At 34.9% G+C, this 72,089-nt stretch overlaps 1 long non-coding RNA gene across 2 annotated transcripts; it reads left to right on the plus strand.

Annotated features, from left to right (window-relative positions):
* The first annotated feature begins 3,333 nt into the window (after nt 1-3,333).
* On the plus strand, nt 3,334-35,694 carry LOC107215794. 2 transcript variants are annotated; one of them, XR_001525260.2, is made up of 5 exons: nt 3,334-3,377; nt 10,631-10,671; nt 30,282-30,416; nt 32,943-33,007; nt 34,142-35,694. It is a non-coding gene; the product is annotated as an uncharacterized LOC107215794 (long non-coding RNA). The 2 variants fall into 2 exon arrangements; XR_004495581.1 differs by lacking the exons at nt 3,334-3,377; nt 10,631-10,671 and adding an exon at nt 12,381-12,471 and having other exon boundaries at nt 32,943-35,694.
* The last annotated feature ends 36,395 nt before the right edge of the window (nt 35,695-72,089 follow it).

A 72,089-nucleotide genomic window follows, 5' to 3' on the forward strand; every position in this document is an offset into this window, starting at 1 on the left:
GCAGCCCTAAACCAAAGAGCATTAAATGATTGTTGCAGGCAGGGTTCATTGGTTCAGCAAGAGGAGAGTTTGTTGAAGAAGGTCTATGGCATCAGTGAAATACCCTTTAATTTACAATCTCCCTCTCTACCTCCCTTCTGAACTATTCCCACTTGCCAAAATGAAACTGTTAAAAAAAAATTTTATCCTAGTGTTTTGGGAGGAAAGTGATACCTTTCATGTTACACACATTCTATCACACTACCTCAAGAAATTCCTTGAATTGCTAAAATAACAATCCATTCTGTGTTTAATGCAAATTAATTTTTTTTCAGCTAGTACCTTCTAAAGAATTTCTTGTACAAATTCAAACATGTTCTTTGAAAGAAACAAATGTAATAAATTGCAGTGCAATTTCTTTTCTAAGTAAAAAAGACTGTTAAGAAGGAGACAGATAATTTACAAACACAAAAATATTTCACTCAAATACCATATCTTGAAAGCCATATGGAGATTCATTTGGAAGGAGAACCCGGGGAAGCACTACATATTTTCACAATATGTTCTTCACTCTGTACACAGAACAAAGGAAATCTTTATCAAAGACAAAAGATAAGAGAAGAATTTTTATGACCCCTGCTAAAAGTTTTCCAGTCCTCCCCCCCTACTCATGCTTTGGTGTCATAGAAAAGAATCATAGAATACCCTGGATTGGAAGAGAACTTTAAGGATCATCAAAGTCTGACTCCTGTCCCTGCACAGGACAACCTCTGAGCCTGAGAGTGCTATCCAAATGTTTCTTGAACTCTATGAGGTTTATTGCTGTGAATACTTCCCTGGGGAGCCTGTTCCAGTGCCCAGCTGCACTCTGTGTGGAGAACCTTTCTATAATATCCAGCCTAAACTTCTTTGGAAAAGCTTCAGGTCATTTCCTCAGGTCCTATCACTGGGTGCCAGACAGAAGAGATCAGAGTCTCTCCTTCACTTCCTTTTGTGAGGAAGTTGTAGACCACAGTAGGTCTCATGTAAGTCTCCTCCAGGCTGAACAAGTCAGTAACCTGCTCCTGAAATAATATTATGGTCTCGTTATTAAAAGATATCTCTGCCTAAATTAAGTTGCCAACAAGACCATATGACAAATTCAATAGTAAAGATTATATTTAATAGTAAATGTTATAGTAAATGGGAGGGAGCTTGCTGTTACCACAACTTGGAATGGCATGTATGTAAGCATTTGTTTCCTTTCCCACAGTTTGCCATGAAGGGAATTATTGTCTGTATAGGTTATCCAGGTTTGCCTCCCTAGGCCTGACATCCATCATTTGTTGCAGCAAGGCTTTTCTTACAGTCTGCACAGGGGAATCTTGTCTGGTGTGCTAATTTCAAAGTTTTCACCTCCATGTAGGCCTGAAATTATTACTTTCCTATTAGCTATCTGTGCCTGTAGTGGTGGCTTATCTTGTGGGAACTTCCTTCTTTGACAGGGCTTTGAAACCAATTTATTGCTTTAAGTCCTGATAGGGACCCTCTGTCGCTCCTCATAAAGCTTCCCCTGTAAAACATTCACCATTTTAATAGCCTTCTTTGGGATGATCTCTAACAACTTTATATCTTTCCTATTGTGGTGCCCAAAACTGCCCCCATCACTCGAGGTGAGGCTGCATCATTGCAGAGCAAAGCAGGGCATTCATCTCACTTAAGTGGTGGGCAACACTGCACCTGCTACAACTCAGGCTGTCCTTCCCATCTGCCAGGGCAGAACTGCTGAATCATATTCAATTTTCCTTCCACCAGGACCTCCAGGTATCTTTCTGCAGTGCTGCTCTCCAGTAAGTATGGATCAAATATCAGACTGAGATATTCACAGTCCTAAAATGGAAGCAGTTTCCTAAGTCCATTCTTTAAGTAATAGTTTTCTGTGAGGCACGCCATTATTTTAGCATTTCTTAAAATAGTTATTTCTGCTCATTACTGACACCTGGAGAACAATGAGCACCACAAGCGTTATACCTTCCTGTTATGAAGAAAGTGAGTTATGAAAAAGTGAGACAACATAGCATAATGAAACTCAAATGACTATATTTCATAGTAACACCATTTCTATGACTAGGATGTGTTATAGAAATAGAAAGGAGGATCAATATCACTTAGCTGTGATGGTGAGCAATGTCAAATTTAAGAAATATGCTCTATCATCCTGCCCACTGAAACATGTATTTCACAGGTAATACTGAACTAGACCAAGAATTCTCGTAGTAAAACTTTTCATAACATTACTTGCTAAAAGACTGAGCATCAGTTTTCATGTCATAGCATATGTAGGTCATCAAATCTAGGTTTCAACTAGTTTTAACACTTGACTGTAGATTTATCATTAAAAGTAGAGGCTGACACTGTCTAACAAAACAACAATACTTAACCACTTGTGTACAGGTTTCAGCAAAAGCCAGTCCCCAGCAGCCCTACAGTACTGATGATAACAGCAGCCCTACATTATTGACAATAACAGTTGTGGAGAAGTTGCAAGTACATTCAGTCTCTGAAAGGTTTACTGAGATCTGGAAGGCCAATGCTTCTCAGAGTTCAAAATGAGAAGGTAATCTACCCTGTATCTACTCTGACCTGCAAACTCCCTTTGCACTGTCTCAACATTTCTCGTTTGTTCTCTTAAAATAAAATTTTCCGGCAAAAATAGTTAATGTTTTAGGTATGAAACAGAATAAGTAGTTAAATACCAGATGTCAACCACAGCTCTCTCTGGTCCAGCCCACCCCAGCAGGATAGGGGAAGTGAATTGAAAGGTGTCCAGGGTAACCCAAGATGTTACTCTATTCCATGTTTATCTGTGCCCAAAATTGTTATTGTTCCTCTAAGACCCTGCAGGTGGAAACAGAATTGTGGGACTGCCATGGGGTGCTGGGTATTTTTAAAGTCGAGGTTGTTCAAGCACCACTGTCTTGCCTCTTGGCTTTTGCTCTTTCCCTTCTGTTCTGTTAAAGGAAAAGAGCTGAGGCAGTGAAGGAGGACTTTGGTTCCTCCTCCTTTGGTTCCCTTGGTTTTCTTTCCTTTCTTGTTTTGTTTTTGGTTTGGTTTTTTTCCCTGGAGGGTTGCTTTGGGAGGGCTTTGCAGGAGGCTGCATCTTGCAGTTCTTGACCACTCTAAAGCAAATTCTGTGGGTGCCTGATTACCGGAAAAGCAGAGCAGGCCCACTCCGTGCCATCGCCCGGCCAGATGCTGGCAGTTTCTGACAAGGAAAAGACAGAGTCCTGATGCAAATTTCAGCCACTGAGTGAGTTCCAGCCACTGGACTTTGATACATTCCAACCACTTTTGTTGATACAGATGCGGCCAACAGAGAGATATGAGAGGCCTTTTACTGGCTTTGGGCTGTAGGTTTCGTGAGTGTTTTTCGTCCATGTTCTCTGTTGATTGTTGTTTGGGGGAAGAGGGAGTTTTGCAATTGTGTTTGGGGGGGAGGTTTCTGTGGGGTTTTTTGTCTCTTGTTCTGTCTCTCTATTCATAGCTGGAAGAGGGTTGAGTGGAGGTGGCATCTTTGTCTTTGCATCTCCACCCGCAGGTGTCTGCAGAGGGTACCTTCATGGGGGAGGGGTTCCTCCTCCATTTTTGGTTTCTCTTGGTTCCTGGGGGGGTCTTGAGTTTTCAGCAACTTTGTAACCAGTAAGTTTTATGGTAATTTTTCTTGCCTGTTGTGATTTCTTTTTTTCTCTTTTTTTCTTCTTTTTTCTTTCTTTTTAAGGTAAACTTTTATTTTTCCACTTCTTTTTACTCATATTTGTTTCTCTTTATTGGTGGAATGGGAGTGGATAAACCTAAAGGGGAGGTAAATAATTTTTGAATAACTGTACCCTTAACTTTCCTTGAACCAAAACAGAAGGGTAAAAGTGAGAAAATTATGGTGGAGATAACAACAGTTTAATAATAGAAATAAAATAATTAGAGTAACAATAACTATTGTTCTTATATAATGTAATTAAAAGGAAAATTTATAAACTAGAGAAATAAGAGCTAAGAAAGACAAATTATGCAAGTGAAAACAACTGATCATCACCAGTCAACTGATGAGCAGCCTGTCCTTGAGCAGTGGCCCCCACAAAACAATTCACAGATTTTTGCAGAATATGATCCCTAATGGTGTGGAATACGCCTTTCATCCATTGGCACCATTTGTCCTAGCTGTGTTCCTTCCCAACACCTGGTTGAACTCACAGACAACTCACTGGCAGCAGGGTATGACAAGCTGAAAAGGGCTTGGCTGTGTGTAAGCACTGCGCAGGAATAGCAGAAACACTTCTGTATTATCAACACCATTTCCAGGAGAAATACAAAATGCAATACCACACCACCTATCATGATCTAATCCAGGCATGAGCACAACAGGACAGTAGGCAAGTAAGCACCTACCAAGAAAAGATTTTTTTGTACTGAAACATTTTTGGAATGTTATTCCTTGTACTAAGGGAAATACTTGTTTAATACTTGTTTAAACAAGCCTATGTTAAGCTTCTCCTACCACACCAGAGTTGTCTAAAGCTTTAGAAATTCTACTGAGGTCTTTCTAAGGGGTTCAAAATCAGACTATCAGACTTTCTACCCGTGACAGACAGCATGAGTTACTCTTTTCTTTTGAAAGCAGAAAGACAAAACCAGAGTGTATCTTTTTAATTATCAGTCATAAAGAAAGGTCAGTGGAGCATTTTGATTGGGTTCTGTATATTTGGTATTCTTTTAAATGTGATTTTAAAAGAATATCTAGAGTTAATTTCCTTTTTCTTCCTAACTTGCAAGAACACAAATAATATACTTCATAGAGGAAACTGGGAAAACAGAATTAAATATCATTAAAATGCTATTAACAATTTTTTTTTCAACATGTTACCTTGCCTGTATTTTAGGAAAGTATTACTTCAAGCATTGAATTGTTAATGATCAGCAAACAGCATGCAATATGGTCTTCAGTTTCACTTAAGTGGAAGTTGAATAAATCAGTCAAGATGGAAAATTGTTTAATAAAGATTTTCCACTGCTTTAGTAGTTCTAATAGCAAAAGAAGCATTAGATACAAATACTTGTCTGAAAGTATTTTATCAATATACAGTGTATCTGGAAATCTGAGGGCTAGTTCCCAGTTCAGATAATGAAGCTGACAGAGGTAAAAGCGCTGAATTACACATCATATCACTGTGTGACTTCCTGCTGACTTAAAGAATAAATGTGGGATTGACATATCTATTTTTTTTTAATGGATGTACCTCTAGCAGTTGTTAATGTCTATTTATCTAATATTGACAGAAAGGCAATCTGTAGAGCATTTATTTAAGCCTGTTTCTTTCCTGCCATTTTAGTCTTCACTTTCCACTGTCTGATTAGTAAGTTGCAGAATTCTGAATTCTCCATGCCCCTCTTAAAAAAATAATTTAGAACAAAAATAAAAACCAGCAGCATGAGATCAAAACATTGAATTCCTCAGGTAAAAGTATGATTCTAGTTAATTAAAAGAAAAAAAAATAGCCTGGAAAAGGTTATGAAAGAAGATCAGATGGAGTGACAGTTTTCCACACAATCAGAAATAGTGAACAAGTGCCTTCATGGTCTTTTAGGTAAGATTAAGTACCCAGTGAGTACTCTAAGTCAGATCAGAGGTTCAAATAGCCTGGTATCCCATGGAACAGGTAGCTGCCTTCAGAAAACTAAGTGTATGGTAAGTATAATATTTCTCAGGACTCATCTTGAGCTGCTTTCAGACTTAGGTCAGAAGCACAAGTTTAACATTAAACTTTAACTTTACTATAGTCAGTCTGTCCAGTTTCTTTATTCTAGCTAAGCTCCTTTCATTCTCTTTTTATGACAAAGACTGCCAAAATTTTCTGGTGTTTTCTGTGAAGGGTGGTCTTCTTCTATGGAAGACACAAGGTAAAGTGGGTATGGATCTTCAGGCACTTGATACAAGTAGAAGTAGACTTGTATCTACTGGTTCAAAGAGCATCTTGACAGATTTAAGGAAGAAAAAAATACTAGATGCAAAAGATGTCCTTCAAATCCACTCTTAGACAGCATCAAGCATGGGAGAATGACCTAGATACAGATAACCACTGCTATTTATATTAATTACAGTTTCACATTCATAGAACTAGGTTTAATTACAACACAATAATTTAGAGCTAGATTATGTTGTATCCCACAAAAGAAAATCACAGTGCATAAGTATTCCTCAGACAAGAATTAAAAAACATACTCCCTCACAATATTCACCCAAAGTCTAAGAAATTCTTGGCTTAAAATATACATCTTAAAATGGTTCTGTTAGGATGAAATTTTCCAGAGAATATACTCTGTGTTTCTAAGGGTTGTGATTTCATCTTCATGCTAGAATTACCTGTAGAAAAACATCTGCAGATGAAATGATTGTTGTCAATCTTGTCATTAAAAATCTCTAACTTACACAATCTGTACAAATTTGAGTTTTTAGAGGTAGAGTCTATTTCAGTAATAAACCAAGTGGTACAGTTCATCAAACCTAACTAGATATCTTCACTTTCCTTCTGAATTTTCCTTATACACTACTCAAGGCATTTTCCATGGCAAGTACAGTGCTTTTTTTTCTGTAACTTGATGAGTTGCACAACATACATTTGTTACTAACATGTTGCTAAGCTAAAATAAATTGTACAAGTTAGGTAAATTGTTAGCATTAAAAACAGTTATCTGACAACATATTCATACTTATTTTTTTCAGAAAATATGACACAGCATAAAACAAGAAAACAGTAAGTCTTGAAAACCATGCTATTAATTTCAAGCAATGTTTATTACATTGTTATAAATGGTTTATTAATTGCAAAATGACTGCTGCTATGAAACTGCACACAAAAGAAAAGAAATTTATCCCCAGGTATTCATTCTTTAATTGTGTGGAAGATAATTCTGAACCATGGAAATCTGGAGTGGAAAGTTTTATAAATTTCTGGTTTCTGTAAGACTTCAGTGAGCCCAGAGCAGAGAAAAAAAGTCATCTGTTGTGAGGTGTCTTCCTTGCTCTGCCAACTGTTTCACTTTTGGAGACACATCTGGAGTACTGCATTCCACTCTGGGCCCACCAGCATAAAAAGAATCTGAACCTGTTGGAAGAGCTCCAGGGGAAGGCCACAAAGATGATCTAAGGGCTGGAGCATCTCTCCTATGAAGTCAGAGTGAGAGATTGTGGCTCTTCGGCCTGAAGAAGAAAATCCTGCAGGGAAAGACCTTACAGGGGACTTGCAATACCTAGAGGGGGCTGCAAGAGGGTTGGAGAGGAACTTTTTACAAGGGTGTGGAGTGGCTTTAAGACGAAGGAGGTTTGTTTTAGATAATATACTAGGAAGAAATTATTTTCTGTGAGGATGATGAGATTAGTAGCAACACTAGCATTTTAGAGTTTCCCCTACTCCTCCGGTCTCAGTGTAGCCATTAGAAAAAGTTCCTTCTGCTTGCCAAGGTCTAATACGCATGTCATGGTTTAACACTCAGCTGTTTCGACAAACTTTAGCAAAACAGCTTTATAAAGCTCTTGAAATTCTGCCAGTGGCAGCTGCAGAATTTCAAGAGCTGGGGTAATTCTACATATCTGATCTAATAGCACCACTTCATAAAAACAAGCTGAATGTCCCTATAATCATGAAGTGTATGCTGTGTACAGGTGTAAACTTCTTCAGCTGCAATCTGTTCTGTTCAGCAGTATTTGCATCCCTTCAGTAAAATTTCACATTCAAGGAATGAAGGCAAGTAAGCAGTACAGTAAACAGACAGCTATGCCTGAGATTTAGCTAACTGCTAACTTAGCTAATGACAAACAATTGAACATGATGTGAGAAATTACTGAATGCTAAAAAAGGTGATTGGAATGAGATAGGGCTAGCAGAGAGCAGCATGAGAAGTGAGTGGATTTCTCAGAGGATTAAGTAGAGTTCAAAAAAGAGAATGTGTGGGTTTTTGGAGGACAGAAACAAGACATGTGTCCCAGAATCCTTTGACCCAAATTTGCTACACATTTCCATTTCACTGCGAAATTTTTGGGTTGGATGTCACAGCAGCCAGGTTGAATTCTGTCTTAAAAAAGCAAATTTATTTTATTTCTCTGAATGCACTGGCTTGTTCAGGATTGAAATAAACTTGCTTTATTTTAAAGACTTTTGAGGAGATAACTAGATAGGTAGGTAGGTAGGTAGGTAGGTAGGTAGGTAGGTAGATAGACAGATAGATAGATAGACAGACAGACAGATAGATACTGAAGCTTCTGGTTAATAGGACCCTGGGGTTGATTCACAATATTCAACAGAAACCCAACACTTCCAGTGCATAATTTTGAGGAGAAAATGTAACAATTGAGATCAAATTTATGGGAAAATTATCAAGTTTACTGTCTCTAAGACAAATTCTTACACACAGCTAAGCCACATTCTGAATTGTAGTAAGCCCACGCCACCAGCCTTCACTCTCTTGAGAACCAGCACTCAAATCTACATATATCACTCATCCTACAATCCTTATGTTGTGGTACAGCAGTGCTTCAAGAGTCAGTCTTTGAAATGCTGTTAAGGGGATGACTTCAACTTGTTTACTATAGCAGTGAGGAATCACAAGGCCTAAGAGAAAGCTAAAGATTCCTGACAGAGACTAAAACAAAGAGTCTTTTCAATGAAGGTAATCCTTATATGTTTAATTATGTCAAACTTTATTGTATCAATAAAAACTTTTCAGTTTTTGTGCTTCGAGAGTAGGATCCTTTTCAGTAGTATTATCCAACACTAGAGGAGCAGTTCTGTGAGCAGAATGGGTATCTCAAAGTTCATCCTTTGCTAGGAATGCCTTCCACACAAAGTGAAACACATTTGATATTCTTTTTAATGAAGTAAGCACACGACACTTAACATATGAAAATATGCATGAAGGAGACAATCTTTTGGCAGTCAGCCTGAGCTACCATCTGCTCTTATAACAGCAGTGGAATAAAGTTTATATTATACTCCACTCAAAATAAATTAATTAGGGATATACTGTATTTTACTAATGGTGTTTATTGGAAATATCTGAAGTCTACATATAGCTAAAGGATATTGATGCATGATTCTACTTTTCTACACTTTGGATCTATACATTCTAACAAAGGAACCATTCCTTTGAGCAAGTAAGGATAATCAGTTTTGAAAAATAGATTTTAAACAATATCATATAATTTTAAAATATTATTTCTGAAAGTATCTCTGTTTGGTTTTCCATCAATATTAAGATATTTTCTATGAAGCTCATTCCTAGTATTATAAGACTACCAGTAAATACATCCGAGAAGAACAGTGATACTCAGTGAAGTATTGGACACATGATATTAAATTTATCATTCATGAAATGATGTGAACTCAGAGCTCATGTTTCTTTAGAAATAAAAATAAACGACAGATCACAAATCTTCCTCCTGTTTGGCTCCTTCTGCAGCAGAAAAGCAGTGTTATCTAATTACTGTGTAATCAGATATTTTTTTAACTGATCATTTCCAGTCACTGTACTAAAATGATACATCTCTGATGTACTAAATCAGAGAGCTGCATGATTAGAACAAAACAGAAATATTATAGGTTAGTTGAAGGAATTCTTAAATATGTCCTCCAATTGCAAATAGGATTCCGACTTGTTAAACTATCATATTTCAGCAACAGTGGGATATCCTAAACCAAGAGTTTTTGTTTTAAAGCAGTCACATCTAAGTCTCCTATACCAGAAGAAAATAAACATTAGCTCAAGCTGTAACACTTTGCAAAAGGCTAAAGAATTCACTAAATCTAGAAAAGCAAATATCTATTAATCCTAATATTAATATATATATATTATGCTTGCATATTTTGCATTGATTAAGGGGAGAGACTTTTAGGAGATGTATATCTAGGGTGAGCCCTAGGATATTGCATTCCCTTTCTAAAATTTTACCTCTGAGCCAGTATCCTGCCTTGTGCAGAGCTGTTGTAAGAGCCCCTGTCATTGAAAAACATCTTATTACAGCTGTCTCTGTTCAATCTCAATAACATGTCCACAAAAAAAGCACAAGCACAAAACAAACAAAGAGGATCTTATTTTCTTTTCCCACTGTAAGAGAGAGGGCCACCGTTTCTTATGTACTTTGCTACCTCCAAACTCCAGTAGTGCTATGTGGAATTCAAAGACACATGCACAAGACAAGCTCTGCTGTATAACTTTATCTGTAAAGCCTACAACTCCCAGTAAACTGTAGTAATACATCTCCCAGCATTTTCAAGACATGCAGATTTCAATTAATCTCCTGTGTCCTACACACGAAAGAGGAGAGCAGCTGTTATTTAGTCTGAAGCACAGCCTAGACAAAGATTCACAACACCATTGCACCTCCAGCTCCCTCTTATCCTAGATGACATATTTGACAAACTTTTCAGCAATTATGTCCACAAACTAGAACATAAGTCCTCCTCAATGGCCTCTTTCAATTCACCTCTTTTTTAAACATGTCACAAGTGTTTCACCAAACCCTTCCATCATCATGTGAATAAAATTTTCAAATTGATCTCAGCTCCAACATACCTGAATTGGAGATTTTAATGACTTTAACTCTTCCTGTTTTCTCTTCTTTCAGGACACCAGCCTGCAAAATCATTTCCTGAGACGATCTGCTTGGTAAGTTAGGCCTAGTGCTTCTCTTCATTTGACTGTTTAAAAAATGTGGTGGTTTTCCTTTTACCTTTGTTACAATCATGCTCAATCCCTTACCCACCAGCCATCCTGTGCAGCCACAGAAAACTGTCTGAACATCATTAATCTCTACAATCCCAAACTAATGTTCCCACCCTTCTACTACACAAGAAAAAAACAGTATCTGTTTGTGATGACATTGTCCAAGTGGCTGGAACAAAATAGCGATTACTGAACAACATTAGATGAAATGGTGAGAATGTCCTTCTGCACAGGACATCTAGAATAGGGATACAGCTCTTAGTACACCTTAACAGTTAATTTAAAGCAAATAATGTGAGCATGCCTTAGTTTTTAGTGTCATCAGGCTGGCAATTAAGAAGAGAAATAAACAAAAACTGGGACTCAAAAACACCCTAAGTACTTTAGTTCACAATAGCACTTAGAGTGATCACATTTAATGTTTACTGGCCTATTATATTACTTTCCTTAACTTTTTTGTTCTGTTTGTATTTATGAGTTTAAAATGATATTTTATGAAGTCTTAAATATGTAGATATGTATATGATTGCACTTATCTACATTGTTTAAAAAAATTTAAAGGGTGCCCAAATATATCTCCACCACACGCTTTTAATGCTATATACTTCTAAAATATACTCTTATTAAACATGAAAAATTCTTTACTTTTTATTATGAAGTATAGCATACTACACTCTGTTTTACAAAATAAAACAGATACATTTTTGCACACGTAAAAAACCAAAGAAAAATCCAGTATTCTCTTATGGCTACATAAATTAGACGAGGTTGAATGTCTCCTCTTGAAGTTAGCATAAAAAATTAGTTTATGTGATTGACATCCCTTACTTTTTCTAGTCTCTTTTTCTAGTTATGCATTGTCATTAGAAATGTAATGCATATGTTACTGAGATTGCTGAATTCAGTTTGAAACGCATAAAGATTCTGCATTTTTTGCTGCAAAATTACGAACAGGAGAATTTTAAAATGAAAGTAGATATATACAGCATAAATAAAACTATGTCCAGTTGAATCTTAATTATGTACCTCAAATTATTGGTTTTATTACCACATATCACTGCATGTAAAATGAATATAGTTTTTCATGTAAATTAAATAAACACTGTGCAAAACTAGATTGACATTATTCTTGAAAAAATGTTTTTGTTATGCAAAAACATTCATAAGGCTCTGGTCATTCAGAGACTTCTTTTGAGTGAAAGAGTAAGGTCATTTTCACTGCTTTGAAGACAGGAGACTATCTTCGATAAATGATGACAGTATCACAGATAGGTCTTAATAAAAAGTATCAGTTAGAAGTTCATACACACATATGCATAAATGGATCTACTCATATGTAATATGTATATAAACACACACACACAGTTCAATCTTATGGCTCAAAAAGGACTCCCATGAGAGGAACTCCCAAGAATCAGTTAGTCTGAACTATTCTTTCCACAGTGGTTCTGTGGGTCTGACTGGCATAGAGTTAGCATGGGTGCTTCACAGTGCTGTTTGTTTCCATTGCTAGCTAGAAGGGTTGATAACATATCAGGTTCTGGCCAATGATGAGCAGTGCTGGCACCACATCAAGGCCATCTCTCAACCGTTTGCCCTCCTCAGTACACTGCGGGTGGGCAAGACCTTGATGTCACTGAGTGCTGGGAAAAAAAACTCTCCAACTAATTTAATAAGTAAGAAAGCTGATGTGACTTTACTAACCATGCTGGATGTATGAGGAATTCTTCTCAAAGCATGAAGGTCAGTAACCTAGTAGAAAACATTATATTATCGAAACTAATTCATATTAATCTTAAAGTAACCTCAAATTTCTTGAATATATACATATATGATAATTATTTCCTTGGACTTATTTGGATATGGTTTCAGACCTTGTGATAAAGTTTTTCTCCTCGAGAGTATTTCAAATATGTAGTCAGATCTACTCTGATATGTAGTTCTCTTATCCATCTTAATTCTGACAAAAAAATCCTTGTTCTCAAAACTGATATCCACTATTACATATTGATCACTAAGTTCATAAAGGAAGCATTAACTGGCATGAGACTTGATAGTCACAGATGCAGGGAGTTAACAAAATGCCACATTAATCTCTGGTAATAACCACTGTATGATACAAGCATTGACTGTATCATAAGCATTAACCAAAAATATCAGGAATACATGCTGTTGTGTTAAAGTACAAAGAATTTTTCAGTATCTTCCCCCATTGCTAAATAAGTTTCTTCTTAAAGAAATATAAATTGATCAGTAACATTGGGACAGCCTGGACAGATGAGCCAAAATGGCCAAAGGAATATTCCATATTCTATGACATCAGTTCAAACATAAAAGCTCATAGGAGTGGGGAAAGGCATTCATTTTTTTATGATGTCTGTCTTCTGGAGCAATTATTACATGTACTGAAGCGCTGCTTCTAAGGAAGTGGCGGGGACGGGAAGTAGAGAATAAATATTTTGGCTTTCTTTGTTGCCACATGTAGCTTTTGCTACATGTCTCTTTATTTTACACCTTTATTTTGACCCATGAGCTTTCTTCCATCAAACTTTCTTTACTGTGTTGCTAGTGAGGGGAGTGATAAAGGGGGCTTGCTAGGCACCTGGCAGTGGCAGTCTTTACCTGTACGTCATAATTTGAACAATCAGGAAAGGCAGTGATGAAGATCTGATGCTCTGCTCCTACTGTAACTTGTTCTATAGGTTAAGCACATTTTACCAATCCTCAGATCACTTTGAAGAACATAGAAGTTATTTAAAGTGCTTTACAGAATTTTAAAGTGTTGGAAAATAATTTAGGGAACAATAAAGTTCGATGCATCAGTCTGGGCCAGGAAGACAGTCACTCCTGATTAAAGCAATAATATGTGTCAAGGACAGTGAATGTTAACAGGGAAATATAAACAAATTCTCTAAGACTAAAGTTTGGACAGATAACTCACACTTTTAATATTATCTTTTGAAAAGTCTGAAATATTTGGAATCTGATTTACAGTACTTCATTGTCAGACAGATCTTCCCACTCGAAGTGAGAATTATTTGTTTCCATATCAAAAGCTATCTTCTAGAAGGAATGTTGAATTTCAGTGTTTTGTCTGCCTCTAATTAGTGAATGAAAGTACATGCTAGACTCCCATCTGTTCTAACTACAAATTGAAGGTATTGATTTTAGTTTTGTGTGCAGAAAGTCCCCCATACTATTTTGCAAGGATGTTCTCCACCAGGTCAAGTGAAGGAAACAGCGTGAACAAAAAGAAAGAGCAAGGGATATAATTTATTTGGGAGAGAGTGACCAGTTGCTTTTGAATTACTGTATTTCATAATGGATTTAGATTGCCAAAGATGTTGGTCGGTTTTGCTCCACATTTGAAATGTTTTCAATACTTATTTATGTGGCAACGTAACTCTAGGGTGTTTTCAAAGGTCCCACTGACATCTCAGGTGTGTGACAGATACTACTGACTCTAGAAGAAGCACTAGAGGAAAAAATAATTTTCTTTATTGGTATAATTTTAAGGAATTTCATGGAAGTCAGCAAACTTATTTAGTGTGCACTGAACTCCCATATCTAAGTAATTTATAGTAACACTGAAAAGACTTGATCCTAAAATTGAGACCTCAGAAATACCTACCACTGGAGATTGTCTGTCAATCTGATACCTTGGGCCAAATTTTTGTCTTTTATCCTGATGCTCACTAGTATTTGTTTTATAAAAGCAGTAGGAGAAAAAAAATTTTCATAGGTTTTGTTATGTTATAACCTCTATTGTCGTTGGTCCGTGTCATAAACACATCCCAAATCTTGTGAGAAAATAGTCCTATTTCTTGAGCTATTTTTGTATTATCAGTGCTTATTTGTCCATATTCCTGACATCATGTAAGGTTAATTTTTGGAATATGACCAGACAGCAGATGGAAGGACTGCTCCTTATCTGTGGGAGCATGGACTGGCAAAGGTTTCTGATAGTCCTATTTTCCTGAATAGCAATCATCTTATGATCTCCTATCGAATGAATGATCATTTGGAATAAGACATATGAATTTGAAAATCTGAAGATTTGTAAGAATGAAGAGTATAAAAACATGATGTACAATTTCATATATGCCAAAATATAAACACCAATAGCCTTCATAAAATCTCTTAATATCCTTTGTACAGAGTTGTGAGACATATTTAGGGTTTGGGTTTTTTATTTGCGGTGCAAGCATGTTTGTGCTACTCTACCATTTAAGTAGATTTTTACAAGCTACTTTAAGAGCCTACTGTAGTTTTAAATTTTGAGCTAATAATAAAGAACAAAACCACTGTCATACGGTTATGCATTTTAGAAATAGTAAGTCTGTATCTTTTCTTCATAATAAAATGTTTCTCTGAGTCTACAGGCACTCCTGTCATGATGAGAAAACAGCATAACCCATAATACATAAGGAGCTTTAAGACGATATGAAACTTTGATAGATGGGAATATCAAGGAGTATTTGTCAAAGCAGCATTTCAAATTTACAGCTTACTGCACTGCTACAATTTTCATGAAACAGAAAATCACTTGTGGAATCCTATTTGAATTTGAGTGGGTAGGTAATTAAAAGGACTTCAGATTTTACTGAAGAACAAAAAATGAGATGATGAAGACAGTGTCAGATGGGAAAGAATTACAATAACTTATAAATTAGGGATGTTTTCATGTCTTTATGGATTTACAAATTTAAAAATATTTTCTAAATCACTGAAGAAAATTTATTTTAAATCAATGTTGAGGCAAGACTAATGGTTTACAAAGGCAGAGCTTATCTCTCATTCATTTATATTGTATACCAAGAATCCTTACCATAAGTAAAGTGCAGAATCAGTCAAAGCAACAAAAAAGTAGTCTGTAAATCTTGTAACAAGTTTTCCTAAAATATTAAGCAGAGGCTGTGGAACTGCTCTCATTTGTTTGTAGTTTCAGCTGAGTAGCACTTTATCCTCCTAATCTCCTATGACTATCTCTATGACTACTCAAGCAGCAGGAGAATTGATCTCTTTTAAGCAAAAACATACTCGGAAAATAACTCATGGTCCTAATTAATGGTGTGACATCCTGACATTCTACCAGTAATTATTGCCTAAAAAAAAAATCCCAGAGTGATTCCGAAGTACAGCTTTACTTACCCATTGCTTTTTTTCTCCCATAAAAATCAAACATCTGTAGTTATAAAGAAAATCCTATCCTCCAATATCATTCATGTTCTGAGTGAACAATACAGAAAAGGAATTCACTGAGGCTATTGTCATTATTATGAGGTATGGCTTCAGGAATAAATTCCTGCCTAATCTAAAACTGTAAAGATCTTTTCAAAGGATAAGAAGATAACATAACTTATTGCCAGCTTGGGAGAAAATTTAAGGAGTGATTAATCTGGGGAGTTTTCTTTATGAATACACTTCTTAAAGTGAAGGAAAAAACCACCACACAGTTACAGAATGATCATTTTCCTGCCAAATACTTTGATTGCTGGAATCTCAGTCAACACAGGAAACTATTTTCCTCTAAAGAGAATACAGACTTTATTAACTTGTTTTTCTGCCATCCTGCTTTTTATACTGAATGCTTTTTAACTACTGTAGCCATAAAACTTCTGAGTACTGAACTTCAGCACAAGCTGGAAATAGGGAAAATAAATCAGCTACAGCAGAGAAATTTCTGTTGCTGGCAGTCTTTCATCTGACTTCAAGTACAAGATGTCAAACTCTGTCTTACTACCTGTAAAATAATTTATACAATTGTGGTTTCAATAAACAGAATCTTTAATGGCTAGGAAGAAGATGAGTTAGAAGACATTACAATTTTTATCGCTCTGGCTTTCACGGAGCTTAAATCATAGAAATTCCGTCAGTCAACCAAGCAATAATACATATCCAGTATTAACATATACATTTACCTTTATCTAAATTAAGGATTTTTCAGCTTTACATTATCAGAAGCCTTCCTTTGTAATTAATCTAGGTAGGCTTTCTACCAGCTGAAAATTTTACATGGGTTCTTGTATGAAGACAGTCCTATGTTTATAGGATGTGAAGGGAAACTTAGTAGCAAGGAATGAGGAAAAGACTGAGGTAATTAATGCCTTCTTTTCCTCCATCTTTTATAGCAAGGCCATTTGTCATCTGGGCAGCCAGCCTCCTGAGCTGGTAGACAGGAATGGGAAGCAGAATTAAAGCCATATGATCAGCGCAAAATGAGTAGTGACTTACTATGTAAATTTTGACACTCACAAGTCTATGGGGACAGATGGGATCTGCCTAAGAGGGAGCTGGCAGAAGGCTTCACAGTCACTGTCCTGTCCTGGCCACCACAGAGTTAATTTTTGCAGTAGAAGGCATGGCCAGGACCTAGACTATATCACCCATGTCATTGCCGGGGTGTATTGAGTGTACTCTTCACTGAGAAAACTAGCTGTATGGCTAGGTCCACAGAGTGATAGTGATTGGAGATAAATCCTGTTGATGGCTGCTCCCCAGGGCCCAGCGTTGGAGCCAATTTTGTTCAATCTTTATACATTTTCTGAATGAGGGACTGAGTGTGCCCTTGGTCAGTGTGGTACCTAGATGAGTAGGCTCTCAATGAGTAGATTGATCTGTAGTTTCTACGGACAAACTGCTGCGTTGGCTGGATCAATGGGCTGAGGCCAAATGTATGAGCGTTGGGTTCTGGCTTTGGGTCCCCATGACCACAGTCAACCTCAAACAGTCCTACCAGTCCAGAGAAGAGAGGCTGGAAAGTGGCTCAGTAGGAAAGGACCTGGAGGTGCTGGCTGACAGTGGCTAAACATGACCAGGCTGTGCCCAGGTGGACAAGAAGACAATGGAATTCTGGGCTGTATCAGCCATACTGTGGCGAGCAGGACCAGGGCAGTGACTGTCCCCCTATACTCAAGCCACAGCTGAGGCCACTAATGAGGCCAAACCCCAAAACCTGTGTTCAGTTTTGGCCCCCTCACAACAAGGACATTGAGATGCTGGAGTGTGTCCAGGGAAGGGCAATAAAATTAGCTAAGGGTCTGGAGCACAGGTCTTTTCAGGAACAGCTGAGGGAGCTGGGGGTGTTTAGCCTGAAGAAAAGGATGCTCAGGGGTGACCTTATCGCTCTCTACAACTGCCTGAAAAGTGGGTGTCTCCAGGTCGGGCACAGCCTCTTCTCCCCAGCAACCAGCGACAGGACAAGAGAACATAACCTTGTGCTGTCCCAGGGAAGGTTTAGGTTGGATATTAGGAAGGAGTTGTTCACAGAAAGGGTGACTAGACATTGCAGTGGGCTGATAATGTGGTTGGTGGAGTCAGCATCCCTGGAGGTGTTTAAGGAAAGACTGGATGTGGCACTTGCTGCCATGGTCTAGTTGACATGGAGGTATTCAGTCACGGGTTGGACTTGATGATCTCAGAGGTCTTTTCCAGCCTGATTGATTCTGTGATCCTGTGATTTGTTAATAATAATTACATTGCATATTTGTAAATAATGCTATCTATGTATTTCAGAATATACTAAAACTAATATTCCTATTAAGAGTCTGTCACCTAAGGCATAAAACTCTCTATTCCAAAATACTTCAGAGGGCTATGTGTTCTTTAAAAATGTAATACATTTATTTTATAAAGACCTGGGTTTCTTGATGCATTTCAATCTGTCCATGAACTGGCAGTGCCCTTGAGGCCCAGAGGGCAAAGGCATCCTAGGGTGCACTGGGAAGAGTGTAGCCGCCTGGTTGAGAGAGGTTATCCCCCCGCCTCTACTAAGTCCTCGTAAGGCACATCTGGAATGCTGTGCTCATTTCTGGGCTCCTCAGTGCAAGAAATACAGGGAGCCACTGGAAAGGGTCTAGTCAAGGGTTCCAAAGATGATTTGTAGTCTGGAGCATTAGCCTAGAAAAAAGAAGACTGAGAGGAGAGCTAATTAATGCATATAAATATTTCCAAGGAGGGTGCCAAGAGGAAGGCACTAGCTTTTTCTAAGTGGTACCCAGTGACAGGACAAGGAGTTATGGACGCAAACTAAACCTGAAGCTTCACCTCAACATAAGGAGGAAATTCTTTACATTGAGGGTGGCAGAACACCATAACAAGCTGCACAGGCTGGTCATGGAGTCTCCCCCTCTGGAAATATTCCAAACCCACCTGAATGAGTCCCTGTGTCACCTACTTTAGTTTACCCTGAATTTTAGCAATGTGGTGAAGGACAGGAGGAAGAAACAGACATTTTAACTCTAAATTAGGGCCAAACCCAAAGAGCCAATCCTCATTGAAGACAGAAGTACTGAGTCTTCACATATCTCATTCTTGCGTTAGCAGACACTAATAACTGTTAGTTTAAATTTCACTATTTTATGTAAAAATTAAAAAGTCCAGACATCATTCAGTCTGTGGGGCATGTCAAAGCCTTATTTCTCTTGGTTCAAATGTAAAAAAGTCATCTTCTTATAAAGGCACAACGTAATTATTAACTGTATTATTCCACTGTCATTATGTCTTTGTAATACTGTGTTTCTTTCATTCAGGAAGCTATTTCACACAAGGGGAGTAGGATTTAACAGTTGTAGGAAGTGAGATTATTGCTCTCTACAACCACCTGAAAGGAGGTTGCAGCAGGGGGTATTGGTATCTTCTCCCAGGAAATTAGTGATACGATAAGAAACGGCATCAAGCTGCACTGACTGCTAAAAGACATTAGTCACTGAAAGTGTTGTCAAACATTGGAACAGGTTCCCTATGGTATTGGTGAAATCACCATCCCTGAAGGTGTTCAGGAGAAGTGCAGCTGTGACACTTAAGGGCATGGTTTGTCATGGTTAGTGGTGAGCTTGGCAGTGCTAGGTTTATGGTTGGTCTTGATGACCTTACAGGTCATTTCTGAAATAAATCATTCTATAACTCTGTGATTCTATGTTTCTGTAAAGAATGTGAGAGGGATGAAATTAAAAAACACATTCAGCGGTCACGTGCTTTTGCAATGCCATTGCTTACCTAAGGTTTCCTCCATATTTTCAATGAAGTCCAGAAGGTTTTTAACTCTTAAAATTCCAGGCAAACTTTTAATTTGTATGGTGTTTCCAGAATCCATAAAGAAACTACATTTTAAATTTTCTAAAATATCAGCTATGGATATTTAATATCTGTACAGAATTTTCTGAATTTACTGTCAACTTCATCAGCCAGCCTTAAGTACATTCTTGATTAATTTTCTGAAATAGTAACAAAGTACTGCCTTTTAAAGAATCCAAAACAAGACATCTTCCTGACCTCTGGAAGGAATATTATATAAATTTACCTATTTGAGTGACATTTCTCATTCAGAAATTTAGGGCAGCTTCAAGATTACCATGTGAAGATTACAGGAGACTGTTAAAATCAGTTTGACCTTTACAGAACTTTTATATTCCAGCTGTCTCTATCAGCTTTCCAGCAACTTCATTATTTATAGAAAGTCATTGAAGTCTACAGCCAAGACAAATGGCAGCCTGAACTCTGTTTTAAACTCCTGCTAATGCAAGAAAACTCACAGAGAAATTGCAGCTGCCCTCCACTTTACTGACTTTATTAGAGCTGAATACTAGTCTGTAAGAAAACCGCAAATTTACACATTTGACTTCAGGCATTAAGAGGTTCCTAGGAGTATTCTGAATTATTCCAAAATCAGATAGGTTACTTTTACAAATAATTGTCCACATCTTGTATTCTATTGGTATCTTGGAAATGACAATACAAGCTTTGTGGATAACCACAGCTAAAATACAAGACAAATCTAATGCCATGATCAATATTTTTATTTACAAATATACAAATTTAGATTTCCTAAAATTTGTTTTAAATCTTGATCAGGATATAATTCTTGAACTTGTAGTTTTATAATAAAAAAAATCCTGATTATAGAGCCATTTCTCAGGCAATATTGTGCTTATCTGTTTCTTTTTTTGCTAGACAGAAAATGTATGAGACCTTGAATAACATCTAGACAAACCAAAAAACAAATAAACAAGAAAACATATTCTACATATAAACAAGAAAATACATTCTACATATTAATGTTATGAACTGGAGTACCAAAAAGAGTGACTGTTTAAATGCATATATGTATAGTCTATATATAGTCAAATCTGACTACTCCTACTATTATTCCTAATTTACAGTAATTAAGAAATCTTGAATTTATTTTTGGATTAGAGCTTGTTTCTCCCTTCCTCAGTGTTTTGGAAATCTGTGGCAGATGCCAACGCATTTATAAGAACCATTTAAAAAAGCCGCTCCCTGCATGTGAGTACAAGCTAGTAGTTGCATAAAATAAAGAAGAGCACAGAAAACACTGGAAACTATGTTCCTTTTACCATGCTCTAAAACAATTTCTTTATGAGTGTTAAAGATTTACTAGCACTTCTGGAGATGTCATGGATATCTTCTCTCTTTTTCACCTCACCTTGCAAAAAAGACTATCTACGGACTTTTGAAAAATTGTTAACTCTAAAGGGTAGAATATTCTCTTTGAAAAAGGAAGGATTTCTGTTTTTAGAACTCTGTACTATTGGTCTAAATGCAAGACTTGCAAATTCCAGCTTCCTATAAACTTACACAAAAGAGGGCAAATTATTCAGTTAAAGTGAAAAGACCCTATGAGAATTTGAACACTAAATTTGTGCAGTATCAAAAGACAGTATTTCAACAGATTTAGCAGAAGAGACATTACAAGAGGGAAAATTACAAGAGGGAAATTACAAGGAGGGAAGAGAAATTTGCAAGAGAAATTACAGGAGGGAAGTAAATTTGCAGCTTATTCTGAGGTTTGATCATGATTAATCTGATACTTCTGAAAGGAGAACAACTAGCAAATTAAAAGTTCACTTTGATATGATCCTGCACTCAGATCTGTAAACACAGTCTTCATACAATTTAAACTCCTTAGGTCTGTATCCATTACTTAGGAGAATGATTCTGTGGCCAGAGCTTCATTATGAATAAACTTAGATTTTGTGGGTCAATTTGAGATTAACTTTAGAAATGAGATTTTTTTAAATGCAAACTTTAAAACAAAACACTCTTATGATATCCAAAATTATCAAATTCTCTGATAAGCTTCAAAATATTTTGAAACTGAATAACATTCAGTTTCAAAAGAAATGTTAATATGTTTTAAAGTGGTCATATTCATTGTATTCATGTACTACTTTTATCCAAAAGACCATGAAGTAACCATGGTTTAGTTCTGTAATCAGTATTTATTAATCATAAATTTAATTCTAAATGGATAAAAAGGATTAGGTTTTATTTCCAAACAAACTTATTTGTCCACATATCAAACTTCCTTAAGCAAGAGGTAGAAAGAATTTTTGGAGTATATTTCAGGTGGGAAAAAAAGCATCTCAAACTGACAAGAACTGAATTTGAGTATAATAGTAAAGGTGCTCATATTTCGTAAGAAATCCAATACAGAAATGAGGAAATTAAAATTGCATTGTATTTTTATAGAGGTTCATTGAGTGAACCTTTACAAGCAAGTGTACCTACATTATATTTTCCCTCTTATTTAACTAATTGCACATAGAACTCAACAGTTGCACAGACACCTGCACAGAACTACAAGTGCAACTCCATTACTGATGTAAATTTCATAGTCCCCAAAATGGAGTTAGGTTTTACTTTGTTATATTTCTTGACTTCTAGATTTTAGTAATTCAGTGAATTGATAGCTATTTTTGATTGAAGGCATTAAATGCTGAGAAAAAAATGGTCTGACTCATAAAATTTTTGCATACTAATTAAAATGCTCAGTAGCTGACTAATTTCTAAATACAGGCAGGGAAAAACAAGATACAATCTATTTCTTTTTCCTCCGCAAATGAAAACTATATGAGTGACTGCAAGTTTACTTCAATTAGTATTTCAATTCAATTCATTACTCTAACGACATGACATTTACTACAATGATTATGAATACTCTAGTGGGAAATATACTGAGGTCAGTGGAAATAACCTTAAATCCATAAAAATAAATTAAAAATAAGTTTTCAAATGTAAGAACTTTTATTCTTTTGTAAACATGATATTGAAGGTCAAAGGTACTCTAGAGAAAGAGTAATTTCATAAGTCAAATCTTGCATAAATAATCCATTAGTATGAAATTACAATATTATTTTTGGAAGCCAAATCAGTGATTGTTTGTACACTGGCCTTTAACACCTTTTGGTTGCAACTGATTGTTGATGATTCACATGAATATCCCTCGACATCTCTAGCTACTCAGAGATTTTTTCCAGTGAGAAATAATACCTTGCTTTGCTCATCTGTTTTTCTCCTTTGTGTAACAAAAGTCTTTATGTGCAGTTTATCACTATCTACTTTCTCTGTGGCAGATATACATACCATACTATAGACCTAAAAATATAAACATCAGAAATGCAAGGACTAGGATGAAATACACTGAAGAATAAAATTCCTTCTTTTGTAATCAACGAGCCAACATGAAAAAAATTCTATTAAAAAGTCTGTTGGTAGTGTCAGACAGTAAATTTTTAGAAAGTTTTTCAGAGTTGCATGTAGGGCAGAGTTTGGTTAGCAATATTTAGATCACTGCAAGTGAGGAAATGTTAACTATGAAGACAAGTTAAATATACTGCAAGGCATCTGTAAAATACTGTGGATGAGATTCAACCAACTTTGAAAATCTGCCTTCTAACCTCACCTAGTCGTCTAAGCTTCCCTTTTCAATCAATAGGCACTTAATGGATGTGATTCATCTTACCTTAATCAGTACATCGAAAAGTAGGCTAAAGTATTTCAGACATCTGCTTTAGGATGAACTGCACTCTAATAATGACTTCTTTGCTATATGGATTACAATGGAAACCTCCGGTGTCTGGGTCAGATTTTATGTATGCAGTATAGGCATTCATAGTTACAGATCTGAAATCCAGTTTATACACTTCTATTTACTCTTCTATTAGCATATTATATTAGCATATATTCATATATTCAATTGGTTGGATGGTGGCATCCAAAGGGTAGTGGTCAAGAGCTCAGAGTCCCAGTGGACATCAGTGACAAGTGGGGTTCCTCAGGTGTCTGTGTTATTAACACTGGGTTTCCCCACTGTTATTTAATGTCTTCATTAATCACATAGATAAAGGGATCAAGTGCATACTTAGCAAATTTGTAGGTGACACCAAGCTGAGTGCTGCATCTGAAGGACAGGATGCCTTCCCAGGGAACTTGGACAAGTTCAGGGAGTGAACCCACACAAATCCCATGACATTCAACAGGACCAAATGCAAAGTTCTTAGTTGCAAATCTGTGTTGGAGCAACCCCCAGTAGCAACATCTGTTTGGGGGATGGACAGATGGAGAGCAGCCCTGTCAGACAGGATTTGGGGGTGCCAAGAGACTGAACATGACCAGCAATGTGCAACAAAAATATCTGAGATAAGCACTAGATTCTCCGTACCAACAATTTTGATCTGCCAATCTCTGCTTACTAGCTCTCACTAATGCTGATGTACACATAAATGAATAGCCATTTTATAGAATCTGAGGTCTTACCAGATCTTTCTACACAAGAAACAGTGGAGGAACATTATAATAAGAGTTAATCTGCATGAAGTTTAGAGGCGAAATTTACGTTTACAAAGTATTTCTACTATGTGTCCATGGTAACTAAATTCATATTTCCTTATCTAGGATAGGAAATTGATTGTGCTGGCAGTGATTGCAATAATGTCACCTATATTTGGAACAATTCTTTCTAGTTACTAATTTTCATGGATTAAATCTCTAAATTAAGTGTGTCACAAATGAAGTGTAAACATACTGTCTTGATAAAACATGTCATAGCAATAACACAGAGGTGAGGCTCACAGGTTGGTAGTTCTCAGGGTCCCTCTTTCTATCCTTTTAAAAGATGGGAATAATGTTTCCTGTTTATCCAATCACCTGGGACTTCACCTGGCTGCCAAGACTTTTCAAATACCGTGGAGAGTGTCCTGGCAACTATATCAGATAATTTCCTCAGGCCTCTGGTATGCATTTCATGGGGTCCCATAGTCTTATGCACATTCAGGTTCCTCAGGTGGTCATGAACCTGATCTTTAGTTACCATGGGAGGGACTTTGCTTCTCCTGTGTGGGAGGTGTGGGAGGAGAGCTTTCTGACTGAGTCAAAAATGTTCTTGAGTACCTCATCTTCCTCCTCATCCCTTGTTATCAGTTTTCCAACACTGTTGACCAGGGGCATCAACCTTCTTTGACCTTGTTTATCTGACCTTGTTTCTACCACCCCTGCATTTATTTATTTCCATTTAATTTTACCAGCAGGTTTCTCCTCGGTCATGCTGGTCTCTTGTCTTTCCTGCCAGATTTCTTGCTCCAAGGGGTATGTAGCTCTTGTGCTCAATGGAAGACATCCTTAAACATCTGCCAGCTCTGTTCCACTTCCTTGTCCCTGAGACCAGTGTCCTAGAAGATCGTATTGCCTATCTCCTTGAAGAGCTGGCAGTTTGCTTTCCTGAACTAAACTAACTTCACTCCTTACTTGACCCTTATCCCTCAGGACTGCAAACCACAAATGTGTTTTCACTACCTTAACATCTATTGTCAGTTTTCAACCTTGAACTAAGCATTTAATTACCTTTGTCAAAATAAACCTACAAAAATTGCATAGACATAAGATAAATACATCTATTTGAATCTGCACAAAATTTGAGGGGGTTTTCAAAGTGGCCTTTTGTTTATATAATTTCCTGGTAAAATATTTTATTCCCAGATTTTCTTATATTGATAGCAAAATCACTTCCAGAACTGCAGTGATTTTTTTGGTTGGTTTTTTTTTTCTTTTTTAAATGAACATAAGTAGATTTTGAAATGCAGCATTTTTTTATTTGACAATATTAAGAGTCAAAAAGAGGAATTTTGTATTATGCACACTTGTATTATCCATTGTGTGTGAGTATAATAAAATGATGCTGCTATGATCCTGGCAGCAAGGGTGAGGATACTACGGTAAATTCTTTATGCAGCATAATGCTGTTAGGCACCTGAATAAAATTTAATGCCATTAAAAAGCATTTCATTATTACCTTGTCCTCTTGGGTATACAGTTCTTCAAAATCTGCTGGGACTAGCATTTCATTGGAATCTGTCTCGGTGCCTTCCTGGAAGTCTTAGCCTTATCAAAAGCATTTGATTTTGATTTTTAGATAAAAGACCTTCAAAAGTATATTTTTAGTGGTTTTTTTTCTTGTTCTTTACTTCTGTGTGGCATTTCCAACAATATTATACCTCATGTATTTCTGCCCTTCTCTGCTTTTAGCTATATTTATGACAATTTAAATATTATTTGATCTTTGGAAATTATTAATAATTTTATTTCCATTTATATATTTTGCATATATATATGTTGCATATATCTGTTGAATAATTAGGCAGGAATTATTATATTCAACTATTTGCTTATATTTTCCTCTAAATATCACTCATAAGTTTCAAATAAAATACATTTTTAAAAAACAATCCATACTAGCAGCGACAAATAAAATTTGAAATTACCACTTTTTAAGTGAACATTATTTGTTACTAAACTCTGTAAAAATTCCAATGTTCACAACAATTTGCATGACTGATCAGCTACATAAAGTATGTAATGAGCAACATAAGCTGATAAATCACCACCTGGTTATTTTTCTACTCACCCTTGTAAAAAGACGGGGCCAGAGAAAAAAGTCCTTCATTTCTGTTCCTTTATTTCTGTTTCTACATCACCCTAGAAATTGTGTCATTTTTCTTTTTCTTAGATCAGCACCAAATCTTTGGATTAAGTTTGTTTGTGACTAAATATTACAAAACTTATACTCTTCATATTTGAACAGTAAATTCTCACCTTTCCAAGATCCACCATTGAAAGACACATTGTAAAAGTAAATGTTCTTAGCTTATGTTTACAATAAGTGAACAAACACTTCAGGAAACTGCCCACGGTAGAACATATTCTCATCTCTCCATACCAAAACCTTTGTTTCATTCTTTGTACTCTAGAGTGCTCTTGAAGAATCAAAATTTCATTAAGTTATTTTTTTTCCAAGAAATAATAGAATCCCAGAACACATCTTTTTTCATGATTTAGGGACTGATAAAAGGTTTATTGAATTCTGTAGTGAGTTTTATACTGAATGTAATAAGTTTTTAAGTAAACTCTTTGTGAAGCCTTTCATATATACAATTTTTTTGCTTATTATGTTTCATAGAAAGGTTTTTCTTAAGCCTAAATATCTTACTAGTATTTTAGTGTATTATGAAATTCGCTGTAGGTGCTTATTTTCTCAAGATTATGGGTTTTTGTTTGGTTTTGGTTTTTTTGGCTGGTTGGTCAGGGGTCGGAGTGTGTATGTATGGTTTTGGTTAAATGGTTGGGTTTGGGTTGTTTTGCTTGTTTAATTTACATACAAGTCAATTTTTTTGGGATAGGCTTGCTCTTGAAACACATTTCAAGATACATTTTATATTAGGGAAAAGTAGCTTCTTCCTCAGACAGAAGACTGGAAGTCCATCCATCTGGAAGGACATCAGAACAATCACAGGCATAATGCAAGTATGTGATCTACTTTGTTGACATTTATGAAAATATATCCAGAAGGGCTTAAGGAACTAGCAAGTATTCATCAGCCTATCACTGTGAGAAAACAGTCTATCACTGCAAGGAGCTCCTCTGACCCAACAGATTCAGTTAAATTTAAGTGGAATTTTTTTCCATTAATTAATTAGTTCCCGTTAGAAAAGGTAGTTGTTTCTAACTGGATTATTCTATCTTTATTAATGTAATGGTGCCCATGAAAATATGGGTATTCTCTGGTGGTCATCAATTAAATGCTATTCTGCTGTTTTACAGTCAATAATTTTTTTGTATAGTTTCACTTCTGCTCTCATATTGTGTGAACACACACGTAATATTTAGAGTAATGCTATAGAAGATGTACTGCACAGAATTTCTCAAACCAGAACCTTTTCAGTTCCAGTCTTCCCCCTACAATTAACACATCATTATGGGGAACAAGTTAAAACAAATATCAGAGCTTCAAGCAAAATTAATGGATTCAGCCAGCAGTAGAAATCCCATCTTCTTTTCTCCTTGCTTTTATTATTTTATTTGAAGTACATGAAACTAACACTATGTTATTATTTGCTTTTGAGGTTTTGAAGTTATTCTCTCATGCTGATTGTTTCCTAAGTCTTGTGTCAAGCCAAAATTGCTATAAACAAAGTGTTACAGATATTTAGTCTTTGGTACTGACACAATTAAAATATCCAATTTTGGTCAAGATCGTAAAAGGGCATATTAATGACCTGTTCCCACTGATATGAATAGAATTACCCTGAGGGGAAAAGCTACTACTCTTTTGGAAGTGTCTTAGGTAACTAAAATATTCAAATGGTAAAAACACAGAAGTTTTGAATCAATTTATTCCATTTAAGTAAAAGGGTATTTTGCAAGAGAGACATATCAATTTAGATCATGACAAGAAATGCCGACATCTTTTTCTCTACAAGGTCTAATGTCTTAAATTCGAATTTTATATATGTTTTTACTTAAAGCACTGTGATATATTAAACAGTGCTCCATTGGATAAGATTAACCTTTCTAGAAGGATTATTGTGTTACTTGTTCCTAATAAAATTATTTTGGTCCTAGTATCTTCATGAAAAGGAAGAGAAGCTGTCAATACAATTAATTTACTGAAAAGAAAACCTGTTGATTGTAAGATATATTTTCATTTAAGTGCTCATTGCATCACCTCTTCAGTATTGCTAGTGGATCGTACCACAGAGCTTTTTGGTATGTGTAATCTACACATGCTTCTGTATTTTTGTAACTGCGACAACTCGCTGGTTGTCTTAAAATAACTTCATAACTTTCTAGAAAGGACATATCCAAGAAATAATTACCTTTTAGACCCCTAGTATGAGTTTGTGCCTCTCTTGTTCACATGGTTAAGTATATAAATGTCAATCTCAGTATTATGAATCTGTATTCAATCACAGACAACATCAAGAAGTTTATATTCGCACTGTCATTTTGCTTTACTTCTTCTGTTATTTATTCTTAGAACCGGCCAGATCTATTTAGGCTCACATGGAAAAAATACCAGCCTCCTATCTTTTAGTCTTCACTGTTTAAAAAGAAAAAAACCTCATCCACTCTAAGAAAATCACAGAGCAAATCCCACTCCAAAGGGCTCTCTCACTGGGTCAGGCTAAAGTACCCAGGGGATCTGCATAATATCTTCAATCTAACAGAAAGTTTTTCTCTCATGACTGCTTGTGCCATGTCAATAGCACTTAATTGCTAACAATCTGATTTCTACAAGATAATCTGAAATCGAGAATGTTTGTTCAAATCTGGGTCTCTAAAAATCCATTTGTTCCATTTGTATTATAAATTAAATGTGAAGGTACTTGTATCAGCATCTTTTTGGCATGTTAAGGACCAAGTACTAGTCTTCAGCTACCACCACAACACCAAAAAATTACATTAAGGCTTGGATTTTTTTCTCCACCCAGCATTATACAACAAACAAATCAGTGCAAAAGTTCACTGTCTGCAGGAATCAGAATTCAGGTGATGGTATGAGGGCAATTAGAACTGTACAAATGAAAGCCTAATTGCTGGAAGGATATTTTACTAGATACAAGACAGAATAGAGTATCCTACAAAGAAATACATCAGAAAAAAAAAAAAAAAAAGCTTAAATATGTCTTTTAGAAAAGGTGGAGCTTTTTTGCATGGGGAGATTAATTTTGCATTCAAACTACATGCTCCAAACACAAATAATATCTGCTTGTCAGACACATATCTCCAGAATACATAATTCATGTTGATGTAGTGAAGTAGTCTACACTATGTACTTTAATTTGCTAAAAGATGTGCAAATCATGCTTAATCATTCTACAGATTTGCTTTCCTCCTTATATTGGAAATGAGAGCAGACTCAAAATACTAAAAAAGTTGATCCCTAAATAAAAAAATAAATTGAAAACTGTGCATAAACTGTTTACTACATTTAACATTCATTTTCAGATATTACTATATTTCTTTAGAATGGCCTGAGAACAACTTTTCATGAAGAAAAATGAAGCCAAAACATGTCAGGAGGGAAAAGCTATTACCTCTTTCCCTCTTACTCAATGCTTGATTGAAATTTAAAAGTTGATCAGAGGATGCATTTTCAACAAATTCAAAGGTATATTTCATGCAATCCAGGGAATGTGATACAAACAAGCCAGCAATTATTTCCTGAATGTTAGTTAGCAAATTTTTGCACAAGAGTTTCTTCTGAGTTACTCAAGAATTTCAAAGGAATAATTCATCAATTACATATTTACTCCAGAATGGTGTACTACAGAATTATAAGACAATAAAAATCAGAGCCTAGTATAAGAATATAAAATCTGGTTAACTCTCAGATAAAAAATAAACCAAGGGCAATTGTTATGATAATGAAAATATAAGATTTAGATATCTAATCTGGCAATATAATCTGCTTATTGTAGAACTACCAAGAAAACCCTTAAATATTCAGAATAAAGGAAGAATGTGACAGCATAAGCCAAGATATTCTGATGATCTATTGGAAAATCCAAGAGGGGATCATACTGCTGTCATCCAAACAACCCTACAGGGATCAGGTAAAAATAAGTACTAAGCTGATTTAACTATCTACCTGGGCTTCAGCTCTGTTTGCAACTCTGTGATGATTCATGGTGTAACATAATCATGCTGTCACGTGCATGTTGTATTTTTCCTTCTTCATAACAGTGGATTTACACCAATTTAGCCCTTCTAAAGACACAGCAGCAAAATCTTATTATTTTTTATAACTGTGGTTTTTTACGCCTTTAAATCTGTTTTTCTCTCTCTACCATTCTATTTTTATGCATTTATTTTCCCTTACCAAAGAAAGAAAACTATTTCTTATGTACAGTATCATAAAGCTTGTGCAAATTCCTTCTCACATTTGCATGACCTGCATCAGCTTAGTGTCAGAAATAAGAAGTCAGAGAAACTTTATTTGTTTAGTTGATGGTCTGACAATAGTAGACCAAGTATGTATAAATTAATCGCATTCTGCCAAACATCCATAACATTGCCATGTGGGAAGGTTTTACTGGTACTTTTTTGACCCCAAAATGGACAAAGCAACTTCATAGCAACTTTACTCAGATTTATTAAAGCGAAACAAGTTCCTGGATGGAAGACTATCTGCTAGCTCCTTGGAAAATTCAGGTGCACTGTCCTTCCTTTGACCAACAGATCTAAAGTCCTGTCTTTTACATGTATACACAGGAGGCCACTGAAGACCTTAACGAAAAAAGTTCCCCTTCCTGGGCTCAGCTGTATACTTAGTGTGTGTATATATATATATATATATATATAGATAGATAGATATATAGAGATATAGATATAGGTATATAGATATATATATACACACACATATATTTAGTATATGCCATCCAACCAAATTTAAAGAAAAACATTAAAATGCAATATAAGACCATTTTGGAAGGAGTCGATATTGCAGCCTTCAGAGATTTATCATGGTGCGTGGACATAGTATGAAGCAACAGTAAGTACAAAATATAACCTGTCTTAATATAAGAGATTTTCAAGGGTAGTGTCAGCAAAGCTTTTAAAATCTTTCAAGCAATAGTGATGTCCTTTTAAGTCCAATTCTTGATAAAAGGGCCAAGGTTATAGGGCTTTTTGCATAAGACCAAACGGGTGCAATTTTCTTAAGTACATAAGGCTTGGTCTAGTCAAAAATCTGTAATTAAGTATGGCCAGAAAACGTTGAAGAAGGCCAAGTTCATGCTCATTTATGGTGAGATGCGAATGGAGAATTTCCTATATCAAATGTAACTGCTTTGAGCAGTGGGCTAAAAAACCCAAAAGTTAAGTTTTTAGGATTATGTAGAATCTTTTAGAATGACTTAAAACTAGAGAGACCTAGGAACATTAAAGTTGTATAAAGGTGAAAACTGTCAAACACAGATTCCAATATCCATCCCCCTCCCTGCTTTTCCAACATATTTCAGTGTAAAATACAGTTATTTTCCCCAGTAAATTGAGGTTCTTTTAAAGCATCTTTTATAATTATAAAATAAAAATTACAAAAATTGAATTATAAAATATACTTCTATACATTATAAATTAATTGAATATAAATATTTATATTAAATCATAAATATATACTATATTAATTAATAATATAGCTAGATTTTCTAGTAATTTACAAAGTTATGAAAATTAAATTATGATAATTAAATTATATATTCAATAGAATGAGCTCTAACAATTATCATAAGTTTTTTAAGCTTAATTGTACATAATTAAATATAATTGATTATGATGAGAAAAGCCCTGAAGAATGTAATATCTTCCAAACTTCCACCACTTTATAATTTATATTTCTAGGAATTTCCTTCCTACACATTCTAGCCTGAGATTTCTTCCAATGCTATAAATATACATTCTACTGCAGGAATTCTTTTCCTTCCTAATGTCATTAGATAGATAGATTTTTGGGGTTATATGTTTACCATGGAAAATTTATAATGGAATGAAGAATATGAGGTGTTTAGAAGAGTTGGATGTTTTCAAAGCCAGTTTTGATGGAGATTTGAGTGACCTGATCTATTAGAAGGTGTCCCTGCCATGGCAAGGGGGACTCTGTATTAGATGTTTTTTGATGGTTCCTTCCAACCCAAACTATTTCATGATTCTGTGATTCTAGTATTTGTAAACATTGCATTCTTTTTTATCATGATTTAAATCTCATTAGTTAAGCACATTAAGTTAAGCATGTTATCATAGATGTGTTACTGACCAGTGTTGCCATCATTTGTGGAAAATTCCAGATCAGAATTAAAATGTTTGAAACTTCTGTTTTCTAACATATTTCAATGCTTTATAACTTACCAGAAATATTTCAAGATTTTTCTCATATAAGTTGGTTTATCAGTTGCTCTCAGAGGGCTCTCAATAAGCAAATCTAAGCTCCTACTAAATTGTTACTTCATGAAAAGTAAGCAGTATTAAATAGACTGATAAGAAGGTTGTAGGTTGTTTTCTTGCTCACCTTGTTATTAGCTGTACTAAGTATAGTAGTGCTTATAAACTTCATGATTATGGATTTCCTCTTTTCTCTTTCACAGGAAGAAGCTTAAAATTCCTAGGAACTCTGAGTTTACAGGAGTAGAGAAACACAACCAGAATTTAGGTATTCATATGTGCATGTTTTCACTAGGTTGAAATTAAGATTGCAACTTCTGTTTCAATGGTAACCCAGTAGCCTCCTAAAAGAACATTTTTCAGGTTCCCCAGAATTTGTATATTTTACTGTCCCTTTTCTTAAGTGCTATATAACTACCAACATGAAGAAAAATTTACTTACTGCCTCTGCTACAGCCTTTCACTGGAGAGAAAGACAGGGACATTGTATTTATTTCAGTTAGAGCATATTTGTGACTGTAACAAAATAAAACTTACATGACTGAATAATTTTACTGCTGCCAGTAGGATTAGTTTCACCACAGTTCAATTAATTATGCCAGTTTCACTCTTCTATTGCTACAAACTATTTGTCTAGCTTAAATTCCATGTTTGCTACTGGTGGACTTTTTATTAGGTCTATTTTATATATAGATAAATAGACGGTCAGAGAGGATTAGTGATTTGCCTAAGGCTGAACAACTCTCACCACTATATAATTCAAAAATAAGAAAAATAAGAAAATATAAGAAAATATATGTATCATTCTCTTCACTTGGAACAGTCACAGAGAGAAATCTCAAATTTCTGTAGCATTTTGAAAGTCCCGTGGACTCAGACAGATTGAAATGGAAAGAAAGAATAGTGGGGAAGGAAACACTCCCACATGATGAAGGAAAATTTACTATTTGATTAGGATTTAGGCTGTTTTCATATTGCTCTGAAAATCAAAACCAGAATTCTATATGCTGTAATTATCATTCCTGCATTAGAATAGATTTTTTTTAATCAGATTTTCATAAATTATTCATTTAGATATTTTTGACCAAGTTCAATCAATAAAGCTACTTTACTAAGACTGAGATTCAAATATCACAGTTCAGTAGGAATATTAGCAAAAGTTGACTCATTCTGGTTCCTTCCAAACTGCTTCAAAATTCATATGTTCAACAACATTTGTCTAGAATATGATTATTTGCTTTTATTATCCCATTATTATTATGTTATAATTATCCATTAAATCACTCTTCTTCCTTTAGTAATGTCATTATTTAACTTAGAGGAATCTTCTTCGTGATTTATCATGATTGGAATCTTTTCTTGTAAATGCTGCTATCTTACTAGGTCTTCTCTCCTACTCCAGATTCCCACCAAGCTTTACAATAATGGTTGTTTGAATTGTTTTGATTCCTTCAGACCTGAGGCTTCATGTCTGAATCAAAGGATAATTCAAAGTGAAAAGAATCCTAACAATAAACTGATCTTCAGTTTCTGCATGTGATCATCAAGTTATCTGTCATTCTTTACATGCAAAGTACTTATCTCTTCCATACCTCCTGCATTAAATTTGTATTTCTCAAAAATTCAGTATTTTGTCTACAGTTAATTCCCTCATTTCCTTTTCTTGTAATAAATTATGCTGACTATTTGTGCAAAGTGTGATCTCAGTTTACAGTCCATTTCCTTTTGACTTTCCATTTGTTACATATTATTCAATTAGACTGAATAAACTAATGTTCAATCTGACCAATTTCAGCACCATTTCAGGACAACTGTAGAAGATTAAGACACTGCTAACCCAAATCATACCTTACCTGTAGTATGAGTAATTAATTTCACTTAAATCTGATGAGATGATAAGCAAGGACTCTGATGAGAAATTTAACTTCTGATCCTCTCTTTGTCTCACTTGTCTTCTAGTAGATGTTTGCCTACATTAAGATGTGTTGCAAGACTTCTAATTACAGTAATCACAGGGGAGAGTTTTGGTGTTGTACTTTGCAAAATAGTTACTCAAGTCCTTCAGGGGACTCAGAGCACAGTGATGCTGTTCAGAAGAATCTGGACAAGCTTATGAAATGGTCCTCTTCCTGGGCTGGAGCAATCCTGGTTTCAATACAGTTTGAGGGGTGAAGTAATTGAAAGCCCTCTGGAGGAAGACTGGAGAAGGACTTGGGGGTCTTGGTGAATGAAAAGCTGGACAGAAGCCCAGTGTGTCCACAATTGTATGGGTGCACTCACAGCCCAGAAAACCAAACATATCCATGGCTGCATCAAAACCAGCACAACCTGCAGGCCAAGAGAGGTGATTGTCCCCCTCTACTGTACTTCTATGTGTTCCCAGCTGACATATTGTACTTATCTCTACAGCTTTCAGCACAGACATAGGCGTGTTAGAATGCGTCCAGAGGAGGACCTGCAAAATGATTGGAAGAATGAAACAACTCTCTTGTGAGGAGAGGCTGAGAGGGCTGGGGTTGCTCCGCCTGGAAAAGGTTCTGTGAGACCTTATTCTGTCCTTTGAATACTTCAAAAGGATGTATAAGTAAGATGAAAACAGACTTTTTAGTATGGCCTGCTGTGACAGCACAAAAGATAATGGTTTTAAACTTAAAGAGGGTAGATTTAGACTAGATACAAAGAGTAAGCTTTTTGTAATGGTGGTGAAACACAAAAACAGGTTGCCCAGGGAAGTGGTAGATGTCCCATCTCTAGAAACAGTCAATCAAGGTCTAGTTGGTCAAGTTTCTGTGCTACCTGAGGTAGTTTGAGATGTTACTGCTTCTTGCATTACTTGCTACATGACCTGTAATGGTTCCTTCCAAACTGAAATAATCTATCATTCTAGGGTTCTGTGATTGTCTGATTTTATATGTGTTATTTCAATAAATATAAGTTTTCCATTTGCTTTCTTCATTTCCCCTGTTATGACACTCATTTGCATATGTTGTAATATGGAATAACATGGTAACAGAGGCTCATTTTCCAATACTGACAAATGCAATTTCTATTTCTACCCCTTTTCCACAACTGCTGTGTCTCTGATGAGCTTTGGAGGATTGTATGAGATTTCTACAATGGTGGTAGATGACCCCTTCATGGTGGGGTTGGAGAGGGCTCTGAGAATCGTGATCTACTTGATGTTCTTGCTTTTTCCAGGGAGTGTTGGACCATACAACCAGCCCAAACTGTTTTATGATTGCATTATTCTAATTTCATAAAGTACCTCTCCACCTAAAGTGCTGAGAAAGAGTTGGATAGGAAGATTATGTAAATCAGATATGTTTTAGCTGGCAAATGTATTCACAAATCTGGATTCTTCTTAATCTTGTCTCAGTGTCAAAATTATTCTGGCCCAGAAAAACTGCACAGGTATTAAAAAAATAAGGTTCTGATGAATCAGCTAGCTTTTCAGCCTTCATGCCAATGAAATGTGAGTGTTCAGCAACAGACAAATTCCAGCTTTAGTGTTTTTAAAGCAATTTGGGAGAAAGTGCTGAGTCGTTTTATTACCATGCTCTGAGGAACATTCTGCAACTTTATTGGTCACCATCAATTGTTTAATCTGAGATGGGAAAGTAGTGAGGGGAAAAAGTTTGGTGATCTTGCCAAAACCAAAAATAAACCCAGAAGTATTGTCACAAGCATAGTAAGCAGAGAAAAATGTCAATATATAAAGATTCAAAAATTCAGTTCATTTGTTTCTGGTGCTATTTTAAAGGCAAAATTAATAAAATTATATGATACACGATTTTACTTTGGTTTCACAAGCACTGGCAGCATAATCAGAGAATTTTATCCATGGATAATATAAATTTTCTGATTTTTTGTTCAGTAGGTCTACGTAAACTAATGTTTAATGGAAATGGTAATAGTCATACCCTGACTCTATGCTTGTGGCAATAGAAACATATATTTTTACCTTTATTTCAGACAAATTTTATTTCATGCACTGGACTCTGCATTTAATTTGAGTTTTTATTGTAATTTTTTTATTCTAAAAACTCTCCCTTCTAACACATACTTAAGCTATAAAAAGATTTGAAGGGGATTTAATACCTTTTTCCTTTGAAGAAGAGAAAAGTATATAGGATCAAAAGTGATGGTGCAGCCCCTGATACCCCCCAAAAAGACTTAAATAAACACCCTTTCTAAGGGGAATCTAATTCACAGAAAAAAAGCCATGAACTGATTAAAGGTCATCTGAGAGAAGAACACCGGATTGAACAATTTATCATAGACTGTCTTTTCTATATAATCTAAGTTTCCAAATAGGGAATTAGAAATTGCAGTGCAAAATAAATTGTGTCTTTGTATTTTTAAGGGGAAAGGTACATGCAGGTCAAGTATAAAAGGCCCTTTTGTTCAGAAAGTGACCGTAACCCATACATGAATAACTGTCAAATTGACATTGCTGTGACTGGTGATCCAGCTGAGGATCTTGGTCACTTATATATCTTTCCCAAATGCCAAGACTTTTATCTGAGGTGATGGCCTATGCTTAAAGAACAAATTATTGATGTATTACGCACTGTATCTTCCATGAAGGATCAACAAGGAGAATCTTGTCAGACAATGTTGCATGTGAACTTATTCCACAAGTTACACTTTGAACAAAGGATTATGGGAAAACCTTCCTTTTTACTTGAAATTCTCTTTATTAAAAGTGGAAGTTATCATACATTTAGGAGCTCATTCTGGAGCTGCATCAGCATTCCTGAGAGCATGCTGAGTCAGCAAAAAATTAAAAGGAAGTAATTTTCTTTTATTTTTCTATGCACTGCCAAAACTGATAGGAGTAAAAACGTAAAGAAAGCACAATTTCCTACTCAGAACACTTTCTGAGTCTTTATAACTAGTTTTTCTGAATTATGATTTGCAACCCTTTTCACCCTATACTCCAAAACTGTGTCAAAAAAAAATAGCAGTTCCACAGACATATGCTACAATATCTGAGGCATAATCCATAATTTTGGGTCCAAAATATACTGTATGAAAAAAGGTCTAGAATCCTGGAAATTCAGACTTTAACAGACATACTAGTATGAACACAAGTATTCAGCAAGTTGCAATCTACCAGTGAAGTGCTCAATCCACTTTTCAACTCATACTGCTAAAAGTGAATGTGACCAAAATCTCTGTTTAAAGATGGATATTTTAAATAATTTTGATTTTGTATACAACAACACAAACAGCAACATGCTGGATCAAATGCCATTATTTATGTCATGCACAGTTTTAAAGTTACTTTAGTTGTTGCTAATAACTGAATTACAGTAATCGTTGAGAGTTATAAGAAATGACAGGACTGCATTGTACATTCACATAGAGTTATGCAGAAGATAAAAGTAGAATCAACTAGAACGGGTCAGGAGAGAGGGGAATAAATTACAAACAATCAACAATTAAAATCTCCTCCACAAAAAAACATCAGCCAACCAAACAATACAAAATACAAACCTACTCAAATATCCTTGTTCTATACTACTGTGTCTTAACAACACACTTCCTGAATTATAAAAGGATTTTATTACGACTCAGTTCAAAATGTTAATAGACTAGCTAGTCTTTTTATTAAGAAGCTTATCACTAAAAAAACCAAAAAATGCTGAATTACAGGATGCTCATAAGTTGCAGTTCCAAGCTTGATGGCTGGATAGCAAAGTTGATCTACAGAATTCAATCAGATTTTATACAATGGGTTTCAGGCACTCGTATTGCTCATTTCTATGGTGTCCTGGCTTCAGCCAGGGACAGGGTTAATTTTTCAAAGTAGCAGGTTTGGAACCTGCAGCTGTGTGGCTGTGTCTGGTTTGTTACTCTATACCACCTCACATCACTGCTGGGGGGTGGAAGTATGGGACCCTCACTTCTGAGAAGAAGGGACATGGCTTTGGGTGGGAAGAAAGCCTGGGTGAAGTAGCTCTGCCTATTTTGTTCATTTTCTCAGGATTGTTTTGTTTCAGGTTAGGTCAGTGAGCATTTTTCATGTAAAACACCTTCTTTTGCTACACTGTTGTTAGCAGTGTTGTTGCCAATACTGTTTGTTTTCTTACCTCATTGCTTTTTTCAGTAAACTGTTCTTACCTCATCCCATAATCTCTCCCATTTTGTTCCTCTCTCCAGTGTAGGCGGGATGAGGAGAGAGGGAGTGCCATTCCCAAACTACAACAAAAATTGAGAAAGCCTAGATCTTCCTGAGCCCTGATCTGCCTGAACCATTTTAATTAAATTGGGATTTCTATTTCAATGTGTATACATGGACACAGGATAAGTGAAAGTTGTTTTTAAAATATATTTTCAAATCACTCTGTTTTGACATGGAAAAATATTCTATATTAAGGTTTTAATGAGAAATTGAACAAGGTACTTTATTATTTTAGTTCACTTAGGACATTTAAATTGATAGCTGGTCAAAACACAAATAGAATACCAAAGATGATTGCTGTTTTCCCTCAAGTTGCTTTAAACCATCAGTAGGAAATAACTCCAATAAAATTACTTGTCTTAGTGTCTGGTACTTTGAAAGAATAGTTTCTTCCAAATATCTGAGAACAAAAATCCCCCACTTTTGGAGATCATATTTTTGTTCCTTTTTTGTTTTAATTTAATGGTTTTATGGTTTTTATTTTATGATTCCATAAGCAATTGTGGACCCCTCTCCTATGTCCACAACTTTAATACTACTACTCACAATAATAATATCACTTACATAACTCAAAATACCATTCTGAACATTTTTCATTCAGTTTTCAGAGCATTACAGTTTACTTTCCACACAGCATACAATCTACTTGCAATAGTAAGTGGCCTGGTACTCATTTCAATTTCTCTTTTAATAAAAAGATAGCAGAGTAGGATAAACACAATACAGTCATTATATTCAGCATCCATGCAAGCTTACATAAAAAAAAAAGGCTCATCACATGACTTCAACAGTACCAACATATCAGTGTGATATCCATCATGCATTCAACTACCTATTGACATTGTAATGACTTCTATTACTATGGGACATATTTTAAGGAAAATTAACTTCTACATGCAGCACAGCTGGTTCACTTTCAATCCAGAATCTTTCCCAGGATATTCCTCATCCTCTACCCACAAAAAGAGCAACCCACCACCATCCCCCAAAAAATAACCATCCACCGACTACTTGTTGGACCAGAAGTGACTAAGTGATTTGAAGAGATAGGTATGGCAATAGTCTTCAACATACCTACATGGTGTGATTCTTGGCACATCCTGAACAGGGCCTCAGTGAGGGGTCTACAGCCTCATTGGGATTACAGAAACATGGAAAAACAGCCCTTATGGAGGCAGAGCTGCTACGAAGACATACTTAAGGAAAGACAGGGTGGAAAGGCATGGAAAAGTCTAGACTGGACAGCCACTGAAGGTCATTTCCCATCTGATTTTTAAACATGCCATTCTTCAATATGTACTTTTTACAATTTTTTTGGTTGTTTTCTAAAAATCTAGTTTAAATACCAAGGTAAGTGAAAATTTTAAGTTGGTATTAACAGAGAAAGAATGGGAATGCCTGATTGTGGAAGCATGAAGAGCAGACAAAAGAATCTAAGTAGAAGATGTGCCAAATTAAACTGGTTCAGCAGATCATCAAGATCACAGCACACTTGCAAGTAGTTTCTAAAGTTGTGGGGATTTTGATAGTGGTAATACAAAGTACAAGCTAAAACAAGAATGAAGCTATATGCAGACTAAAACATAGTTACAACCAACTAAAACCATTAAGAAATTACTTAAAATTCATTAAGAAATCAAGGAACAAAAGACAAAGAACCAATTTGAAGCCATAGTATACCCAGGTGGAAGATGAGTGACATCAAGTATTAAAAAAAATGAAACTGCATTACGATAAAATCCATTTACATCCTTATGGCAACAAAGGGTTATGATACAGTACGTAGTACATAGTTTTTCTGTGCACAGCTGCACACAAGTTGCCATTAATTGTCTAGAATAATATATGCGTGAGAGTACATGTAAAACATTAGTAATTGATAAGTTCTAACTCAAGAGAAGTCAAATTGTTTTGGAGTGGAGTGAGAATATTTTTGGACATTAGAATTCTAACCTGTCCTAAGGGGGAGGATGACACAGACAAAAACAAAACTCTAAGGATTAGTGTCTATGGTAATATAGCAGGAAGACTGAATGAATGGGTAAATAAAGACTGACAACAGTGTGAGGGACCATAATAAAAGTGGAATTAGTGCTAAGCTTGGATACCAGTGTTAAACTCACAACTAGAAAAGACTCCTGTATTTTATATGGTTTCCAAAAGCAAAAGTTCTCTAAGACAGATATTCCTGAAAGGCTGACAATAGCCAAGATTTATTTAAGGTTTGAATTTGGAACAATATGGGAAGTTTAAACTTTTGATTATTTGAAATCTCTCTTATATAGTAATATTTTCAGCATTTTCTCAGATTGTGAACCAAACTCAATAGATGAAGCCTTTCAAACTGTTATGTTTTGTCTGTAGTTCTAGCCTTGTTTATCATGAGTTTTTTGACTTATTCAGAGTTTACAAAATAGTATTCAGGGATGAGAACAAAATAGTTGAAAACTGTTTAAGACTAAAGATCTCTACCAGTTTATAATAATTAAAGCTATAGGTCAAATATCTTTACACAACTAGAACTCCCCTTTTTACTTTTTCATTTAACAAATTAGACACACTTCAGTTCTGCTAGAATTACATACATAGAACCACAATAGCAACACAAAACTTGTGTATTGTTCAATATGGGCATCTGAAGACAATCAGTAACAAGAAATCTGGATGCATAAAAAAGACACACTATTAGAAAATAAAGCATTAGAAAAAATTATTGGGCGGAGACCATTTAAAGATGTCATAATTAATAAGCGCATCTGATAATATGCAAGAAAAAGAAGAATGAATAGTTGAGGTTTCATTTTTTCCCACCATTACCTTATTAACCTATTTGATTTAATATTAAATATTGCTACTACATTGTTTCTTTCAAATTTTCATTCTGCCATTTATTCATAAGCTAACTCCATTTTATTTTGAGTGGTGACTGCTGTGTTTACTACCGGTTTTGGCTTCTTCCCATTTTTTGGGTTTTAATTTAAATAGTTTTCCAACATTTTTCATAAGCCACTAGAACTATGGCAATAGTTCAAAAATAAGGCACTTGAATAAAGAGATAGGACAAAAGTATGTGTGTCTCTCACAACTTAAGTGAGGAGAATTTTGACATTATCCTGACAATATTCTAGGTGTTGCAGTCTTTGTGGTTAGGGCATATTTTTATCTATGAGCATGGAAAACCAACACAGAGCTGGAATAAGTTGTTCTCATTCTGTTTTGAGTATATTTAAGACACAACATTGTTTATTATCTGTGGCATCTTGCCTTGACTTTTCTAATGTAATTTTCACCAACTTAAGCCAGAGCTTTGAACATTCTGAAATTCCTCTTCTACTTCTAAAAGATTCAGACTGTGAACCAAACTCAATAGACGAAGCCAGGCAATGAGGTTATAAAAATACTATTATTTCTCTTGTGTTTGTAACATTTTTCATACATTTTAATAAATGCTCAGAGGAGATATTCTGGAAGAAAATAATTTATAATATGAATGTCTACAATAGTTTTACATTCAGCATCAAAATTCAAATAAGAACAAACAAAAATACATTGCAGAGGTAACAGCATGGGTTTTTTTCTACAAGTACTAGAAAATTGTTATTAAAAAGCATGGATGGCTTATACACACTTTCTATCTTTAATAATGGGATAAACATGAAATTGTACCTTGTGAATTATTCATGAAGCTAAATTTGACAGGATTAAGTTTTCTTACCATAAAGCTATTGTATTAATTTTATTCTGAGCAGGAACAGTGCTTTTAGTAAGTTGCTAATTCCACATTGAGAAAATGTGGCTTATAATGTACTTTTAAACCTGCAGGATCTATAGGTTTATAAAGGCATGACCTACACTGAAAAGAACCTGAAGAAAGCTGAGAGATTATTTCTTCTTACATGGAAAGGGATCCAAACTTCACAGAGAAAATGGAGGAAGAGTTAAAAAAATCCCTTAAAACAACTGAAACAGACCTTTTTGTAATATTTTTTGGGACATCTGGTGGGCTCTTCAAGAGGAGATTTGTTGAAGTACCTAGGAAAACTGGAATGCTTTTTTTTTTTTTTTTGTCACTTTAAGGCATAATTATATTTTTTAATACAGGGGCAGTAATTAAAACTAGACTTAATTTTAAATAACTCTAATTTTAAATTGTGTGGTAAATGGGGACAATATTTTTATAGTCAGAAGGTGAGGATTGCTAGACCAAATCTTTTTAGCCACTGGAGTGCTACTGAAAATCTTTGAGCAATATAACTTTCAGTAGTATAACTTACAAGGCACATTCATCAGAATAGATAAAAAGATCTGTGGAAATAAGATTCCTCTTCTTAAAGTCTCTCAAAAAATAGGCACTATTTACCAAAATGGACAAAAAAGTCAAAATATAATAAGAGGGTAAGAGAAACCTAATGCAGAACATATTAGATATATTCATTTTGGCAATGCTTTAAAGTCCAAGGTAAATCCTGTTAGCACAAAATACATTTTAAAATATATTAGTTGGAAAAATATCCTCACTTTAAAATATTGTTTTCAGTCAAGTGGCAAGCAAAAGTTGGTAAAACAACTTTCTCCAGAAACAGAATCAGAACAGTAAGAGAACAAAATTTCCTTAGAAAAATGTCTTTTTAAAGCAATCTACAGATACCAGAGATGGTTAAACTGCTAAAGGCTGATTAGACATCTCAAGGAGATAATTCCTCTCTGTATGGAGGAACCACTCCATGTGACTAGAACAGAACAAAAAGGGTTCCCTGCATTCTGTCACAGCTCTGGTGCGGTGACTAAGGTGATGGTCAGCATAATGGGCAAAAGACACAGCTGCCATAATAGGAAATAAATATAAAAAGAGGCCAGCCACTACTGAGGAACACCATGCATGTGAGCAAACTCAAAGTTCATATTCAGCAGTTTTGATATGCAGGATGTTTCTGTCTGGCTCTGAAAAAAATAACTAAATTTCTGCAGTACTCTTTTTCACAGATCTGATTCTAGGATACTTGAAACCATCAAGCAGGTACTTGCCTTTCCAGAAAGCAGAATGCAATCATTACCGTATGCCACAAAGCATACTTTTCTAGGTGTTCTGAAATATTTAAAATGCACTGTTGAAGGGTAAGTGTTCTACTGGTACTCGCAGACTTCAAGAAATGTACTTTTCAAAGTATCTTAAAAAGCTTAGTGCAGCAGTATCAAAAGTCAAGTCCTTGTCAAGTTCAAATTTGCAGACAAATTGTTTTCCCCAGCTCAGATTTATTATGTAAGTTGGTTTACATATATATGATCACATCAGCCTTTAAAATATCATCAGGAAGACTTGTCAGAACATTTTGTGAGACAAAAGAGGGAGGGGATTAGCCTATCATTTGCCATATGGACATAATTATATATGAAGATAGAAGATTTGGATATAGATTTAGCACACTTGGGTCCTACTGGCTGAGCACAGCTGCCTAAGGCCAGGTCCATGCTGATGTACCCACTTCTCCCCTTATATAACTTTATGGAGTGCAAGCATCTGATCTGCACAGCTTTGAATAACTTCTTCACATTTTTCATCAAGCTTTTATTGTCTTACATTGTCTTATTTAGCACATTGGAGCAGTTTCATATTAAATTCTTTATGGTTATTAGTACTCATCTCATAACTGCTTCTCTTTTACAGATTTCTTAGAGTCTCAAGGATTTCCTTGGATCCTCCACCCTGAATGAAACTTTTTGCAAGGAGTAAGATAACTTTTTGGCTATTTGCATTGGCTTCAGCCACATTTATACTTACAGATTTTACTTCACACAAAGGTCTAGGTTACTTTCATACTGACCTGTTGGAAAAGCATTGGAAAAGTTTAAATCAGTATAATGAATCAGATAAGGTATATAGCACATGAAAATAAAATCTCTCTTCCAGGTATGACGAACCTATAGTCTGGGTTTCAGAACTGGGATATAGAATTATTGTTTCTATCCTCCCTAAACATATATCTGTAATTGAAGTATATGTTCCAAGTTTCAAGATTCAGATGTAATATTACTTGCTTATGGTTAAGCAATTCAGGAAAAAATTCAGGTGTGAAATATGACCAAATTTTCAAGTGATCCATTGTTAATTTGAATATGATACCTAGAGAACTGCCCAAAATATGTCTGATTATATTCACAAAGACGCAAAATACCAAATTACATTTTTCATAAGAGAAACCTCTTTTTTAGCTAAGGCTAAAAAAGATTTTATTAGAGCCAGAAATTATCTATAAGCATCTTCATGAAACTTGAACAGAAAAATGTATTGCTCTGGGTAAATGGACAAAAGCACATTGGTTAAATTACTGTCTTCATCTTATTTCAAACAAGTACTTTCTTTCTTTGTGAAACTACACTCTTATTTAAAGCCATTCCAATTACCTAACATCATGATTACTCTACAGTGTTGGATTTCTTTACACAGTTCAAATTGCTGAATCACAGAATAATTTAGACTGGGAAGGGGTCTTGCAGGTTATGCTGATCAACACTTCTGCCTAAAAGAGGGCATCCTTCAAACTTAGAAGAGATTTCTCTTTCTCAAGTTTGGAGAACCTCCACAGTCTTTATCAGTGGAGTCTAACATAGTCCTTTTATGGTGGAATTTCATATCCTTACCTAAGTATAGCATCCTGTGTTGTGCCTCTTGTCTCTAGTCTTGTGAGTCAGGACACTCTTGCTCATAAGCACCTATAAGAAAGCTAAAGCCAAAATTTTGCCATCAGCCCACTTCTCTTTAGGCTTATGTCACCCTAGGATCATACCGAGCACCCTCAGCTTACTCTCACATATGATGTTCTCTAGGCCTTAAACCATCTGATGGCCCTATATTGGTTTGGTTTGTCAAGGTCTTCCTTCTGCTGGGGAGTCACACCATAATTAAGATGCCCTCCCACAAGGGCTGACTCCCATAGTGTCCTGCATTCTTGTTAGGTTCACTCTGTGTGTGTGTGTGCATAATATATATATATGTAAGTGTATATATATATATGTATATATAGATGTTGGAGTCTGAGATACAGATTGTGTGCCCTTGTTTTTAATACTTAGTTCTAGAATTCAAAGAAACACTGAATTTCATATAATATGAAATTCATGGGCATGTTTTCATGGTGATACATGAGAACAAATGCTAAAGTTAAATAAGAAAGTGTAAATGTGTAGATTAGAAAGTTTTTTGAATCACTGGGTGAATGGGTTGAGGTTTAGAGTTTAAGGTAGTTTAGAGAGCAGGGGACAAGATGGAGGATTTAGGGTGTTGTCTCCTGTCCTTCTTCTTTCTTCTTCATGTTCTTTCCTAGGGGTTTTTGGGTAGTAGTAGGTGATTGGGTAGAAAATGCCGCAGTGCAGCACAAAGGTGTTGGGTCATTGGGTCACTAATAAAAATAACTTAGTTAGCACTTGTTAATTGGGTAAATGGACATATAAAAGAGCTTGAAGAAGATCTTTGTTAGCCATTTTACCCCTTTACTATCATAGTGCACATAGCTCCTTGTACCTTGTAATGCTGATAAGAAAAAATAAACAACTGAGACCGAATGAGAGAAAAAACTAGCCTCCCGTCTCATCAGTCTTCAGTTCAAAGGGAAAAAGAACCCAAATCCAAAAATACATAAAGAGACAAATATATATATATATATATGTGTATATATATATATATATATTTAAAATATACACTCATGCTAAATAATCTGTATGTATATATTCACAGACACACATGGGCGCACACACACTGTAAGGATGTCAGTGTTCCAAGGTAAATTTCCAGTGAATAATTATTCAGAGGACATCCATATTCAGGTTCAGATTGTATTACTCTCGGTATTGTGAACTATCATTGAGAAGTGAAGAAAACAAGGGTAATGGCATTAGAAAGGAATGATAGATTGCTAAAGGGGTTATCAAGTTTTAGACACAGGAGGACTCAACACGAAGAATTTTTAGTATAAGCATTAAACACATGACTAATTGGACTCTGCACACTCCTTTAACAGTATATGTGAGTGCTGAAAGACTGGGAGAAATAGATGTATGTGTTTAAAAAATAAACAATTTTAGGTTATTGGAATTATTCCAAGATGGCCTGATTCTGAGCCCAAATATTTTTAAGGCCTTCATTTTTAAGAATGGGAATCATAGAATCATATGATTATTTGGCTTGCAAGGGGTCTTAAAGATCTTCTTCTTCCAGCCCCCAAGCTGTAGGTAGGGAGACCAGGACTGGTCAGGCTAGAAGCAGTATCTAGGGGAACTGAATGTCTGAGTCTAACCATAGCAATCTCCTTAATTTAAAAAAGAAGACCTGTTGGATTCCTTTCCTCCCCCACTTTAGTGTTTTCAGGGTGGGCTTCTGTGCTTCTCCAAAAGCAGAAAATGAAATCTGTTTCTAAACCTGTATTGTTATAGGGCTCATTACTGACTAGCAAGAGACACTGGTGTTATGTACAGAGAGAGCAAGACTTTACTGATCTTCTATCTTATCTCTTCCCACTGTTACTGTTAATGAAATACATTACTTCTACTGGAGTCTCAAAGCAGACTAACCACAGGCCGCAAATGAGGTATTCTGTAATGCATCCCTCAAAACTGTTCTAGCCCTTTAAAAGCAGATTTATAATATCATGAATCCTGAAACAGCCAAGGTCAATACATTTCAAGGCTCTATTTTGGATCCAAAAGATAACACATCTAACAAGATACTCAAGTGATATTCCTCTCCTGAGAAGACACAATACTACTGCATTACAAGAGTAATTACAACAGTACCTGTTTGTATATTTGCATTTTTCTGAGACTCTGAAGTTCCTTTAAATGGACACAATGCAATGTTGAAAGAATTACAGCAATGAACACACAATCTCTGTGGATGTGTGAGACACTCACCAGTAGCACTTAGGAAATTAATTAGCAGATAAAATTTAATTTCCAGTAAAGAGATTTGACTATAAACACAAGTTTATTGTTTTTACCAGACATAATTTTTTAAGATTTCTCAAACAAGAAAGATAGGGGCAAAAGCTTGGCATATTTTTATGGTTTTCCATTGTTTGAATTCTGGAGAAATTTACATATATTTATGTAAAATACATTGTCTTTGAAAGAAAAAGAAAAGATATAGTAATACATTGTTTCAAATTATATTATGTTAGCTGGAAAAATTGTTTCAGAACTATTTCTGTGATTTTTAAGGTCTTAAATGAGTGCCTTTATTACAAGACTACAGTTAACATAATTTTAATTTCTGCATTGCCTTATATACCTTACATACAATATAGAGTCTAACTTCCATGTTTGGTGTGCAGAAAACTATTGTACTCTTCTGAGATTTACATTTGTGTCCACATTTTTAATATCAGGAAGCCTTTGCTACATTAATATGTAAATGAATGCTTTAACTTTCTAAGCTTTCTTTAGTAACACAAGTATCTGTTTTTCAAGAGAAAATCTCTAGTTACATACTATTTGTGGTCTCTCTAGATAAAGGCTTAAAAAATATATTTATTAATCAATACCATTGATGACATCTTTTCAACTTTTTTATTAAATATTTTTGAAAATGTGGAGAAGAAAAACTGTAATTACTAGTTGCATTTTTTTTTCTTTTCAAAACCAGAATTTAGATTTACAAATTATGAATTTGCCTGAGGTTCTTTCTCCTTCTCTGACTTCCAGTTCTGCCTATCTGACACAGTCAGAAGAAATGAAGAACATGTTAATGTTTTACTTTTTCCAGTTAGATTTTCCAAAGATTTAATAGCTTAATGATTAATGTATTCAATAATCTTGGAAATAGAATAAATTAACAGAAAACATGCAATATGCACTTATTTTATATCTTCACAGTGCTCGATTTTGGCACAGAAATTTAAAAATATCCCAAAATGAGCATTGTTTTCACTAAGGAAATATTTATAATTTTAAGTTAGCAACAAATTTTTATTGATAAAATAATATTTTTTTTATAATTTTTTATCCATTTGCTCTACATTGCAGAAAAAATAGGAGCCTCTGCAGCACATACTTTATAAAGCACTGCCAGCTCTGTATAAAATAATGGCTATAAAATTGTGTGAAGCTCCATTGACTCTGACAGAATCTGCAGGGGTGGACACATCTGCCCAGTCAGATCAGATTAAACTAGCTCTGCTAAAGCAAAAATGTCAATGACTTAAGAAAGGACAATTTGCAGTATATTCCTCCCAATTCATCTGGCAACTGGATTAAAATTACAGAAGGTACTTATCACAGAAGCTACTGTGCTTTATTATGAATAGAAAAATTTCTAGGTATACCAATTATGTTTGATAGATCTACTGATCTTGCTAAATTTATGAGATTAAGATAATGGACTAAATTTATTGCAAAATTTTGCTATAAAGAAGTTTTAAAATATGTTCAAAATCTGCTAACAGTTAAGAAGTGACTGATAACTTAATATTGCTGGTTCTTAGAGCTATTAATTCATTTATTTTCACAATATCTTGGTATACATATCCCAAGGCCTGACAATCACAGTGAAGGAGATGAGCACATCTTTATCTTTATAGTAATATGTAAATCAAATAATTACATTTTTTATAGGCATCTAACAAAAATTAAAATGGAAAGAACACTGATTCTTTTATTTAGCAGTATGTTTCAACACAGGATATTTTCTGATTATTTAGATTACAAATGAACTACAGTCCTGCTCAGCTCATGAAGATTATTTTTACTGGGAAGTGATGTACACAGAAATAAATTGTTGCATGTATATACTTAATCCTTCTAAACAGAGAGGAAATACAGGAAATTTAGGCATGCTTTTGTTTCTCCTCCTTGATTTTTAAATTAAATATTATAAGCTTACAAGAGACAAAAGGAAAATAAAGTACTAGTACTTTCTAGACAATCTAAATAACATCAAAACGTCCTCTCCAATGAAAATTAAAAGGAACCGACCCAGGTACCTTTGATAGTGTTCATACTAATACTTCTGAGCCTGCAGACTGCCCTGATGACAGGATTTGCCTCCAGGCAGGCACTTCTTCAGGTACTTCCCATCACATTAATGACCATTTTCCTGTTGTAACTAATGAAGGTAACTTTCAAGATCTTCTGTTTATTATGGAGCCATTTAGCTCCTTAATTAGTTTAACAGCATTCAAATTGCTTTTTGGAACCTGACTACTTTCAGCTACCATTAAACACCCAAATGGGGCAAATAATTTAAGACAGCCATTTCTACTACCAGTAGAAAATGACTAATATCTATCAGACCTTTGTCATTCTAATGTGAGCAATCTAAATAGATTAGCCTGAACCATTAACCTTAACCTTAACCAAGTGGGATCACAGAAAATGTAAAAAATTTTAAAAATTTAAAAAACTTTCTCTTCCGTTATAAGAAAAATTAAATTGTCAGGATTGTTGCTGAATCAGCCAAGCAAAATATAAGCAGCAGACAATATTTGGATTAGATTACTAGGAAAGATACTTTCTTAACTTATTTCATCAAATACAGGCTTTCAAATTGAAGTTATTAAGAAAAAATTCCAAATATATTTATATCTTCTCCCTCAAATTCAGCAGGGTGCACCATCATGGGTTTTCTAAATCAAGGAATTTTTGACAAATTACTCTTTTTAATTAGCAAACAAATTCCTACAATTGGAATCTGAAAAAAAAATTATACAATACTTAATGAAATATTAACAACAACTTTATTGATTCTCCTTTGGATCAGTTTTGCCTCTTCTGTATGTGAGATTCCCAGAGCAGATCACAAAAATATGCCATTATTAAAGGCTTTAATATTGAAGTAGCTCATATTTTAATTCCTAGAGATTCATAGTTCATATCAGAAAATAAAAAAGTGCCCTTACTAAAGGCTTTAATAATGAAGTATTTCATATTTTTATTCCTAAGGCAATAGTACTTTCCTTACTCAATAAAATAAATCCATAAAATCATATTTTTACTTTTCTGTTTAAACATTTCTCCTCATGTCCCTTTATGTGACAGTACTCCAAAGAGAAAGATGCAGATGGTGGAATCACGATGGACAGTGTTCAAGGGCTCTATTACCTTCTCTGAGGTGGAATGTGAAAATATATTGAGCCAACAGAGCACCAAAGGAAGTCCCAAAAGAACCCTTGTATATTCAAGTGCTCTAAGAAAATAGATAATAGTAATAAAAATAATAGGTAATAATAAATAATTAAAATGTATAATAGTAATAAAAAAATCATTCTAGATTTCTATTAAATTCCTATTTGTTTCCAATTTTTTTCCAATTGCAAGAAAGCTATAAAAACAGTCTTAAAATAAACAGATTTGAAGAGGTGCAGAGTTTCTATTGGCCCAGGCTTTATCAGAGTTCACAAACAGGAATTAAATGTATGACTGAAACATATTTATCACCTGCAAAAATTTGTGTTACGTGGAGCACTTCTCATCTCAGTTTTAGTGCTGTCTATAGTCCTATGTTTATTTGCAATTTCTGGCAGCAGCGTTCATTGCCACAGATCACAGAGTGCTTTATGTGTTACCACATAACCTTCAACCTGTCTGGCAATGTAGTTGAATGCATGGAGGGTAAATATTAACATTATTTTAAAGGCAAAGTGTACTTTGCAGCTGTCCAATTATACTACCTTCTAATTAACGATACATAATGAGCTCTAATCCTTTTGTTAATTAACTGTCTTTATGTGAAAAATGCATTTATTTGATTAAGTGGAACTATTTTCTTAGTTCTGATTCTTCCTGTCCATTTTTGTGTCCTTTACAGGTATAGATATACTTCATATTATCAACTTCCTTGCTTATCTCTCTGGGTCAGTATGGTGTTACATGAGTATAAAATTTTTTCAGTGAATTTTTTTCTTTATCAGAAGATTGATATTTAGACCTCAAGATATTTTTCTTTTAATTCAATCTTCAAACTAGAACTTCCTTGATTAAGTCAGTGATTATGTAATAATTTATAGGGTGCTGTTAAATATGTATTATTTTAATGTAGACAGCAAACATAAAAATTAAGAGGCATGTAATATGCAGGACAAAATTTCCATGGTGGAATTGTGTTTTACAATGAGGAGAAAGTCACCCCCATCCTCTTAGAAATTTAGTAATGTTCTTAGATGACTCTGACTTTTTAAAAGTTAGAGTGCAACTGTTGCATCAGCCTTTGATTAAAACAACACCAGAACTTAAGCCCCAGCTGATGATTGACTACAAGTATATTTGACATGCTGGGTCAGATTCCCCACAATTGCATATTAGACTCATACAGATAATAAAAATTAAATACAACTCATATTTCACCAAGTATAATACTTTAATGTTACCCCAGAGTCTCCAGTGCCTTAATTTGTACTGCTGCCTCTTGGAGTGGGGGAAAATTAAAATTTTGCTCTGAACTCATTCAATGCTGAGATACAGAATATTTTGATGTTGCCTGGGAGATTATCAAGCCACCCATGATATTTTTGATATTTTGAGGTTTCCAGGACAGTATGGCTTAGAACATCTAATGCCCAGCACTAATGTGGAAACACTATGTTCATCACCTTCCCGGCAAGGTTGTTTCCAGAAACTTCAGAGGGACCAGACATTAAATAGCATATTTTCTAATGAAAGAAGATAATCACCTTTTGGCCTTTGCATCTTTTAAGAAGCTGCTTAAAAATCACCAGGAAGTCTTAGTTAACCATATGTGAACCATATGTGAAGAAATCTGAGTATCTCTCAAAATGAAGGTGAAAAGCAATAAACCACCAGGAATGATGGCTCTGAGCAGCAGTGCCCACTAGAGCTGCATAATCGATAGGGGAAGAGGCCTTATTAGTAAACAGCTATGCACACATATTCTGTTGAAGCACATTTTCAATACTGTAACTCCCTGCCTCAAAGCAGACTTCCACTCACTCAGAACAGTATCAGACCAGGTCAAAGGGAGATGGCAAGGTAAGTAAAACAGAACGGACATTTCCCCAAAATTACCCTTGCACAGCAGGGATCCTCCTAGTGTCATTTTCTTTGGAAACACATGTCCTCAGCCACTGACAGCTCAACAGAGAGCTGCAGGTTCTTTTCCCACCCTCCACCAGCCCCCTGCACTCCAAGTAGATATTTGGTGCAAATTTCACAGATTTGTAGGTTAATCTTCTTTTTCAAAAGGCATAACTCCAATTGTCATATCACACGGGAGCTGGAGTTGCTGTTCAATCTGCTATTAGACTTATTTCCCCAGCGGATATATTTTATTGGCATTTCCTTTTCTTTCATCAGGTACCGATAAAATATTTATAGATACCATCACTTAAAGTAGACTAAATGATAAAAGGAAACCTCATGCTTTTTTACAAAACAAAAATCAAGGCAGTTCTTTCTTATATTTGAAAGCACAGCATATCTTCTCAAGATATAAACAGCTTAATCTGGGATACTGTGTCACTGTTGCATTTTGACTTGTTCTAAGTTATCCATCTAGCCTTTTAAAATACAGTCAGTTGGAATTCCTGTTTATTTGTTTAGCCTACCACTGTAACTGGTAAGCACTGCAAATGGACATAATGTGAATAAATACTGGTAATTAATAGTACTGTAAGAAAAAAATATAGGTACTTACTTGTCAAATGTAATTTATATTTTCATAGCTTAAGTTTTCCTCCTTTGAGGAATAAAGATCATTCGAATGAATCTTTCACTTCAGATAAGGCACTTCAATGAATGCTTATATTTTTATACATCTCTATTCCTTGTTTTGGTAAGGATGACACCAGCTGTTAATTATAATCAACTGTTCTAATCAGTATTTGATGTTTTCCGTCTTAAGATTAGTATCAGTTTGACACAACAGAAGTGAAAGAAAAATACCATCTTATTAATTTGGACTACACTGAAGTGAGAAAGGGAAACTTACATTTGGAAATACTTTCACTTTTTTTTTTTTTTTTTTATGAATGTCTGTGTATCATACACATTTCGTACATTTCAGTGTTTTGATCTCTACCTGTTTTTGCTAAGTGACTCTCACTTACTTGAACTCAAGATCAGCATCAGAATAGTGATGCTTCCATGGAACTTGGATGACTATTTAGTTTTTCTGAAGTTTAGCCACACACCTAGAGCACATGACTTTGATGTATTCCTTAAGTACACATTATATGGGAACATGGAATGGTATGGCTCTACAGGGCTAGGCAAAATGTCAGCAACCCTTCTGCAGCCTTCAGACAGGCTTCTGCAAGTGTGTCAAGTCCCCGCCAGGGCAAGCTGAACATCTGCCACACTTAAATGTTGTGCCAGTCTGTTACATAAACCAAGCCAATATTTCATAACCTTGGTAGCACATTCTTTCCACTTAATAAAGCTATTCATAAGAGTATATATGGGGGCAGTACTGCATTAGCAGATTTTCAGATGCTTGTTTTATTTATAGAAGGCCTGGGGCTTCATTTTGTGAAAGGAAGGCTAGTCTAAATGGATTTTAAATTGGAGTAAAGCACTGGAGATTTAAATGGGATTTTTAGAAATGATAAGAGAAAAGTGTAGTAACAAACACCTACACAATATTTGAATTGTGTGTTGGGCCAATGAGACCATTTGGTCACTAAGGAAGTTTTCTCACACTATCATTGTCTGCTTAAAGATTCCACTTTCTAATTTATTTAATTGCAACATTAATTCTGAATTTTTCTTGACCTTTCCCTCCTTTTTCCTTTATTTAACATTACTGGTTAATAGAACTTAAAATGTGCTTTAAGTATTTTTTAAAATCAGAGTTATTTTAAATTTCTAATTAAATTTGGTGCTATTATCAGTGAAATTCAATGTTTAAAAATATTAATGTTAAGGTTGCATGTTAGAGTAGAATGAAAAATAATAAATAAAGGGAAAACTGAAAAAAATTTGTGGCACTGAATAAAATGACTCAAACTCTAGTTTTGATTTTACATTTTGAAAAACTAAATTTAAACACCCCTAAATCTTACATTAATAATTATGTTTGCTGATACATTGTTTTAACTACTATATAACATCAGGTTTATTCATCAGTTTTTTCAAAAAGAGCATTCCTGCAACATTCTTTTACCCACTCTATAATTTCAAGAAAGCTATAAAAACAGTCTTAAAATAAACAGATTTGATACAAATGATTTCTGAACAAAATATGGGTTTTAAAGATCATGTGTAAGTAAGTATTTTTATCCCACACCCCTGCCACAAAGCATCAAATCTGGCTAAGACTCAAATTTCTGTTACTGTAGCATTGAATGAATCTCTTAACTTATGTTAATTTTAGCTGAGTGTAATATATAATGTAATTCTGAGACTGCCTTCACAGTGACCTAAATTCATTATTTTTCCAGGAAGACAAAAAAGTCTAATTACATTATAAAACTAGTAAATTTTGTTCCTTCAATCTACAATCACAACTTCTCAGTGTATCCTCTCTGTTTCTGCATTTTACTCTTTTCTTGCTGACCTGTCTGAAGAGAAGTGTCAGCGTCATGCAGCTGCTCACACAGAAGAGCTCCCATGTGCACTTTAGGGTGCTCACTGCAGCACAAGGAGTGGATGCGGGGGACTCCTGCCCCCTGTAGATTATCTCCAGTGCTAGAAACTCATTTCAAGTACTCAGTGTCATCCAACTAATGTCAAACTCTGCTTGCTTCATCTCATTTTTCCTTGTTATCACCATGTGCATTAAATTGTCATCTAGCAAGTTGTCTCAAGAGATTGTCCTTATTGTGGTGCTTATGCTTTCTGTCTGTTTCTATGCAAGTAATAACATGCACCATTATAGTCCCACTTTACTGTTAAATTTTCTGAATTATTTCAGTAAACTAAAGGCCACAGAATTATTTTGGAAGTAATTTACATTGCTATATGATTCTGTACTGAGTCTGCTGCATAAATGAGAAAGTCATGCCTTCTTATACAAGATTAACTCTAGTTAAATGTAGTGTGTTCTACAGTACAAGGAGTTTTCATATTACTTGGTTAATATCATAAGCAGAAAATATTTTACCATCCACCTAGTAGTGTGTGTAGGATTTAGCTGAATTAGATGCCAACAATTTGGAAGTCTTGGTTAATCATCTACAAATATGACCTCAAAGTGGATATGGATGTATTCTAAATCTCCACTTTCATCCAGAAAGCAATTTTGTATACCTAACGTGTCTCCCGTTCTCATTTCCTGTGATGGAATGATAGACCTGAATCCCATTGAGGACTTTACCCTATTAAAGTCTCATCACTTTTCTTTAAGATAAAAAGAGGTGAAAAACTAACAAGGAAAGTTTAAAGCTGTGTTTGCCAGTATCCTCTGTGAAGTCATGACTACTCAAGTTACAAGTCAAAAATGAACATGAGTGTAGATAGGTCATGGCTTCCAGGATAACAGTTCACAATATGTGCCTATTTTTCCTTTCCAACAAAAGAAATAGTTAAAATATTACTTATCTGTCAAAAATGTGAAATAATATCTTGTGATTTGCAAAAAGCTCAAACACACCATGGTAATTAACAGGTTTACAAAATTCATTGTCCTCTATAATAGATGTCTTGAAGAGTATTCTCTATTCACAGAGTAGTTACTTAGTATATGGAGGGGGGAAAAAGGAAAGGAAAAAAAAGCAGAGTGTCCCCCTGAAAACTCAGCTTCTGAGCTTGCTGACATGGTTTTCTAAGGACTTTCCCAGGACAGTAACTGTAAACATAGATATGTGTACATTCTTTCTGTTACACGTCTTGTGATGAGCATCTCTCATGGCCAGTGCAGTGGGAAAGTGTTATCCTGACCATCCAATCCCTGGCTGTGGTCAGAAACCTATAAATCCTGGGAGGAAAAATAAACTTTCTCTTCCTTTCACCACACCTCGACCTGTGTCCGTGTGATTTATTCATCTTCAGTGGCAACAACAGAGGATGCAGACTAAGAAATTAGAGGGATGAGAACAAGAAAAGAGCTGGTCTAGAATTACTGTAAGGCGAAAAAGTGGAAGGTATCTACTTCCTGGGATGTGGCAAGAACAGAAATATTTTATAAAGTTCTAAAGAATTAAAAGGGAATATGTTAGTTCTCAGTGTATTTTTTCCACTGAGATACAAGATAGCTAGTTTTGCTGATGATAGTCAGCAATCTTAGAATAATAGTAACTTACCTTCCCTCTAAGAAAAAGGTATTAAACTAAAAATGCATGTATTTCAGAACAATTAACTTAATGATTATGTCTAGTACCCCGGTTCCAAATCCCAGTTTCTAGCCAGACACAGTTCACCTCAAGTTTTACACCTGCCCCTTGTCCAGGCCCTCCATCCTATTCCCATCTTCCTCCTCAAGCTGCTCAGAGCTGCGTCTGCACTTCCCAGGGGACCTGGACACAATCAAGCTCTTTTGAGAATAGAAATTAGCTAAGAAACTGTCATTTTTTTCACAGTTTACTACTACTTTGCCCTTTTGTGTTTCAGGTCAGTGTTTTATTCTCTCTGCATTCCAGGCTTTCCCTCCCACATTTCCTACGCCAAGAAAGGGAATAAACTATTTTGTTTCCAAAGAAGAAAGACCCTTTGTTCTGTCTTCATTAGGAGCATGCAGGGTTATAGTTGTGCTGAAATTATCCTTCTGCCCCAGATCAAATACACTTAACAGGAAACAGATATGTAGGAAATTCAAAACCTACAATTCTAAGAAGTCCTTTTTTAATATTCATGAACTTCTCTGTTTCCAAGGCACATAATTTAGCCCAGCTGGGTACATTTTCACAAGGACATGAGGAAGAAAGGGAATACGCTCCTTACAAGACCTTGTTTCTTCCTGCTCTAGACAATGGACTTGCTTTTGATTTTCTGGACTGACATTTCATCAAAGCAGAGCATGCCTAGCATCAAAATTTTCTAGACAACTTATAGAACATAAAACACATAAATTCAATGATCTGCTGTGACTGGCAATGATATCAGGGTTTCCTGTTGAATAAACTGTGAATGGATAAAAATTTACCCAGGGCTTCTAATTCTGTTGAATTACAAGAAATTTATATCAGAATACACAAATGTCACACTATATTAGGAAAGGCAAGAAGTATGACATGACTCTTAGCTGCATTGCCCAAGAGAGCCAAGTTTATTATCTTTGATCTTCATTTATAGACAGGTTTGAGAAGGTCCAAGAGTAAAACTCTCATTGGTTATTAAAGCAACACATCACCATCATTGGTTAATTGGAACACCACCCCTTGACTGTTTCTTGCAAGTAAACAACAAAGATCCTAAACAACACCTGCAAAGGTTGTTGTCCTTCACCAAGGACTGTTTGGATTCTTCCTTATGGTTTCTCAGGCCAGAGTGAGAACCTTGTGTGACTTGCTTTTACACAGGTTCTGTGCTTCCTGCCTGCTTTCAGCATTCATATACAAATGTATTTATTTATTAAAAATTGTTTAATCACTTTGAAATACTGCTTAATGTTAAAGTCTTTCTGAGGAATTCTTGGATGAAAAACTATGGAATATAAGAGGAATTATGAATTCAGACAAGAACTTAACTCTATTTTTGACTTTTTTATCAAATAGTCTAGTTTTTAAGTCCTTAGAATATGGCCCATTTTAGTATATCTAATTACAGTATGACCAGTTCTATAATGTATTCAAAAATTTCTAAACATAATTACATTTACCAAGGCAAACTTTGTCTAAAGTAAAAAAAAGTTTTCTGCATGTCATTCTGTCAGACTGAATGAGTATAGACTGTCAAACCAAAAACTCAGATGCTGAGAAACTCCATTATGACCTGGGATCAGGCCTTTATCAGAAAGAAAAAATAATTTGTACTTTCTCTAACTTAAAATTTGTGTTGAGCTGAACTTCACAATATGCTCCTGACAAATTATCTATTCTTTATTGGTCACTTAGGACTGAAGTCAGAGGTGAACCTTTTCTGGGTTGCTTGTTTGTTTTTGTTACACTGAGCTCTTTCAACATCATTAAATGTCAACAAAACAGCGACTGCTTGTTACTGAAAGCAACACACAGATATTTCTTGGATTGTAACTGTCTAGGTCCCCAAATTCAAAAACAGCTGTCTTGAATACTTGTTCCTCACAACTCATTCCACAGATATGGCAGGTATGCTGGAAAGGACAGAAAGTATTGTGGCACTGCTGTGTAGGTATTTGTGTACTGCAAGTTTTCACTATTGTGACCTACTAAGATAATATTGTGAATTACTAAGATAATATTATAGTTTCATAGACACTACACAAAATCACAGAGAGATAAGTATCTTCTAAAAAGAAGTACCTTTTATCTTTAGGATTCTCAGCATTTTTAATTATTACAACATTTTAAAGTATTGAAAATAGCACTCCTAAAATTACTTCTTCCTTCTTAGTTAAGAAGTATCACAGATATTAAAGAATGCGCTGATTAGTTTAAATCTACCTTTGTCTGATGTGATGAAAATCTCCAAACATTTATGAATCATTTAAAACATTTAATTGACCTACTTAAAAAAAAAAAAAGCTTATATTAATAGGAAAAAGTGACTTCTTTTTTCAGCAGAAACCTAGTTACAATGAAAACCCAAGGTAATTATTTCAGTCATCAACATAATCCCAAAAGGTGGTATTTTATGTGGTGATCAGACCTCTCTGATATTTTTGCCTCATTAAGTTTTATAATGCTGCTATTCTTGTAAGCACTTTGTCCTATAAATGCAAAACCACAGCAACTAGAACCAGCCAACAGAGACCAAGAGGGCTCAAGAGACACAAGCAGATTATTCTATTGTTTTTAGTTTTGGGGAGAGTCCAAATCATTTCAAGAGTAAAAGATAATGAAATCAAAATAAATAACATTAATGATAAATCTACATCAAGAATCTAAGACACAAAATCTGGAGTTGTTTTTTGATTCTTATCAAGTTTCAAGTGTCATCAGACTTAAAGTTCTGATAAGTTTCCATTGATGGAAAAAACCTGCAAGTTAACACAAATACCACAGAGCAAAACATGGCAAACTGCTAAACCAAGATGCAATAGCACAGATGGGTGAAAGGTACAGTAGCACAGCACAGATGGACCAAGTTCTGTTCAGAACAGAACAGAACAGGAGGTTAACTCTCACTGTGGATTTTTTGTTTATTTTAATTAGAATAATCAAGATATTGATCCCTTATAGTACTCCTCTGCTTTCAGTGCAATAAAACTACAGATTAAAACTGTATAAAAGTATTTGACAGATAACTATTCCAGAGTAATATTTTGAGGAAACTTGGAATAAATTCCCTTTCAAAAATAAAAGCAAAAGAAACCTTGTGTAAATTTAACAGGATCTTTTTTTTTGGTGATTTCAGAGAAAAAAATCTTTATCTGAGAGGCAAGAACATTTCAGGGCCATCATGAAACTCTCTGGGTTCAATGGAAACAACCAAGCACTTCCCAGGAAACCAATTCCTAACTATTGAAATTTTTTTCAATTCTGAAAATATTGTGGTGAAGCCTTTTTACTACTGAAGGGGAAAAAAACCATTATTCTACTGAACTTCTTAATAAATTTAATATTAATTTAAATACAAATTGTTTAAATCTATCCTGCAGTTGTACAAGCTCTAATAGGCTTGGATCTGTCAAACAACAACCATTTCCTACCTCATTTCTATTTTTCTATGACCTCTCTACTTATAAGAAAAGCAAATATAAGGAGGTTCTTTGAAAGTTTCAGTTCCTAGGAAAAGGGAGTGATGAAGAAAGAAGGCAATTTTCCAAATAAAGAAAAATTATACCAGTAATTAAAAAAGCAGAGAAGGTTTAACTAAAAGTTCAGAAGTCTTGAACAGAAGCAGAAAAATCCCTAAAAGCATATTCTATAGGAATATAAATTACATATCAACTCAAACACTCCTAAAACTGTGATAGACAATTTAATCACAGTGTTCTTGTAATACAATTATTGAAAAAGGGATTCATGGACCTGTTCTTAAAAAAAAACCAAAACATAAACAACTTATTCAAAGTAAAAATACTATAATAGTCTCTTCTATAGAGAGACTAATAAAATTGATGGAAAAATTTGAAGAACACATTCCATTTTTTGATGAATGAAAATCAAAGTTTTAATTACAGTTTTAATTCCTCTGCATTAGTTCTATTCTTCAACCAATCCTAATTTTGGAGACAGAAGAGACTTCTTTGTGTAGCATATTTAATGACTTGAATAGGTTTTGTACTTTTGATTTGACTATAGAATAAATCAGACAAAATAACAAAGATTCCTGTCACATTTACTGGCAGTGTTAACTAACTTGCTGTTTGAACTTTTCTCTCTTTAATATCAGACCAAGATGGATGTCATTCGAATTTATACTAGTATAACAAATTACATCCTATTTGATACAAATCTGCTTACTCTTTCATTGTAACAATCTTGCAACATACTTGCAACAACCCCATCCATTCTTTTCCTGAATAATCTTTCCAAGATTATCTGAAAAATGTGTTGTGTTTTGTAAAGTGGTGAGCTAGCCAGCAACAGCTTAGAGACCTCATTCTGCAGATGAGTCATAATAAATCAGATTGGAAAACAGACCAATTCCAGAGCTGACAAACTAATGTAATATCACCGTGTAACCTTAGCTGACACAGGAATGTAATTCAATTTTTAAAACTATTAATATCTGTATCTGCAAATTCACAATAATTTTCATGATAAAAGGGTCTTTTCTTGGTAGAAGGCATCCACTTCTCCTATGTTCTTTCATATTAAAATATTTTATAAAATTTCAAAGGTGTATATCACAGCACTAGAAGGGTTGAACTAATTAGGAACTAGACACAAGGTTAATGGGAGAATAAGTCCACTGCTTAAAATAATTCTCAATTATTTTAGAAGAAAATGTACTAACAAATACACTTAGAGTCCACATTAATGCAGTGACTTATTAGAGAGCTAAAATGTTGTACACAAGTGATCAACTATAAAATTACTAGTAAAATAAATCTAACCTGCAAGAGATCAACCAGGTCAGATTATGAAGACTTCACAATTTAACAGAGTGTTCTTCCCCATTTGTCACATCCCACCTATCAGAAGTGGAGAGTGAGTAAGATTTGCAAATACTCTTGACATGGATTAGGGTGCGATAACTCTCAAGGTCTGTACATAAAAAGCAACTTCAATGGAACAAATGTTCTGCAAATGTTGACCCTCTCACAATTATATTTACCTAAGCTAGGAGGCTTTATGAGAAATCAAGGTAGGATTTGTGTTAATAAACAACTTAAAAACAGAGAGGGGAGGGCTTGCAGAGAGGGCAGGGGCGGGGAGAGAGAGACAGAGACAGCGAGAGATAGAGGTTACCAGTCCTGGATTCCACATGAGACCTGTCAACAGAATTGTTTGGTGGAGACAGAGACAGACACAGAGAGAGAAATTCTGGAGCTCTCCCTTGGCATGTTGTCCAGGCACATGGTATAGTCACTTGGGCCTTGTCACTTATGCCATGTGAATGAAAAACAAGGAAAATCAACCAGATGTAATGCACACAGAAGAATTCAACTTTATTTATTTAAAATATGGTGGTAAGAGAGGGATAGAAATCAAGCTGAAAAGGATTAAGGGTCTCCCAACAATAGTACATACAGAACCAAAGAGACACCATCATACAGTTACTCACATCTTTTAACATTTCCAAATACCCTGTAAAACAGACAAATAATTCTGGAAATACTTTGGAGCAAAGACAGTCAAAATCCATCATCTAATATTCTGTTGTCAGTTATAGAATAAGCATCTTTAGAACCTGAGCCATGTGTTTGCCATGATTTACTAATACATATAGTGTGTTTGTATAATAAAATTGTATAGCAGTTCTCATGTTAGTTTAATAATCTCAGTTTTCTCCTATGTTAAAAGCATCTCAGGTAGCAAATCTGCATAATAATTCAAAATATTTTGTAAGTGCTGATAAGATATAAGAAATTTTCTGTGTAAAAGTTGAAGCAGGAAGGATTGCTTTCTTCTGCCCCTATTGCAAGTTTCTCAGTAGTATACTGAGCTCTTATCTAAAAGCTTAATCATAAAACTATAGAGTCATAGAATGATTTGGGTTGGAAGGGACCTTAAAGATCATCTTAGTCCTCCCTAATTGTGGCAGAGACAATTTCTACCAGACTAGGTTGCTCAAATCCTACCTATCCTGGTCTTAAACACTTCCAGAGATGATGCATCCTCAAGTTCTTTGGAAAATCTGTTCTAGTGTCTCACCTCCATCTAAAGAATTTCTTCCTAGCATCTAATATAAATCCCTACTCCTTTTGTTTAAAGCCATTCCCTCTTGTTTTATCATTATCTGCCTGCACAAAAAGTTGTTCAGCCATTTTCTAAGCCTGCTTTAATACTGGAAGGTCACAGTGAATTCACTCCAGAGACTTCTCATAATTTGGAACAGCTGGTGGTATCCCAGATTTCTTTGTATCAGCATTATGAAAGAAAGGACCATCATTAGCTTCTGATCCATTTGATTTAAAAATTCCTTTAATTTTAAATATATAAAGTTACCTTTTCGTAGATATCTGTCCAAATGTAGATATTTTAAAAATCTATATAACATATAACTTCCTGAATACTAACTTTGGGTTAATTAAGTAAAATCCTGTTATGAGGAGCTCCATTCATTATTTGAGATCATTATTCACTTAAAAAAAAAAAAAAAAAAAAAAAAAAAAAGTTGCCCCAGGTCATTATCTAGAAAGGAGTGCCTAAATCATTCTGCAAAAGCTCTCTTGGAGATTCTTATGTTAAATTCACAGGTTCCTCTTGAAGGTTCCTGCCACAAACACATTTAGTTAGAGATCAGTGGTCTTCACAAGTTAGATAAAAATAATTTGGCCCTTTTGAGGATAAAATACAGCAAAAGACTGAGAGATTCTGGAAAATATTCTATAAAATATCTTTGCCCTTTTTAGTTGAATTTCAAAAAAAATTTAAATATATTATCTATTTTACTACAGGCAATTATTCTGATTTTGCTTTAATTATCTAGACAAATGTTATTCACACTAGTTATTGAAATGAGGTAACCTTTGGTCCTCTATTTCATATGTGAAAGACTTTCTCTGAAGAAAGATAGTGGGTTTTGGTGTGCTCCTGCTTTTTCATACTGAATTATAACTTCCTTTAAAGATGATAAAAAAAGTATATGTAAATGAAGTTAAATTCACTGACCTACTTCAGATCTAATTCAGCTTGACCTCATCCTCTTGTGTTTCTTGACCTGCAGTGCTCTCTTCCTCACTTTCGTTTTATCATTAATCTTTACCCCTCCTTAGCTTCTTCCTCTGCATCCATTGATCTTTCTCCTTATTATAAATGCTTTTTTACTTGATTGTAATTCTCTTTCTATCCCTCCTCACAACTCCTATTGTGGGTCTCTTAAAAATGGATACGAGTACTAATCCACATCTATTTCCTTACTTCCTTGTTTTCATTCCACATGCCTGTTCTATTCTACTGTCCTCACTAATGAACAGGAATACCTCTTTTGTTGATCCTTTTGACAGATGGGAAATCATCAGTTCTGCTGTCCTTGTACAACAATATATCTTGGAGGTTTTTTGCCCTCTTTCCTTTTTATTTTTGTCTTCAGGAAAATCTTTCTTTTTCTTTTTACCACCTGATATTTCTTCAGTGGAAATTACAATTTCTACCCTAGTCCTTATCCATAATTCTTTTGTTGAGAAATTATTCTATTCCTGGTGCTTTAAATTGTCATAAGTGGCAGAATTTACTGCACCTGTGTTTTCTCTTCAACCACACCTGTGAACCTATAATGTTCTTTACTTTGGTTCACCATGACCAAATTTGAGGAAGTATTTTTAATTAAATATTTAACTTCCTTCCTGATTTTTTTACTGTGGTCACTTTTTCAAACCTTCAGTGAAACCATTCATGTCTCTTAATTATATACCTCTTTCCTGTCTTCATCAGTATAAATTGCCTTATAGTCTTACAATGAAAGCAAAGCAAGTTTGAACAATTATCTGGACGTTTCTCCATGGCCATATTTGCTAAAGTACATCAATATTATTTTGAACATCTAGATTTTCTTTAAAAAGTAAATATTAAAAATAAAATAAGAAAAGTTATTGTGCAGCATTATCTCTATGAGAAGGAAAGCTGAAATAATTTAAATAAGTAATATCTAAAACGTCCTCAACAGTACTCAAGGGAGTTTGTGTTTGTGTAATATGTAAGTATGAATGCATACATAGATGAAATATTTTTTAAATCAATCACAGAAGCTGAAACAGAAAAGGCCATTACTAAAGTTATTCGACAGGAATAAACATAATCTTGTTTGAGGCACAAGAAGATCAAGACAGTGCATACTGGACAAACGATTCATATAATATTTACAGGACTGCAGGGCTGCTAAATATAAACACTTGCCAAGTCTAACTAAGAGGAAAGCTTTAGTAAACCATAGTTATTAAGATGAATCCCAAGGGTCAGATTTATAACCCACTCACTTGTTGCATGCACTATAGATTTTCTAATACTTTTACATGGCTTGATATTATCTTCAAACTAGAAAGTTATTACTAATTGCAGTCACAAAGGAAACCTCACCAAATCCAACAAGTATCCTACATATCAGGAGACTCAAAGCACTTGATGAGCAATTCACTCTTGGGATGTTTTTACACTTTTTATTTGCTAGAGAATTCAGCTTTTGTCAGATCATCCTGAAATCTCTATTTATACTCAATTTTACATGGATAAAAGAGGGAAAATGAGATTCATTGCAAAAGTTAGGATCCCAGTTAATAGGAAAACTACTATGAAAAAGGAAAAGCCAAACCAATAAACGTATCTTATTAGGTGACTTGACTTAACTTTGTCATCTGATTTTCATTTAGGAGAGAACACAACACAAATTTGTAGCTTTTAAATTATGAGCCATAATACTTGCATGAGCTATACCTTGTGGGCTTTATCTCTCTGAACAGGAACTAATTACTTGGAGCAAAGCCCTTCCATATGAATGTCTCTATTCACTATGGAAATAATCAAAAATAAACAACTTGAACTTCTAGGAATCTCCTGTAATCCAGAGTCTTGGTTATTAATGCACTAGAATACTGTAAACTCATGCTCATCAGAACTGCCTGAGAAAAATTTTTTTTTAATCACAACAGAGTGATTCTTAGACATTCCCTCATGCTGGATGTCCTATGAAGAGTTATTAGCTATCTTGTCAGCAGAGAATTCATGCAATACAAATGTGTTCTTTCCCAAGAAACAGGCTGGTGAGGTTGGGTCAAAATCCCTTCTGAGTTTGTATCAATGTCTGTGCATAAAACGTTCTGCTAGACTCACTCATTGCAAAAAGATTTTGGTGGAGAGAAAATTATTAGTATCTATTTTAGCTACATAAAATAAAAATGGTGAATATGAAGAGAAAGTATTTGTTATTTCTTATTGCTGTCTATCAAAGTACCAAAAATCTATGCGAGGAATTATACTCAGTAAAAAACCGTGTGAAAAAAACTCAACAAACCCCTCAGTGAAAACAGAATTTTTGAAACCCTACTGCTATATTAAGTCAATAGGTATTAGTTTTTTTTTTAACACATACAAATTAAGGAAGATTGAACTTCAGTCTTAGGAAGTACTTCCTTACTAGAAAGGACTTCAAACGGTGTTACTTTGTACTTTGGTGCAAGTACAAGGACTGTAGCAAATAATGTCACACCTGCAGGAAATTAAAATGGTCCTTGTCAACTGCCAAGAGATAAAACCCTAGAACTGCTGTCTTCCCACATACTTCTCCACAGAGCACTAATATCAACATTATATGTATTAGTTGCCACTGCACCATAGGGTTAAGCAGCCAACTAATGTTAAGAGCCATAGTATCTTTTTTTTTTTTTTTTCTTTTAAGATCTTTTTCATGTCCATTATTTTAAAATGCACCTGCATTTCCTGAAGAATATTCACTGATTTCTTTCTAGTTAGACAAAAGGGCTGGGACGTTCACTGTGGTCCGCTACCTATTCTCCAACAGGATTGAGATTACAGTGACAAATAATTTTGTCATCACTATTCACATTCACAATGGTTTAAAGATTTGCTCATAATCACCACAGATGCTACTCTAAGCAGCAGCAAAATCAATGATACAGTTAATCCTGATTTTCATCCTGATACTCACAATGATTTGTGATTTTTGAGATTACATACTCTGTAGAAAATGAATTGGATTTACAAGTATTTTCTTTTACTGTAAACTTGCTAGACTCTTATACCTGTTTCATGAATTGTGGAGACATTCTGAAAAGCATTTTTCAGTCAAATTGTAAGTAACCCTTAAGCAAATTCTCAGGGCATTGTAAGATATCTTAAAATACTACATTTTCATTGCCTGCTGTTTTAATCCATCAAACTTAATAGAGAATTTCAGTATTGAAAATATTTTTATTAAAAAGTTTCATCCTTTGTTTCTTGGTAATATTTAAGCCTTGGGATGTTACAGTTTCTTATGATTGATAAACCTCAAAGACTATCTTCAGGGCACATAGAAATTGTAGGTGCCTGCATGTGATTAAATTTCTTTTAAGATGTGGGGGATTTTTACCCAGTCAATATTAAAAATAAAATAAAATAGAAAAATGTTTTGTGTTTTGACTTACTAGTATTCTTATATTAAGAGTAACTTATTCTGAGTACACCAAGCTTACATGAATATTGCTGAAGCTCAAGTCAGGCAGATGCTTTATAGCTGCAATAATGGAATGTAAACCACTATCTAAATACAACCCTATCTATGCTAGTCCTTCTGCCAGAGGAGAAAAAGATGCATAGGACAGTAGGGTAAAAGGCAAACAATTTGAATTCTCCTGAGGGTTGTCACTACTGTTTTATTTGCTGATAGATGATCACCACTGTTAATAAAAATTGTATAGGCAGTATGTATCTATTCTCTCCAGAAACAAAATACACATTTGAAAGTTAAAGACAGAACACATGGAGCACCATAAACAAGAATAGCAGGTGCAGATGAGATCTGTGTTTACCCAACCAGGACAAGCCTAAAGCTAAGTACTGGTAAAGAGCTTAGGATCTTTTAAGTTAAAGAATGGTATCAGAAAGTAATGAAAGAAATAAGGAAGTAGTAGAATATTGGTAGAAGAGTAGAGCTTTCATTGATTAATTAGCAATGAGGAAAATTTGTCTCCCAGGACATTGTCTGTTGTTATACCAAATGCAAAGAAAAGATCATCATTAGAAGAGACAAATGACAGCAAGCTTTGATCTTTTTGCTTGATATGGGTTTTTTGCTCATTTCCTTGTTTTTCTGGTTTGGTTACTTTTTAATTTGCAGATCTCATTTTCTTCTACCCAGACAGTTTTCTAATTGCATCATGGAAGAGATGCTTCCTCCTTTTATCGGAAGAGATCTTGAGAGAAAACTCTGAGTCTAGAGGTCTTGGCACCTTTGATATTGTGAAACTCACCAGCAGCAAAATCTCACACTGGATAAAAAACAAGCTCCCTGGACAACATCTGCAATCATTTTGCAGCTTGCCAGGGAAGTCACCTATTTTTATCAGCAAAACGGTCGAGTAAAGTAAATAGCTAATACAAGGTACATTCTCCTAGAAGCCAAGTGCAAAGCAACCAGACTGAAAAAGTATAATAATATGCTGACATGATTGACAAATTTTACTGGCTTCAGTTCAAAACATGTTTGGCATTTTGGTACTAAGAATAAAACTTAAAAATATTCTTACAATCCAAAAAAACTTCTTCAATATTTTTTTGATAGTTAAGCATTTAGCAACAGAAAACTATTACAAGCAATCCCCTTGTTGTTCTCAGAGACAGGGGGGAAAAATATCTGTGTATTTTTCCAACTTCTTTGTCCACTGAAACCTTCAAATCACCTATATGACTTCCCTTGAGTTTTAGCCATACCACTTCACCTGTGTCCTTTTTAGATGCTTCCCTCTTTGTCAAACTCAGTCAGGATTTTGTTCTTCTAATATCACCTCCAGCAGTTAATTGCAGAGCTGGATTGTAATTTTTTTAGTTCTTAAAATTCCTTGCATTACAAGTACTTTTTTTTTTTTTTTAAAACTTTACAAACTTACACACAGGATTTCGTTCCATTGTAATATGTATATAGCTGATTTTTCATAGAATTATAGAACAAACTGTATTGGAAGAGGCCCTTAAGATTATCTAGCTCCAAAACGTTTTACTAGATCAGCCTACTCTTCAACATTTGCAGGGATGGGGAGTCCACAGCCTCTTTTGGCAACCTGCTCCAGAGCCTGAGCACCTTTAAAGTAAACCTAATCTAAACCTAGCATCCTTCAGCTTAAGGCCATTATCACTACACATCCCTTTCAAAAGTCCCTCTCCAACCTTCTTGCAGGTCCTGCCTAGATACTGGAAGGCTGCTGTAATGTCTATCCAGAGCCTTCTCTCCTCCAGGCTAAACAATCCCAACTCAACCTGTCTTCACAGAAAAAGTGTTCCAGACCTGGAATCATCTTTGTGATAAATTAACCCTATTCACTGATTCGCAGACACACAATTTATACCTAGGCAAAACAGTTAAGGGTCATAGAAAAGTTTAAGCGAAAGAAGAAAAGCGGGTTTACCAAGGGGCTCAATTACTTTCTGGAGTCCAGCCTTATCTGACACGAAAGAAATAGCCAGGTTTATTTTTTTATAGAATACAGTCTTTAAAAAGTCCTAGCACTTCTTTCCTCTATTAAGCCTCAACCCTTTTTATACATGTTACAAGGCTCCTCAAAAACAGCATTCATGTTGATTTATAACTAGTAGTTAATAAAGCAAGTACTTCATAGCAATATGTATTTACTTAATTATGACTATGGCTCCCTTTATTTGTGAGTTTAGAATCTGAGAATTCCTGCACATTAGTCACCTGATTTAGAAAGATGTGTCGGGATCTTTAAAATCAAAAAAAATCTCAATACTAAAGAAAAAGCTCAAATGACATAATGGACCAGAGACTAATAATATTATTTCTCTTACAGAAGTGATTGTGCTCATATATATTAATAAAAATATATACAGATATATACATCTGAAGCGAATATAGGACTGAGAATACCTAAATGACATTAAACACATCATACAATAGCAACTTACCAGGATAAATGTATTGTGGTTATACTAGGTTTCAAAGCTAAGACCATTCTGAAGTGAAATCCTATCACTTTTTAAGGAATAGACTTGGGTCAGTAAGGAAAATAAATCAACTCTAATTCTGCCCTAAGAATATTTCAGTTACTAATTCAGTTAGCCTTTTGGAACTTGCCAAGAGACTTAGCACATCAATAGAGTTTAAAATGTGTTGGTGGGGTTTGTTTGGTTTTTTTTCTTTTTTTTCTCAACACAGTTGCACACTTTGTGTGACATCTGCAAACAAGAATTGTCAAAGTTGCATCATGGCAGATACAGGCATGGATCCTTCTAAGCCCAGACACAGGAGAAGCCACATCAGTGACAAAACTCACTTTACTAGCTGGTAATGCTTTTTAAATGCTACAGTTCAGAGTGCTGAAGCTGGTTACTTTTGTTGATGGAAATACTTGACCTGTGGAGGCAGGGGGCTTGGTATGACAGAATAAAAATATGGAAGTACCGAAAAAAATAGAAAAAATGGGATAATAGATACTATCACAGTCACTTTGAAGACATGATCCTTTAGCCTCTCTAAGTTCCTCTAACATGATAATCATAAATTCATTATGAATTTTGGAATGCAATTCCATTTCTATATAAACAATTACTGTCTTATTGTGAAATCATATTTTCCCCTGTGCAGGTTCAAAACATTCATATCTTAGCGCTTAGTGAGGTAAGAAGCACTTTACGGACCAGGCCCTTGGGTGCCTTCAATGCTGTCTAGAAAAAGAGGAATTAATATTTTTAAATAAGATAAATCAATATATGTCAGCTAAACCTGAAGTTTTAAAATAGACAAATATCAGCTCTTCTTAGCTGATCGATAATTTGGAAAGTTTGACATGCTTGGGTGGCAGAACAATGTCAGAATTGGATACATGTTATTGTATTGTAGGTTGTTTCTGCAAAGAGGAATAAAACTGTGACAATCCTTATCAAGTGCTTAGTCTAGAGGAAGAGGAGCTAGAATTCCATGATATGCTTACAGAAGCACAGACTTAGTAGTGCCACATCAGCATTTTGTGATTAAACAGAGGAATGAACACTTCTCAGTTGAATGCTGGTAGTTTTCAGAAATGATTACCTATGAAAAACAAATCTTGACAACCAATTAGGAAAGTTACTATAAAACAGTTTATTTTGAGCAATCTCTGACAATTGTGTAAAAGCTGCTATTTCTACTCTAAATAGAGAAGTGTAATCACGAGGCTATATTAAGCAGGAAAACACTTGAGGCATATTACAAATGCTCCTTTTACATAAACTTAAAAACTTATTGCGGTTTTTGGTAATTGGTAGCTAATGAAGTGAAAAAAAAAATGCTGATGAAGCAGCTAACATTGATTTAGACAATCAGAGAGAAAGTCTGCTACCTGGCCCATACAACTTGCTCTCTTCCACTCTCCTGTCCCTCCTGACATAATTCTGCAAACATAATTCTACAAACCTGGAGACCAACCCAAACAACCCAAAGTTTAAAAGCAGTTTTGGTAACAAACATTTTCTCTGTCTAGCCCAGAGTTGTGTTGCATACTTCCTCTTTCATTATCTATTCAGCCACTAAAACTTTTAGAGATGTTTCAAAATTATGCTGACAAATGTAAAGGTCTTCAACTGAAAGAAACAGTCTTATCTCCAAAGTGTTTTGCCCAGTATCCAACCTTCCCATATAGATAACTCCAGAATTAATGAATAGTACGATAAGCTAAACAAATTCATTTTAAATGCAGGTCTCTCTTATTCTTCTTTAGCTACTACCCTACCTAAGACTGCATAGCTCTTCTTTCATTTGTAAATTTATTCAGCTGTGCGATGAAGCAGCTAAAATTCCAACAACTGTCCCCTCACTGAGCTCTAGCCCTCTGGGATAAACATGACAGATTCTTTTCTCCTCCTAGCTAAGAGGGAATGAAATCTGCAAGAGT

The sequence above is a fragment of the Parus major genome, chromosome Z (genome assembly GCF_001522545.3).
Source record: "Parus major isolate Abel chromosome Z, Parus_major1.1, whole genome shotgun sequence".
Classification (NCBI taxonomy): Eukaryota; Metazoa; Chordata; class Aves; order Passeriformes; family Paridae; genus Parus; species Parus major.